The sequence below is a fragment of the Pogoniulus pusillus genome, chromosome 7 (assembly GCF_015220805.1).
Source record: "Pogoniulus pusillus isolate bPogPus1 chromosome 7, bPogPus1.pri, whole genome shotgun sequence".
Taxonomy (NCBI): domain Eukaryota; kingdom Metazoa; phylum Chordata; class Aves; order Piciformes; family Lybiidae; genus Pogoniulus; species Pogoniulus pusillus.
The window spans coordinates 21823932-21883631 of NC_087270.1; the positions used below are offsets into that span (position 1 = coordinate 21823932).

At 45.2% G+C, this 59700-nt stretch overlaps 1 protein-coding gene and 2 long non-coding RNA genes across 3 annotated transcripts in view; 1 reads left to right on the forward strand and 2 right to left on the reverse strand.

The window, feature by feature from the left end:
- Nucleotides 1-11610: 11610 nt before the first annotated feature.
- On the reverse strand, nucleotides 11611-35360 carry LOC135176803 (uncharacterized). The gene is made up of 4 exons (XR_010302826.1): nucleotides 35285-35360; nucleotides 26288-26396; nucleotides 14547-14604; nucleotides 11611-12566 (listed from the first exon to the last, which is right to left on the reverse strand). It is a non-coding gene; the product is annotated as an uncharacterized LOC135176803 (long non-coding RNA).
- PROKR1 (prokineticin receptor 1) lies at nucleotides 28875-39676 on the forward strand. The gene is made up of 3 exons (XM_064146175.1): nucleotides 28875-29023; nucleotides 30460-31136; nucleotides 37529-39676. The coding sequence occupies exons 2-3, from the start codon at nucleotides 30646-30648 to the stop codon at nucleotides 38223-38225; spliced, it is 1188 nt and encodes a 395-aa protein (XP_064002245.1). The 5' UTR covers nucleotides 28875-29023; nucleotides 30460-30645; the 3' UTR covers nucleotides 38226-39676.
- A 16099-nt stretch (nucleotides 39677-55775) lies between these two features.
- LOC135177127 (uncharacterized) overlaps nucleotides 55776-59700 on the reverse strand; it is a 5965-nt gene continuing 2040 nt past the window's right edge. Inside the window, exon 3 of the long non-coding RNA XR_010302929.1 lies at nucleotides 55776-57892. This is a non-coding gene — a long non-coding RNA (uncharacterized LOC135177127). The remainder of the gene's footprint in view (nucleotides 57893-59700) is intronic.

A 59700-nucleotide genomic window follows, 5' to 3' on the forward strand; every position in this document is an offset into this window, starting at 1 on the left:
ATGTTCTCTGTGTGTGTGTGTGAAATCAGGAAGCATAGAAACAAAGGCTCTGAAATCAAGAGGACTGTTTTGATTTTTGTTGGAGAGTGCTGCTGCTGGACAGATTTGCATAGCTCCCCAGGAGCAGCGCTGATGTGCTGCTTTTCCCATTGGAGTCAGCTCAATACATTCATAACTGAGAGAAATAGCGGTGGTGAATGGTGCCACATCCAGTTGGCAGCTGTCACTAGTGGTGTCCCCCCAGGAATCAGTGCTGGGACTGATCCTGTTCAATATCTTTATTGATGATTTGGATGAGGGTTTGAGTCCAGCATCAGTAAGTTTGCAGATGACACCAAGCTTGGAGCAAGTGTGGAGCTGTTGGAGGGTAGGAGAGTCCTACAGAGGGACCTTGACAGGCTGCATGAGTAGGCAGAGACCAATGGGATGAGATTTAACACAGCCAAGTGCAAGGTTCTAGACTTCGACCGCAACAACCTCAAGCAGCGCTATAGCTACAGGTCCTTTTCTACTCAGTAACTTTCCAGCCACTCTGCCCCAAGCCTGTCGCATTGCATGGGGCTGCTGTGACTCCAATGCAGGACTTGGTGCTTGGCTTCATTAAAACTCATACAGCTAAAGTGGCAGTATGTTTAGAATGAGCACAGAAGTGTTCAGAAAATAAAGAGTTTAAGCACATACAATTCCTGGGAAAAGAACAGTTATTGTCTGAAATTAATAGCCTGGTGTTACTTTGTTATCTGCATTTGCTATATCGAGTGTGGAATTTTTATGTCATTAAGTTCAAGATGAAAAATGTTGATTCAACTCCTTTCCATGCATGGCAGTCAAATGGACTTTGTTCTGCCAGAGCAGGTATATATGGGAATTTACCAAGTAAGCATTGTTGGAGTTTGAGGTTCTATGGTTCTTTGTGCCTGGGGAGGTGATCAGTGGTTAATATTCTGCATTGCTTTCTTGCAATTAAATTTATCTTAGTATAGGTTAAAAAAAAAATGCAATTTTTGAGTGTGGGAATGCAGGTTTAACCCAGCAGTAGGCAAGCAGCCACAGCACAAAGTAGGAGAGCAGGGGAAAGCAGCAAGCACTATAATAACAACTATATTACTTGTAACCTATTTCCGTTGAAAGCAGAGACTGATTCTAACCACGTACAGAAGCACATTCTACAGGTGTTGAAAGGTTCATCTGACTATTAACAGCCATCAACATCCCTCTGACTTGTTTTCATTCAGCTTCTAATCCTTAGGGGAAAAAATGCAGACAGGCTGGAAAGTGTGCAGAAAAGGATCACGAGAATGATCAGAGAACTGGAGGACATCCCATATGAAGCAAGGCTGAGAGAACTGGATTTGCTCAGTCTTGAGAAGAGAAAGCTTACAGGAGACTTCACCACCATCTACTAGCACATAAACAGTGGCTACCAGGAGGATGGAGACTCCATTTTTGCAAGAGGTCACATGGAAAAGAGGCAATGGGTACAACTGACTCCTGGGAAGATTCTGATCACAGAATGTCAGAATGTCACAGAGTATCAGGGGCTGGAAGGGACCTCAAAAGATCATCCAGTCCAACTGCACTGCAAGAGCAGCATTACCTATACCAGATCACACAGGATGACTCAAGAACACAGTTATTCCCCGCGAGAAAGGCCAAACATTGGAATCATCTCCCAAGGGAAGTAGTGGATTGCTCTTTGTCAGACAGTTTTAAGACTCAGCGTGACAAGGTGCTGGGCCATCTCATTTCAACTCTACCACTACCTAGAAATGTTGGACCAGATGATCATTGGGCTGCCTTCCAACATGGAATTCAATGATTCTGTAATCTCTCTGACTTGTTTTCATCCAGCTTCTAGTCCTTAGTCTTCTTGAGGGGGTTCACAACTCCATTCAAATCAAATTAAACCTTAGATGGTTTCTTTCTCATCCTGCATTTTGCAAGACAGACCAAAGGACCACTTCTACCACTCTTACTATCAGTAGCATCCTGAAAGCCAAACCTTGGTCCTAGCTACAATCCATGGATTTGGAAGAAATTCCACAACATGTGAGACAGCTCAAAACCATTTGAGCAGCGATTTTTAACAACACTGAGAATCTTTTCCCATCTTCTTTGCAGTTAGTGACCACCCAAATTTGAAGAACAAGATTATCATGACTTTACAGTGACTTTTTTGCCATGAAAATCATGGCAGTGCTGATTTTCCTTTACATGCATATCTTTTTGTGCTAATCCATCAATATGAGGTAGTAGCATTTAATGACCCCTTACACTACTGTAGTACAAGAGAGTCCCTGGGGCACAAGATTCAGATGTCATATACACACAAGCAGATAGGAGCAAAATCCCCTTGAGTGTCTACATCTATTTTTATCATCTATGTATACAAAGAGATAATAGCTGCAGGGCTAAACAAAGATAAAACTGTGATCAGCCTATAGCTGTCTATAGGCTTTTTGATCAGCTGCCTGAATGTTTTCAGAATTGTAGTCTAATCTTGATCTGTCAGTGAAAATTGAGTGTGGAATTGGAGAAAACTTGAGTTTTGGCAAAGCTGTTAGAAAGGGTAGGCGTTTGGCAATGAAAAATGCAGTATTTATCGACTGAAGGGTCATGGGTCTATCTTTAGACTCAAGTATGGCTTTACAAGATGTTTGGGGGAACTAAATGTCACCACTGACGGTTTCTACAGACTCTCTTTGAAGGAGAATGATGTCTGTATTGGTCTTCTCCAACCAATTCGATTCTATGACTCTTAAAGAACTAATCATAGTTGTAATTTGTCCTCTTACTCAAAGGATTACATGGAATGGTTCCATCCCAAGCTGTATCAAGCTTTCAGAAGTTTCCCCACACCCAGTGAGCATTTTAGCAAGCTTATAAGCCTGAAGAAAAGAAGTGCTGTCAACACTTGGCAAAAGACTGTTAGTAGAGAAACATCTAAGGACCATGCTTTATTGCAAAGAAAAAGCGCTGGGGCAGAAACCTCAGCCATTAGACCACCTGGAAAATCAATAAGCCTGCAGAGAGGAGCTGCTCCTCTGGCAGGAAGGGTGTTTATGAACACCCACACATTCGCTAGCAGAGTTTACTTACAAGTGATATAAGCACACAATTGCAATGGGAAGCCTTTCAAACCAATGATGCTTTCTTATGCTAAATTATGCTGGCTCAGATCTGTTACTTTGCTGTACAAAGCTTAACTGAGAGAGGCTCAAGGCATTTGAGTTTTATTCTGTGTTCTATGCTGTCCACTGCTTCAAAGGAACTTATTCAGCTTTATCTGCACAGCCTCTCATAGAGTTACAGAATGGTTTGGGTTGGAAGGGACTTTAAAAATCATCTAGCTACAGCACCTACTGTCCACCCCACGGGCAGAGACACCTTCCACTAGACCACGCTGCCCAAAGTCTTGTCCAACCTAGCCTTAAACACCCACAAGGACAGGGCATCCACAATCCCCCTGGCCAACCTGTTCCAGTGTCTCACTACCTTCACTTGAAAGAACTTCTTCCTAATATGCAGTCTAAATCTTCCCTCTTCCAGGTTAAACCCATTCCCTCTCATCCTGCCACTGCAAGTCCTTGCAAAAAGTCCCTTCCCATCTTTCTTACAGGCCCCCTCTAGAAATGGTAAGGTCACTGTTAGGTCTCCTTGGAGCCTACTCCTCTCCAGACTGTACAGCCCCAGCTCTCTCAGCCTGTCACCATAGGAGAAGTTCTCCAGCCTTTTGATCATCGTCTTGACCCACTTCTGCTTTAGCACTACACAGCTCACTAGAAGACAAGTGCTTTCCCAATTTCCTTACTTTATTCTCTCTGGTCCTATTCAGTACTTTTCTGTAATTTTTTTTTTTTAAATAAACCAGAACTGTAGACTCCCTTGGTGTGTAGGTGGTAGGGGTTTTGTTTTGTTTGGCTACTGGGTTTTGGGGGTTTGGCTGGGTTATTCTGGGTTGGTTGGGTTTCGGTTTGTTAGGGTTTTTTGCTGTCATTGTCGTCGGTTTGAACTCTGCTTGGGGTTTGGTTTGGGGTTTTGTTCCTTTGTTTTTTATAGGAATGCACAAACCAAGAGATTTTGCTTCTATGAAACCACACATTGTAATCAGAGTAATGAAAGGGAAGCCATGGCAAATAAAGAATGTAGTGGTTTCTTATTAACATCACAGGAAATTTCTTAATGTAGCATGATACTGCCTGCCAGGAACCCCCACAGATAATAGATTCAATGTTACTACAGAGCTGTTATCTTACTATTGAGCCTAGCTGATGTTAAGGAGGGTGACTAAAACAGAGGCAGGAAGCAAGCTTTCCCCCTTCAGAAGCAAATGGAGAAGCATTGCAGACCAAAATCTGCATTTTGACCTCTGAGTGGTAATTTTTTTCTCAGTTATCCTTTTTAAACTACTGCTGCAGCTCTTTTGTTCGTCAGCTTTGATCTGACTTGCATGGACATGTGAAAACTCTGTCTGTGGCCAGCGCCTCTCTCTGGCATCTTATCAAAAGTAAGGGCAATGAAGATTTGGTTATAGCTGTAGACATCTATGTAGTGTTGAGATATGTGAGTTGGGGCAGGTGTCAGAAATGAACTAAATGTTGTAATGTGCAGTTTGTGAGAGCCCGAATAAAAAGGTCAATATGAGCTCATCCTGACACCAACATATAAATTATATCATCTATCCTACAGTAACCTGTACTGACAGTCTGAAAAATGTATTTGCACTAAAGTCTTTTGCAACCTGCTCTAGATGAACCTGCTCTGGCAGGAGGGTTGGGCCAGATGATCTCCTTTCCAAGCCCTATTATTCTGTGGTTGCATGATAAGCCCCATGTATATGCCAACCAAAACCTGAAAGGGATGGGTGTAGAGCCAAGAATGAGACCCTCTGCTTATTTCCCCAGAGCATATATGTGGATAAAACTGGCAAAATGCTCTTTCACTGGCTACTGTTGAAGCACTTGCTCCAGCAGTGAGAATGTCTCACACAGGGTTGAACACATCATTATACTACTTCCCCTCAGAGAATGCTGTTTGGTTGAGGTAAAAGAGGTAAAAGATGTATTAGAAAGAGATACTATTCCTAAATTTGGATTGCATTGTTACTACACTTCAGCACAGTTCTTACATCAACAGAGCAAAACCTGCCTCAGGGTTCTCCATTTTCTGTTTGCCAAAGAGGGAGCTAAGATGCAGGAACGTGAATCAAGGCCCACAAGAGTACATTTCAACGAGTAGGATGCTTAATCTGACAAAAGCAAACATGCAATCTGAAAAACCCTTCTCACATTCTTACAAGCATCATTTCTTTGTGGGAAATCTGACAGAGACACAAGCATGTACTAAGTCACAGTGCTGAGCAACACTGAATTTTCTTGCTTCCTTTACACACTGTCCAAGTATATAAGAAATTATGCCATGGTACAACTGCAGGATGGAGTGAAGCTGTGGTTGGAAAAGCCTGAATAAATGACAGGGCTGCTTTAAATACAATGAGATTTCACACAAAGATAAGAATCATAGGATATGTTAGGTTGGCAGGGACATAAGATCAGTCCTTTACTCAAAGCATACTGGGTTAATCTGATTTGCCTGGGTTATCTTAGATACATTGGTGAAAAGCCACTGGAAGACTGTCAGAAGCTGTTTTCTACCCTTTTTTCACGCCATAGAAACACTTAAAGTGTCTTTAAAGCATCCATCATCATCCATTTTGATGCTTCCATGTGCTGCAGCACTTGTGGAAGGAAACATTTTGTTTGCACAGGTGTTCATTACCAAAACCCTGTGCAATTAATATCTCTACATACACACTCACAATTGCATCCTCAAACCTTTTACTAAAACTATCATTCTTTCACTCAGGAGTAGAAATTACTTCAGTGAAGCTATCTGGTAAATTCACAATACAAAATAGCAAGTCTCAGAAGGAGAAAAGATACAGCCTGTGTCAGAAGCACAAATTCAGAAGCTCTTGAAGAAAATCTATTCAGCCTGCAGGCAGCAGAGGAAAAGCATTTATTTACCCTTTTGATATATAAATAGAGCCTGGGAACACAGAGTCTCTCATATCCACTTTCATACATCTATATGCATTACTTGCAATAATTTAAGTTGGTTGAAATGAGGCTGGAGCAAAAATTTGGATGGTGCCTCTGACAAACATCTTACTGATTTCCTACCCTCAATATTCTCAGCCTTAAAAAGGCATGACTCATGTCAGACTGAGGTCTTCTACTACTTCAGCAACTGTAATTACAAAGTAAATCAGGGAAAAAACCCAACCAGCCAACCTGTCTCAACACTCCACAATACTGTCTATAAAGAACACACACAACTTCAGAAGCCTTCAGTAAATGAGGAAGTAATTACAAAACAGAAGATGAAATAGCCTCAGGTTGAACCAGAGGAGGTTCAAGTCAGATATCAGGAAAAAATTGACTTAGAGGGCTTCAACCACTGGAGCAGGCTCACCATGAAGGAGGAAACAGAGATGTGGTGCTGGGGAACATGATTTAGCACCAGATTTAGTAGAGTTATGTAATGATTGGAGTCTGTCTTAGAGGTCTTCTCTAATCAAAACAATTCTATGAGTCTATGTTGGATTGGGTTTTTTATTGTTGCTTTTGTTTTGTCACTTTTGTTTGAGTTTGGGGCTTTGTTGGTTTTGGCTTTTGTTCTAGATTAGGTTGCCCAGAACCCTTCTAAGCCTCACCTTGAATATCTCCAGGGATGGGTCCTTGACTACCTCTTGGTCAACCTGTTCCAGTGTTTTCCTACCCATATGGTAAAGAATTTGTTTCTAATGTTGAATCTAAATCTACTCTTCTCTAGTTTGAAGCCATTGCCTCTTGTCCTGTCACTGCAGGCCTTTGTAAACAGTGAAGGCATCATTGGACTCCATTGTTACTTGTCACTCAACATGCTTACATTCTTCACTGGTGTGGTGGTTTTGGGGCCCAGATGCCACCAAGAAGACCACAAAGACGAAGTCATCCATAAAGAGATAGACGCTTAAGGATGTAATAAATTATTACTTCACAATTAATGGAGAAAAAACCTCACCACTAATAGAATCAACCAGGTTGGAAGAGACCTCCAAGATCATCCAGTCCAACCTAGCACCCAGCCCTAGCCAGTCAACTAGACCATGGCACTAAGTGCCTCATCCAGGCTTTTCTTGAACACCTCCAGGGACGGTGCCTCCACCACCTCCCTGGGCAGCCCATTTCAGTGCCAATCACTCTCTCTGGGAAGAACTTCCTCCTAACATCCAGCCTATACTTTCCCTGGCACAGCTTGAGACTGTGTCCCCTTGTTCTGTTGCTGGTTGCCTGGGAGAAGAGACCAACCCCCACCTGGCTACAGCCTCCCTTCAGGTAGTTGTAAACAGCAATGAGGTCACCCCTGAGCCTCCTCTTCTCCAGGCTAAACAACCCCAGCTCCCTCAGCCTCTCCTCATAGGGTTTGTGTTCCAGGCCCTTCACCAGCTTTGTCTCCCTTCTCTGGACACCTTCCAGCATCTCAACATCTCTCTTGAATTGAGGAGCCCAGAACTGGACACAGCACTCAAGGTGTGGCCTGACCAGTGCTGAGTACAGGGGAAGAATAACCTCCCTTGTCCTACTGGCCACACTGTTCCTGATGCAGGGCAGGATGCCATTGGCTCTCTTGTCCACCTGGGCACACTGCTGCCTCATCTTCAGCCTACTTTCTCTCCAAAGAGCATGGCAATAGCTATACTTACCTGAAACTACTGTGCTTCCCACAACTGTTTGGACATGGCACTTGGTGCCATGGTCTAGCCTTGAGCTCTGTGGTAAAGGGTTGGACTTGATGATCTGTGAGGTCTCTTCCAACCCTGATGATACTGTGATACTGTTTCTTCAGTGACTGCTTGGCATCTGATATTTGCTGATCCCCCCAAGCCTGCAGAAATATGCTTGCACTGACCTCGAGGAAAGCAGCAAATCTGACTTTAGGGACAATGTGGATGTTAGGGCTGTACTGTCTGTGTGCTCAAGTACATGGGAATGCATGTGGCCATTATCCCATATGCAGCAGGGCTGCATTTCTTTCTGGAAAGCACGTCAGCTCAGCTAGCAGTTAACTTTCACTGAAGAGACAAAGAAATGTGTTCCCATGCTCAGCACTACTCTGTTTGCATGAATTTTTTCTATTTTTACATCTGATCATAGAATGGTTTGGATTGGAAGGCACTTTAGAGATCATCTACTTCCAACCCCATTGCCTTGGGCAGGGATACCTTCCATGAGACCAGGTTTCTCAGGGGGCTGTCCAACCTGGCCTTGAACACCTTTAGAGAGGGAATATCCACAACCTCCCCGGACAACCTGTTGCAGTGCCTCATCGCTTCAACACCCATCACTTGTTTAAATTAAAACAGGTAAGGGAGAAGAAAGACTGTCATATTCAAAAGGTTGGGGCTTTTTTCATTTCCCTAAAAATACTACCACAAACCCCCACAGGAAACTCAGTAATTCCTCCCTATTTCCCTAATTAAAGCTTGCTCTTTCTCCAAATACTTGCATTTAAAATATATACAAATCTCAAACCCCAGATCTCAATCCGTCTGGTACAGACATAACTTCAAAGCTCTCTGTTTCTGAATATCTGATTATGTGAAAATCTAAGGTGCTTTTCTACCCTCACATGCAAACAGATTATGTTATCCAAATGACAAAATGTTATTCACATCCATGCCCTTTGTGGCAATCACAAGCAATCAACAGCTATCAGATCATTACAAAAGAGCAGGCTGGCCAGATATAAAATGCTGAAATTCAGCCTCTCTGGGGGGAAAAAATGAAATTAAAAAAAAAACACATTATCATATACAGCAGAAATGTTAATTCTGGGTTGTCTACTAGCTGGTTATGTTTCTAAAGGCTGGGTTTTTTTCCTCAGTTTTATATCCTTCATGCATGCTCTTAGCCCCTCTCCCTGGATCCACTTCTCTATGCAACACCAGTCCAAGCGGCTCAGGAACAGCACTAACGTGAACACACTAGAAATCACTTCTTGCTCCTCATGACCTTTTCAGCAAGAAATAATGTCATAAACCCTTCCTTGATTAATTAATTATCTGGGCTATTTCTTATGAGTGTGTTTGGAGAGGGCTTGTCAGCCATGAGGAAGCATATGTGCAAATGTGACCTGTTCAGGTCTGACAGGCAGTAAAAGCCCTGTACGTCATCTCTTGGCCCATGTACACTCAAGAAAAATGCTTGGAATGTGATCTTACAGCTGTAGGAGTAGATAAACAAAAGCAGAGGCGTAGCTAAGTGATCACACACAAAATCACAGAATGTTGTGAGCTGGATCTGGAAAGATCATTCTGTCCAACCTCCCTACCAGAGCAGGATCACCTACAGTAGGTCACACAGGAATGCACCCAGGCGGGTTTTGAATGTCTGTAGGGAAGGAGACTGCACAACCTCTCTTGGCAGCCTGTTACACTGTTTGTCATCCTCATGGTAAAAAAATTTTCCATTATGTTTATGTGAAATCTCCTCTGCTCCAGCTTGCACCTGTTGTCCCTTGATCCTATCATTGGACTTCACTGAAAACAGCCTGGCTCTGTCCTCCCAACACTCACCCTTTACATATTCATAAACATTAATGAGGTCACCCTCTCAGTCTCCTCTTCTCCAAGCTAAAGAGATCCAGGTCCCTCAGCCCTTGCTCTTAAAGGAAATGTTCCACTCCATCATCTTTGTGGCTCTGTGCTAGACACTTTCAAACAGTTCCCTTTGGTCCTTCTTGGCCCAATACTGGACACAGTACTCCAGATACAGCCTCACCGGGACAGAATAGAGGGGAAGGAGAACATTTCTCAGCCTAATAACCACAGCCCTTCTAGTACACCCCAGAATGCCACTGGCCTTCTGAGCCACACACGTTGATGATGCATGGTCATCCTTCCACCCACTAGGACTTCCCAGTGCTTTTCTCCAGAGCTACTCTCCAACAGATTAGCCCCAGATCTATACTGGTCTATGGAATGGTTCTTTCTCAGATGCAAGGTTTTACTTGCCCCTTTTGTATTTCATTTGATTTCTCCCCACCCAACTCTCCAGCCTATCCAGGTCCCACTGAATGGCAGCACAGCCTTCAGATGAGTCTCAGCCACTCCTCCCAGTTTGGTGTCATCAACATCCCTGACTGGAGCTCCAGGAAGACTGTAGGCCTCCTTACAATGAGGGCCAACTCAGCATATCGGCCCCTTTCTCCTCTTTAGAAGTGAGTCACCAACTACTACAATTCTTCTCTTCTGAAGAGTGCCCGGCCCCACAGACTGCACCCATCACTGCTCCTGCCTGTGCCTAATCCCACCATGGCCAGACCACTCACCACACCCCATCCTACTCAACCTTGTAAGTGAGTGACCCCTGGGCTCCTCAGGCATTTAAAGAACTTTCTGAGGCTCTGTCTGCACCAGCTTGGGGTGGGAGGGTTGCTTTGCTCACCACTTCTCTGCCAGCTTCAGCCATGTCTGCAGCTCTGATGTGAAGACAGTTCTGCTCTGGAGATAGTCTCTGTGTTCTGACCCTATGGTCATTTTAGAGGACATTTAAGAAACGTGTTTCGGTCACTGCTTTATGGCAAATATGAATTAGTGGGACAATCCATTCCTTTTGGATGCTCCCTGCACAACAACGAATTTTCCACCGCTGATATATAACATCTACACAGATAAAATAGGAGCAAATGCTGGATACCAGCTTGTCTCACCTGCACAGTTCTTTGGAGACAAGCAAGGTGACAAACTCTCAGAATTATCTGCTAAGTAATGCATTTTCATATGATTAAGTATATTCTCTTCAGAAGCTTTCAGCTTTTGGACTACTTGGACAATTTGCAGAATAATTATCTGAGAAGTCCAAGAAGATAGAGTGAACAATTCTGATGTTGCAGCCTGCATGGATCTTTTTAAATTTCTTTCTTTCTTTTCAGTCTGGTCAGAGTAAAATTACATCTGCAATTTATGAGTGCTACTAAGCTGTCATGGGTTTCATTGTCACCCATATTTTCCTCGCTGATTAAAATCTCACATTTCTACAGCTACAGGGTCACTTAATTTACTAGGAAGCTAATACTAGCCATTCTTTTTTCCACTAGTTTTGCAAAGCATACACTTGGCAGAGGTTAGAAATTGCACTAGGTTAAAAATGCCATAACAGAGGCCAGCGTCTGGAAGCTTTAACAGGAAGCCAAAGAGCAGAGAAACCATCTACGTAATGTCTCTGAGGCAGGTGGTGTGCTGCTCCAGTGGCACTAACAAATCCCAGATGACAATGCTAATGTGGCTGCCTCCTCCTCACAGCACTGCTGCGCTCTCAGAAGATTTTCTCCCAGTAGCATCTCATAATCTCATCAGCAGTGAGCATGCAATCATGGATGCTCAAGTGTGGAAAGGGTGATTTTCAGAAAGCTGTTTACAGATGAGATTTCTATCCCTTACAGACACTGTTGTCACTGCACGCTCACAGCCCATAAACCTAGCTAAACTCACAGGGACTAGCAGAAAACAGGGAATACCAGTGAACCATGTGTCCTGCCACATTAACTACCTTTAAACACAAGAACTAGTTTTCATAAATTTGTTACTCCTTCAGTTTCAAAGCCAGGTGACAATTTGTAAGGCTTCCCATGCACAAGGCACAAGCAATCCAGTTCAGTCAGCTTCAGAGATCATCAAGGTGATACTGCAGCAGAACAAGTGAATAGTGAAAATACACTTGCAACTGGATGAATACTGAGGAAGTAAAAGAGCAAAGCAAGGTCTTCCTGCTTTCATTGGTTTTGTCACCAAACTAGCATTTTGGAGCGTGAGATGTTTGCATTCTCCACTCAGCCAAGTGGAAAAGGCTTAACAGAGGTTCACAGACTTCCATGTATGAGGAGATGCATCTGCACAGCCTTCTAAGCACCAATGTCCTTCCTCAGCCAGTATGCTGGACTCCTTGGGTCCCTGCCACAGGGCATGTCAGCCAGGCACAGTCACAGCCCACAGGAGATACCACAACTGCAGCTGTGCCCTGCCCTAGGACACAGGAGCTGTTCTGCACACTGCACAGGCACTAGACTGCTAACGCAGAGTGCTGTGCCTACATGCAGCTGTGAAAAGGTCCCATCTGCACATCCTCTCAAATTTTCCACATCAGGAGAAAAGCAGATTTTAATGTACTCTCAAAGATGTTCATAGAAACAGCTCTTCTACAGTCAGACTGCTGGCAGTTTTATTGCACCTGTGGCTTGTGGCTGAATCATAACTATCGCTGCAGAACTGCTTTTCTGCAGCTGTGGTGTATAATGGGATTATTGGCACAAGTGCTATGAAAAAGTGATGCACTAAATCCCATACCTTCTTAACTGCAGAATGAGGAAGTGATGCCCTTTGTCTCGGAAGATCTAGCAAAGTGCCAATATTTTCTTTTATATAGCAGATAAATCTGTTTTGCAAAGAAACCAAGAAGGTTTAAACCAGTCAGGACTGCCCTCTTGCTGGTGCATGGTTCAAATAGCCACTTGATGTCTCTGTGCTGGATAAAATAGAATAGAATCATATTTCCCATTTTTGTGGGAAAAGACCTCTAAGATCATCAGGAACAGTCAACCTGAGCCCACCATGGTGGCTCCACCACCTCCCTGGGCAGCCTGTTCCAATGCCTGGCCACTTTTTCAGTAAATATTTTTTTCCTTACATGCAATGGCCAAGTAGAGCCAATGGCATCCTGGGGTGCAACAAGAAAAGTGTGGCCAGCAGATCTAGGGAGGTTCTTCTCCTCCTCTACTCTGCCCTGGTGAGACCACACCTGGAATATTGTGTCCAGTTTTGGGCTCCCCCACTCAGAAGTGACAGGGACCTGCTGGAAATAGTTCAGCAGAGAGCTGGTTTGGGGGACTTGAGCATCTCCCCTAGGAAGAGAGACTGAGAGCCCTGGGGCTGTTTAGTCTTGAGAAGAGAAGACCAAGAGGAGATCTGACCAATGTGTACAAATATCTGAGGGGTGGGTATCAAGTGGCTGGGGCCAAGCTCTTTTTGGTGGTCAGCAGAAATAAGACAAGAAGCAACAGCTACAAACTGGAACACAAAAGGTTTCACCTCAACATGAGAAGAAGCTTCTCTACAGTGAGGGTGGTGGAGCCCTGTAACAGGCTGCCTAGAGAGGTTGTGGAGTTTTCTTCTCTGGAGACCTTCAAAACCCACCAGGATGTGTTCCTGTGTGAACTACTCTAGGGGATCCTGCTTTGGCAGGGGGGTTGGACTCGATCTCTGGATCTCTTCCAATCTCTAATATTCTGTGATTCTGAACACCTGCCACAAGCTTGCAAAGAGAACACTGGACAAGCTCCCTCGGCTTTGTGCACTGCATCTCTTGAGCATTCATCTCTCTTCAAGAGACTTCTGTACAGTATGATAGAGATTACATCAAGTTTCCAGACGGAGGAGAGAAAAAAAACAAGTGGAAGATCTATAAAAATAGCAAGAAAACCTTTTAACTAGTAACAAGTAAGATCAAGAAGAATCAGACACACCGATATTTTGGCAGGGAAAGAAAGGAAGAGTATTATATCAGTTCCTTAATAGCAGAGGTGAGCAAACACACAATAGAAAGCTGAAATGTTAAGGACTGAACTATTCAAATATGGATCCCAGGCAGCCATCCTTAAGAAGCTGCACTCAAGAATGGATAAGGAAAATTTGAGTACCAAGACATCTGTTTACTTCACAGTCAGCTAGCTAAAAAGTAGGTCATCTATGTTTTCAGTACACTCCTACAGTGCTTGAATGGACTTTGGTGCACCAGAAAGTCTCTGCCTTTATGTCAGATGTGTTTCGGCCGAGGGAACTTTAGAGTTAAAAGCACTACTGAGGTTTTTCTGTTGTTATCCAGGAAACTGAGAGATGCACTTGTCTTTAATGATCTTACATCAACAGATGTAGGAATACAAGTCTCTGACAAGAAGTTAGGAAATTTGGGACCATCTTATGACTTTTGCAGCTATTTCTTCTCTGCTCCTCCATACACCTCATAGGCACAGTTTTTCAGCCCTACTAAATCTGTCTGGTGGTGGAAAGCCAAGTTAAAAACCTAATCAGCAACTTCAGATTCTTCTTGCCAAGTAAGTACCCCTTCTGCTCTTCAGAAGGGAAGGAAATGGCAATGTGAGCCTGTCTGAAGTGCAGCCAACAACTCACATTGCTGCAAATGAAATTAAATATAGCCATTATGGACTTCATCTTTGATTTTATTTTCAGGTAACATGGAACTGTACTCAAATGTTAAACTCTAAATGTGTTACTTTGTCCTTTCAAATTGAATAAGGCTGTAAAATCTAAACCATAACTTCAGATTGTAAGAACAAAGCAATGAAGTTATCTGTCTCTGGTTGTATAACACAGATTGCATTCTTAATTGTTTTCCACCATTTTGAAGCAATTCACCATTTACCAAATGTCAACAAATGAGATCTTTGAAAAATACAGCTATTAGGAGAGATTAATAACATATTCTCACCTCTTATCACAGGAGCTCAAGATATTATCCAGTTATGGCTATTCCTCTCCACACAGAACTAAAGAAAAGGAGAAGAGAACACAAAAACCCTGAGCAGTTTTCAGTTGTGAAGAAATGGCAAGGTAGGCAAGGACACTTTGCTTCAAAGCACAGCCTATTTAGTGCAGTAAAACTATTCTGGCTTTTAAAATGGTAAATCTGTTTTAAACTAGACATCACATAGCATTCAAGCTACCATTTCAGAGCAATACAGTCAGGTGCCTTCTGATGCTTGCAAAACTCCATTATGGCACACTGTCGTAGTGCTAATGTCTAGCTTCAATGGTTTTCCATTCAGATTTATTACCAACTAATATAATCCCTCTAACTTTATGCTGTTTATACACTCTGGAATTCCTGGAAAAGGAGATTTCTTCAGACAGAGATCAAACCAGTGCTAAGAAAACTTTGTTGCTTTGGAAATGTCTAACTTCCTTCTGAATCCGTGCAGCTTTATTTAAGAAAGCTAACAACAAGCAGTTATCAAACATCTGCATCAAACATCCCACTAAGAAGAAAATACCAAGACTTAGAACCATCTAGCTGTTCTGGAAGTTTGCTGGGAGAAACTCTGACCCTTTTTCTAATAAGAGTCCAGCAGTTCATGCAAGGCCATACATAGATAAAGAAGAATATTCAAAGTCAGATCAGGCTGCCCAGAGTCCCATAAAGTCTGGATTTGAATGCCCACAGGGATGAGGCCTCAACCACATCTCTGGGCAATCTGTTCCAGTACTTCACTTCATTGTGAAGAACTTCCTCCTTATGTCCAACCTAAATCTACCCTGCTCCAATTTCAAATCATTGCTGCTCACCACATCACTTACAAGCCCTTCCAAACAGTCCCCCCTTCAGATACTGAGATGCAGTTATAAAATATCCCCAAAGCCTTCTCTTCTCCAGGCTGAACAGCCCCTTAGCTTTCAGCCTGTCTTCACAGGAGAGGTGCTTCAGGTCTCTGATCATCTTTGCAGCTCTTCATTTTGATAAGAGTAGGCAGACTACTGCATCCCTTAGCAAAAAGATCAAATCAATAGTGTTTTACAGCACCTGAAGAGTTGCTTCTCTTCCTCTATGATAACATATTTGTTTGCTGCAAACCTGAGAGCACTGCAAATCTGTACCAGCTCAAACCAAAGTCTGAGGAAATGCAGTGACAAAAGGAAGATGAACTCTAGCTGGAAAATTGTTTCCTCTACGACCAAAGAGAATTGTTTTAAGGCATATTAAATTCAGGCTGAGTGCATTTAGTGACCTGCTAGCATTTGTTGCTGAAAACAGCTGGGTTTGAAATGTTAAGCCTCAGCTTTGATTAACTATGAAGTAATCTACAAGGGCAGCTCTAAGACACAGAACAGATTTATCTTTAAAAGGAGAAAAAAAAAAAAAAAGCAGCTTACTGTTTCATCTCATTAACTCTTGATAAAAATTAATTGGAGGGGCAGGAAATACCCAGGTCAGGGGAGGCACCTGCATGATTCCTTTTTGCAGCAGCAAACAATGTAAATTTTAGAGTAATTGTCCTAATGTAGTGTTACCAGAGATATTTTTGGTGCAAAAGATGAGACTTACAGCAGTGGCATGTTTCCATTGCTGAATGGAAAGCCAAAGGTGGAGGTTGAGCAATTTGTCTTACATTTAATAAAAGCCACGAGATCCTCTAAGATCCATCCTGCATGAAATGACTGTGCTGATTACATGGATACTCCCAAGGAGCACTCATGTGGATGCAGAATGAACAAAGAATAGATTTGCAGCACTAGGCACTCAGAAACTGAAATGTGTCATTCACAAACAATCCAATCACTCAGGTTTAACAGGCTATAAAAAGAGATTTTAGTGAATTAGAATTTCTGAGAGTTCATCCATTGCCAAATGCTTTCCAAAGCCACATTTTCACAGACTAAACTACAAAAGATGTTATTTTTGCTAAGGAAGGTGACTGAGGATTTTTATGAAGACTCACACAGGCAGTACAAACTTTGAAGGGGGTGAAGGTTAAACTCCTTAAATTCTCATAGAATAACAGCATCACATTTAAACATCTCACCCAGTGTTTCACGTCACATAGCCACGGGAGATGAAGTTCCTTCATGAGAATATAGTGAATGCAGGGAACCCTAGGAGAGCTGAGGAAGGGCAAGTGTTGTACCCAGAACAGAGCACATGTCTTCAACACAGCACACAGTTCCATGAAGGCTTCTGCTCCCCAAGAGGTTCTGCCTCTGCTTCTCTCCCTTCTGGCAGCAGACATTAAATGGATGTGAATTGGAAATATAGTTTTAGCCAGACCCCAACACATTTCAGCCCACCTGAAAGAACCAAAAGATGTAACCTATGTACCTTGTTTCCTTTTTGTGGTAGATTTTCTGAACCCCATAAAGGAAATCTCCCTGCTGAGAACTACTGCTGCTTCCAAACTAGAGAAGATCAACATAAGCTTCCAAAGACACCCTCGGGCACTTTTTCCACATGCACAATTTCTCAGTGCAAAACTTCACTGGCATCCTTTCACCTCTCTGCCAGTTATGTGCTCATAGCATAGTCTTAACCTTTTCATCCCTCATCCTAAAAGGACAAGTGTGTTAAAAGCCATCCACTATTTAGTGCAGCCAGATTCAAGACCATCAGATCTATAGAGGTCATATCTGCTCTGCTCTTGTACAGATTTAATCTCAAGAAACTGGTGGTCCTTTCACCCGCATTCCTGCTGACTAATTAGCCTAAGTAGACTGCTGGACTAGGGGATTAAATGCAAAACCAAAAACAAGTTCACGGAGCTTTCCCTTCCAATGCTTTTTTCTCTTGTAAATTAAGCAATCATCTGCTCAAACTGGGGTCTCAGGCTACAAAAGGAACAGTGTCTAAATGCAAATACAGGTAAAGACAAATGTTTTCCTTCCCCCCCTGGATTGGTAATGCCAGCTGGTTCAGCCAGCTGGATCTATTCAGCGTAGTCAGTCAAGATGAGAAGACTTTCTGGCAAAGCATTAAGAATGGCCATATTCTCTGCCAGGATTTAACTTTAAACAGATCCAAGTGTAGCCTGAAGTAAACAGCAGCATAACTGTACAACACTGATAAAGCTGATGCAGGGTGGATAGCAGCAAACATTTCACCCAGGAGGAAAGGACACAGCTGCATAGACAGATGCTGGACAAGAATGCCACAGTCCTGATTGTGACATGGTCATTGTAGGTCTAAGTCTAAGTAGCATGGGAAAGACTTCATCAAAAGAAACACGTACTGAAAAGCATATCTGCTGTTTATGCCCACTTTTTCTAATCTGCATGAACCCCCCTATATTTTCATTTTTGCACACCCTATCTTCTTTTAGGAACTGAACATTTTAACCTTCCCTTTTGAAACAGGCAAAGGCAGATAAGGTCTTCAGCATACTGGATACTCCCCGTGTTCCTATAGCTCTACAACCAACTCTTTCAATCACTCTACAACACTCCTGACCACTACCACATATTCAAGATCACAAAATGTTCATCTCAGCATCTGGGCTACTGAAGGCAAAATAGATTGAGGTTCTACATAACATTAACTACCTGAAAGGAGGTTGTGGAGAGTTTGCTGCTGCGCTCTTCTCACAGGTAAACAATGATAGAACAAGAGGGAACGGCCTCAAGCTGCAACTGGGTAGGTTTTGACTGGATATTAGCAAAAACATTTCCTGGCAAGAGCGGTCAGGCATTGGAAAGGGATGCCCAGGGAGGTGGTGGAGCCACCAATCCCAGACATGTTTAAAAGCTGCTTGAATGTGGTGATTTGGAGTATGATTTTAGGTACACCTTATAGAGTAGGGATATGGGTTGGACTTGGTGATCCTGAGGGTCTTTTCCAACCTGAATGTTTCTGTGATTCTGTGATTGTCCAACAACACTATCTTTACAGCTTGCATACATAGACACCATAAAAATCCCTCTGTCCTTGGGAAGGACTACAACTTGCTTTAACATTATGGCATTGTGGATTTTAAGCTCTCCTCAAAGAGTTGGAATAACTCTGTAAAACTTCCTGACTTATCTTGCAAATTAATTTGGAGCTGCAAATGTGGCTCTAGAGGCTGATTCTCCCTATGTCTGCACTCTGTTTAATTATGCTCAAGGAAAAGCAGCAGCAGCCACTGAGGACAGAACACTGCTGCTCTGCCAGCACAGTGTTCACCATCAATGAGATGAGGAGTAAAAGCACTGCAGAAGCCAGGCCATTGGAGATCTGGCTTTTAAATATACCCTTAGAAACTCCCTGGAGAGAGCACTGCAAGTGAAAAGGGAGGTCCATATAGTCCATATCCTAAAGTTCTTGGTGTCTAGATGCTTCTAAGACTTGGAATAACTCAAGGAGAAAATGCAAATATTGCTAGGTATACCCCAAAGAGTTCAAATGACATCTCAGAGCTCAGGAAAAAGCTCCACATGACTAAAAGCTACAATCAGCGGCTTGGCATTGAGCCATCCAGTCATAAATCTGATTGTTATTGCTTTGGTTTCATCAGATGCTATCTCTGTAACAGAACTATGAGCACATTATGAGCAAAATGGGTTTTCTGATGCAATTTTCAAGGCTACCTTTGCAGCATACTAGAGGTATGCTGCACCTCACTTGGGTTCTGAGGCTGATACCTCAGTTGGGTTCTGAGTCTTCAGCCAGACACGTGCCTGTCCTCATTCCATGCTACACTGAAGTTTTGGTTGCCCACATATAAATCACAGAAATATTCAGGTTGGAAAAGACCCTCAGGATCACCAAGTCTGACCTATAACCCTACTCTACAAGGTTCACGGTGACTCAATCACCTCACTGGTCAGCTCATTCCAGTGCCTGAAATGCAGTTCTTCTGCTCATAAGTCACCTTTTGATATCAGCAATCCTCACAATGGTTTTCTCTCTACTTGCTCCCAGCAAAACCAGTTGCTCCCATATGTTCAGGTTTTTTTGGTTGCTTGGCTGCAATGAAGCTTGTCTTTCACAACCGCCTGTAATTTTGCCTCTTTTGCTGTCAGGAAGGCACAAACTGAAGGTAATTCCCATTCTGCTTTCTGTTTGTTTTAAATGACTGGATGACTGCCTGAAAGTGTTTTTGCTTAAGTTCTTCTCTTGGTAAAATAGGGCTGTGAGCATAAGACACAACATTAAGGTGCATGGCTTGGCATTTTTTCTCCCTTCTTCAAACATAAGTCGGAAAGGCATCCCAATGGACAATTAAGGTCTGAAATGTGAGAGCACAGCAAGACACTTTGGAAAGGCAGTTTCTGATGGTGAGCAAACTAATATTAGGCATAAAATTCAGAATAGAGTCTGTTCCCAGTCACTAGCTCCTATTTGATCACTCCAAATTCTTACTGCTCTCTTACAGGCAGTCAAGTAATTTAATTACTCTACTACTCAAAAAAAAAACAACAAACCAAATAAGTGAATATTCTTTCTCCCACCCCAATCTCTCTTTGAGAAGGTTGTCTTCTGTTATGTATGGATAACACAGATGAATAATGATCTGCTAGATGAGGACATTTTTCTGCCACATCCATCATCCCTGACTTTTAACTCAAATGCTTGTTGTCTTCTTCAATAGCTTTGTTCAAGAAAAATGTTGTCAAATCCTTGGTGTTCATATCAGAGCATTTCAGACACTTGCCATACTACCAGAGGTTAAGCAATGTTACATCTCCAAGGATCTTGTCATTGCTTCATAATGCATGTACACTGACTCCAGAGGCCACTCATCATATCCATAAAGAAATCACTTTAAAAGGCTGTTTCAATAGAAAAACATGATATTAAGCTTTCAAGGACCACAAATAATAATAAAAAAAACCCAAAACAGAACACAAAGTAAAACAAAAGCCCACTAAACCAACCAACCTATGAAAAATAACACCCTAACTTCTGCAAATTTCCTTTGACAGTCTCTCCAAAGAAAAAGTAATCACTTCTGCATATTATGTGAATTGACTTCCATGTCAAGGACAGAATAATATGTTTTATTAGCCCAGGAAAAATAGTTTCAGAAGAACAAGTGCTGTGACATTTCTGGCTGCTGTGGTACCAAGCTATTAGAAAATAAATGTTAAATCAATTTAAAGGGTAGCTCCTAGTACAATCTAGGACTTGCTGAGCTAGTGGTTCACAAACAGATTCGTGTGTTGGCCGGTGTTGACCTGATTCAGCATATCACCCAACAATCAATAGTTCCCTTTGTGATATTCCCATTCCAGCAATCCAAGGCCTGGTTTGAATGCTACCCACTTCCATGCATTGTCAAATCTAACCCTCTTTCACATAAATCATTGGGGTTTAGGTCATCTGTTCTTTCCTCTGGGCAATATAGGTCAGCTTCTTATCAGCTGCACCCAAGAGTTGCTCAGACCTCCCTTATGTTCCTCCTTCAACCACAAATTTATTATACAATTGCATGTGTTTGCACATTATTGTTGCTACTACTACCTCCCAATCATGGGGTTGTTGTCATCTAGATGGAGGACCTGGCACTTAGTCTTGTTGAATTTCATGCAACTGACCTTGGCCCATAAGTTTAACCTGTCCAGATTCTGCTGTAAATCTTCCCTACCCTCTAGTAGATCAACACAGCCACCAAGCTTGGTGTCATCTGCAAAGTTACTGAGGGTGCACTTAATGGCTCCATCCCGATCATTGATAGAGAGAGTAAAGAGAACAGGTATTGAACCCACCCTGAGGGTTCATTAAGGACTGGACACCAGCTTGATTTATCAAGGTACAATAGCAGCTTTTCATGACTCATTTTGACACCTAGATTGTTGTTTCACTCTCTCAGTAGCTTCAAATGAAACTACCACCAGGCATTTTCCCAATGGGTTAGAAGTCACTTCAACTGTGTGCAGAAAACCATCATATGTCAGCTGCAACAAGGCTTTCACAGTATATTTATTTCTTTCTCAATTTGATCTTAAAATCTGAGAGCCTTTTAAATCTCAAATAACTTGTGAGGAAAAAACAATATTAACACTTACTGAAACACCAACAAATTACTCAGGAAGTAGAATGGAGCATGAGCTTTAAAAACTTCATGTCTTGCCAAAGGGATAAGCTGGGAGCTTGAAGTAAACAAGAGCTTCTGCATGTGCCTAGGCAAGCCAAACCTATATGGCTCTCACTGCTTGATGTAAAAGTGTTTCATAATGGCATGCTCTGGGTGGTAAAAATAAGGAAAAAGAGGGTGTCTTTTAGGTAAAAAGTATCTTATGGGAACTGCAGAGGAAAATTCTTCTGCCTGCCACGGACATATAGGGTGAAATGACAAATGGCAATAGCAAAACCACCATAACACTCAGGAAGAGGGATGTGAAAGAGCAGGATTCTGTCTGTGGCAAAAGAACAGAAAGTAATGTTCATGGAATAAAAGGAGCAGGAAAAAATAAAGCTATTGAAGAGGTGATAATACAAATCAAAGCTCTTTGTCAACAGAGAACAGCAACAGCAAAAGAAAGTGCTGATCATTCAGCTCAAACTTGAGGCTGTAGCTCTAAGGATTGAGGGCTACATTTGAGAGATGAAGCATCCAACTCCTCTCACTTAGACCTCCAAAGAAGTCTGTATGTTTTCAGATGGATTTGTCTCCTGCTGAGGCAATTAAAACTTGCTCCACTTCCAAACAGTTCCGCAGCTCCCCGCACCCACTGAACAAGAGGATGCAGTACGTGTAATTGTGAGCAACATACAAGATAAACAAGACTGCCTCTGAAAATCCAAAGGAGGAACAGGCCTGACTGAGCTATAGGGTGCACTAAGCTCCTTTTCAATGATTTGAAGGCTTTAGACTATGCAGTATGAGTAAAACAGTTCTTGAGGCCAAATGCAGGCTTGGGATCTGAAGCAGAGATAACAAAATGAAGCAGGACCACTGAAGTTCTATCTGGTGCAGCTAAGAGACATTTAATCATCTCATACACAGGGCACTAGCACTACATCACAAAATTTCTTCACCCACAAGCCAGGAAACTTGTCATTAATTATTTGGGTATGTGTAATGCAGACCAGGAACAGCAGCCTAGATTAGATGATAACCCCAAGATCTCTTCCCAAAATATTTTCTTACATGAGCTACATATGAATTTCACCTTAATTATCTTAGAACAGCCTTCAGAAATAAAGCAAATCTGTGTGCCTTCTGCAACTGCAAATCTTGCCTAGTGCATATCCTTTTATACACTGGCCACATAAGCAGAGGAAAATTTCAAATCTCTAGCTAAAATCTCCAAGCTTCAAGTTTGAGAAGTCATTCCTAGAAATCAAAAATTATTGCAGTAACATTCTTCGGAGGTCAACATCAAAACAGAACATTGCAGCTAGCTTAAACTGATCATTATCTCCAACTGGCACAAAGTCTCCACACCCTTATCTTTGCTATTCCACATATTTGGCATAGGAAAGGCAGAATTTACAGTGATGTGCCTTTTTGGGATTCTCTGGAAATTAGGCTGACAGTTTTAGTTGAATATTAAGCAGTCTGTGAGAGATGACTGGGATTATTATGACAGAAAAGAGCCTTGGCCAAGAATAAAGCTGGTAAGTGAATGAGGCAAGGGAGGCTTTCTTGGAGATCGTCTGCCTTGCTGCCATAGTGAGGACACACACTGCTGCATGCTACCACTGCCCACCACTGGCACATTAGTACCCCCAGAGCTATGGCTGTGCCCAAGCAGGATTTGGGGAGAGAAGAACTTTGCCTTCTGTTCAAGAGAAAAGGCTGTGCTTACAGGCATTTGCTCTTAGAGAGGCTGAGTTAAATCCACAAAGCCCAACAAACATAATCAAAAGTAGAATCATAGAATTCTTCTGGTTGGAAGTCTCTGAGATCATCAAGTCTAACCATTAACCTAAGATCACCATGGCCATTAAAACACATCACAGAGTGCCATGTCCACATGCTTCTTGAACACCTCCAAGGATTGTGACTCTACCACTTCCCTGGGCAGCCTGTTCCAATGCCTGACCACTCTTGCAGGAAAGATTTTTTTCCTACCATCTAAATCTTTCCTGGCACAATTTCAGGCCATTGTCCTCTTGTTCTGTCACCTTAGGGAGATGAAACTGCCTTCACACACCCACTCCCCCCATTTCACTACAACCTCGTTTCAGGGAGCTGTAGAGAGCAATGAGGTCTCCCCTCAGCCTCCTCTTCTCCAGACTGAACGATTCCAGTTTCTCAGCCACTCCTCACAAGGCTTGTTTTCTAAACCCTTCACCAGTGTTGTTGCCCTTCTCTAGACCTTCTCCAGCAACTCAATGTCCTTTTTATAGCGAGGGACCCAAAACTGAAAACAGCATTTGAAGTGTGGCCTCACCAGGGCACTGGGACAATCACTTCACTACTCCTGACACAGGCCAGGATGCAGTTAGCCTTCTTGCCCGCCCAAGCACTCTGCTGCCTCACATTCAGCAAGCTGTCAACCAGCACCCCCAGATATTTCTTTATTGAGCAGCTTTCCAGCCACTCTGCCCCAAGTCTGAAGCATTCTTGTGGTTGTTGTGACCAAAGTACAGGACCCAGCATTTCTGATGTTCAGCCTCGTTGAACCTCATAAGTGGCTTTGGCATACACAGGCAACGGTGGTAAGAGGAAAGCAATACGATGACATTAACAAAGTCAAACACCTCTCTTCTCTCTCCTTCCCAGGACTTTTCCACAGCCTAAGTCACTATTGGAACAGCTGACCTTGGTGGGATTAGTCCTGCGTGGACATTTTTGTCAAACTCCATCCAAAAGTTCCTTTCCTCTACAGAAACATTTCCACCTAATAGAAAAATATACCTAAATCCTTACATCAGCAACTCCAACGTCCTCTTCAACATTAAGGTCTGTTACATGCTTTTAGATTTAGTAAAGCCCCTGAGGTGAATGTCTGGCTGGAGTCCTGGGCAGAAATACACATGGTTGTAACCCATAAGTGCTGACAGCTTTTGTTCATGTTTTTTCCAGAAAGTCAAAGGATGTCTGATGACCTTTGAAGGTCCCTTCCAACCCAAACCATTCCATGATTCTATGTTGGTTTTGTCACACTTCACCAACTGATATTGTAAAAATCCATTTCTATTCTATGCAAAGTTTAAAGAAGTCCCCTAGGACCTCACTCAGGGTCCAATTTATTCAGCAATTAGGAAAAATTAGACAGTAGATGTGGAGTTTACTGCTTTGAAATGAAAGGCCAGAGTCCTTACATCTGTTTTCAGGTTAAAAGTTTGATTCAGAAATTCGTTATGTGAAAGTCTCTTAAAAAGTGCTTTACACATCTTTTCTTTTTTTTTTTTTCTTTCATCATTTATCCTTCAAATAAATTCCATGTCCAAACTCTGAGAATACTAACGGAAACAAACAAACAAACAATGAGGCATTTAAATTATATGATCATTTTCAGAATCCACTTTTGTTTCTCTGGCTGAAAACAGAGAGATGCAGTGTTTAATGTTGTGACACTACTGGGGAACTGCCAAGAAATGCTAACAAGAAGAAATCTTATCCTATGTAGGAATCCAATACCACAATCATGCTCTTACTACAAAATAATGAGGATTTTGCACACAGTCTTAGAACCATGGAATCATAGAATTGTTTTGGTTGGAAGAGACCTTTAAGATCACTCATTCCAACCTTCAGCCTAAGACCACCATTAAATCACATACCAAAATGCCCCATCCATGTAGTTCTTTAGCACCTCCAGGTACAGTGGCTCTACCACCTCCCTGGGCAGTCTGTTCCAATGCCTGACCACTCTTGCAGGAAAGAAAGGTTTCCTAATATCCAACCTAAACCTCTCCTGGCACAATTTCAGGGTATTTCCTCTCATCCTATCAAGTTATAAAAGGGAGAAAACACAAAGCGCCACCTCACTCCAACCTCCTTTCAGGGACCTGTAGCAAACAATGAGGTCTCATTGCTTCCTCAGCTTCCTCTTCTCCAAACTAAACAACCTCAGTTCCCTCAGCACTCCTCACGAGCACTCCCTTTCAACCCTGACTGATTCTATGATTCTACAAACTCTCCAGCCACTCTGCCCCATGGCCTGTAGTGTTGCATGGGGCAATGTAATAGGCTGCAATACTGTGATAAATTGATGTCACCCATGGGCTATGGGGAAGGATGTCAGCTACCGCAAACCTCGGCCAATAGGCTGCAAATCCTTTGGGCTGGGCGATGCTGGGACAACAAAAGTCCTGGCTGCACACAGACACCTGCCCTGGCCATACCGTGGCCTGGCTGCACACCAACAGACACCTGCCCCGGCCATACTGTGGCCTGGCTGCCCCAGGAGCTGCTCTTTCAGCACATTTACACCAGAAGCTACAAGAGACTACAATTTTTGAAGGTGGGTTTGGGGATTTCTTACAGAGCATTTGCAGCTGGGAAATCTTTCTGCATGCATCCAACAGCTTTAGAGTCCTTCCACTGCTACTCCAGCCCTTGCTGTAGTGAAGCAGAACAGTTAGGTTCTAGACCCACCTTTTAACTTCTGTTCTGCCCATGGGGCTGTAAAGAGGAGCTGTTAGGATGACTAGTTTCATGAGCAGTTTCTATGGAACAACTACAAAGCACTGCCTCACACAGCACATGCAAATCCTGCCAGTTCACAATATTATGAGTGTTTTCTGAGGAACAACTTGACATAGATAGCACAATTACTTGGATGAACAACTGCTGTACAAAAGCTACGTACCAAGTATGAAGTGCAGACTTGGAGAGGCTGTTGTTATCAGGGTTCCAGTTTCAACTTGCCTTGAGTCGATGGGAAAAGACTCTTCTTCTGCAGCAGCTGAGGTTTTAGCCTAAGGAAACATACATATTTGGATGTCATGTTGCTTGATTAACTCAGTAGATAATGTGAGAGAGCTGAACCAAGTCTTAAAGAGATCATGCACATTCCTAATACAAAGCTTGCAAGAGCTCCCTGTAGCACAGGGACATTTTAAGGTTTGTGTGACCTATCATGAGGATCTTTCAGATTTTATTCCAATGTACACTGCAAGTTTGTTTTGCCTCTCCCTTATCCTTACTATAGATTCTTTGTGACAGAACTCCACAAGTGGGGTCTGATTTCCTCATTGTTCACAGGATGTTAGGGGTTGGAAGGGACCTCCAGAGGTCATCAAGTCCAACATCCCTGCCAGAGCAGGACCATAGAATTTAGCTCAGGTCACACAGGAATTCATCCAGACAGGGCTTGAAAGTCTCCAGAGAAGGAGACTCCACAGCCTCTCTGGGTAGCCTGTAATGGTGCTCTGTGAGCCTTACAGTAAAGAAGTTCTTCCTCATGTTGAGGTGGAACTTCCTGTGCTGTACTTCATGCCCATTGTCCTTTGTCCTATCACAAGGCACAACAGAGAAGAGTTTGCCCTCTCCCTCTTGAATCCCAGCCCTCAGATATTTAGAAACATTGACTAGATCCCCTCTCAGTCTTCACCAAACCAAACAGCCCCAGGTCCCTCAGCTTCTCCTCACAGGGCAGTGCTCCAGTCCCTCCATCATCTTCATAGCCCTCCCTTGGACTCTCTCCAGTAGATCCCTTTCCCTCCTGAACTGGGGAGCCCAAAACTGAATGCAATATTCCATGTGGGGTCTCACCCAGGCAGAGAAGAGGGGGAGAAGAACCTCCCTCGATCTGCTGGCCACACTCCCCAGAATCCCATTGGCCTTCTTGGCCACCAGGGCACATTGATGGATAGCTTGTTGGCCACCAGAACTCCCAGGTCCTTCTCCACAGTGCTGCTTTTCAGCAGATCACCTCCCAGCCTGTACTGATTCATTTGGTTGTGTTCTTTCAGGATATTGGAAAAATCTCTTCATGGTTTTTCAGGTATTACAGAGAATCAGAGAGTGGTTTGGGTTGGCCTTAAAAATGTCTAGCTGCAACCCTGCTGCCATAGACAGTGAGACCATCCACTAGACCAGATTACTCAAAGCCTCATTCACCCTGGAGGGTGAATTCACTTCCCAGGAGGGGGCACCTACAACGTCCCTGGGCAACCCATTCCAGTGTCTCACCACCCTCATTGTAGAGAATTTCTTCCTAATACTCAGTCTAAATCTACCGTCCTCAAGCTTAAAATCATCCTTTCTCATCCTCTCACTGCAAGCCCTTGGAACTAATCCCTCCCCATCTTTCTTGTACTGGAAGGCTTCTATAAGGTCTCCCTGGAGCCTTCTCTTCTCCAGACTGAACCGCCCCAAATCCCACAGCCTGTCCCCACAGAGGAGCTTTTCCAGCCCTCTGATCATATTTGTGACCCTCTTCTGGACCTGTTGTTTAAAATAAAGATGAGAAAATCTTCATTTTGAATTCTTAATGACGGATGCAGGCTGTAGATATTTGGGACACTAGTAGCTCTTTTACCCCCACACAAATTCACATGAACACATTTCTTTCCTTATCTCTGTCTTCCAGTGGTAAGTACCCACAAGCTCAGCAAGGCTGAGGCTTGGCAGTGTGCACTATAGGCCACATCTTAGGTTTTCTTCTAATCTTCTACACTCTTTATATCCCTTTACAGCCTCCTGTGGTCTCATCTGCTGGGGACTACATTATGCATCCCAAAAGCATCTACTAGCGTGAATAAAAGATGCAGAAAAGGACAAGGGAGCTGCTCTGTGTTTTCTTCCCTTCTGGAGAGCTAGGAAGCAAGAGAAATAACTCTCTAGGTTGTGACTTGCTTCAGAGCACCCAGGAGGTGTCTTTACCTAATGCTACCAGGTCCTTAAGGATTCACTGCTCTGGGTGCCTCGCCTATGAGTTTTCTTGCCTAAGAGGGCAAGGAAAACTGTCAGCCATAAATCACACAGCTATTCAAACTCTGACCTTCCTTCTGCTGGAGCTGCCACGGCAGCAGTCCTGGATACAATAGCCGAGGAGAAATTCACATGGAAGGTCCCTTGGAAAGTAGTTCATCCTCTTTTTTCCTCCCTCCTTCTCCTCTCCACCAGAAGATGTGTATTTTCCTTCTGTTTCACATCAGGTGCAGGCAGGTGCTGCTCAGCACAGACAAAGCTTAGAGAGCAAGTGCAGACTGGGGCTTTACACCTTCCGTGCTCAGACTCGGTAACAAAGCCGCTCAACGAATTTCATGCATTCAGAGTGTTTAAAGCAGGGGAAAAAACATCCACGAGGAAGGGCAGTGCTCTATTGTCTCTGTATTGCACTGCCTCTTTAAAATCAGAAATGCATGGACAGCTTCAAGGTGCCTCCCACTGAGAAAAGGCTTTAGATGCATGCACAGAGACAGCGGAGCCATCCTCCCCTGAGCAGCAGGGAGAGAAAGATCATTCATTCAGCAAAGTCCTCTGACTGCTTTCAGTGATCTTTTCTCTGCTCCACTGACAGCGGCACATTTGCAGGAGAAAAGCCTGGAGGCTATCCCCAGGGTGCTGGAGACCTCCAAGAAGATGAGAACGACTGCAGGTATGGTTGGCTGGTACTGTTGTGTTAGTTTGTGGATGGGTATGCTGTCTCTACTTATTTAAAACTCTCTCCTGGTAATCAGAAGGGAAATCTTCCTAAAACAGATACTGCACCTTGCTTTGACCGACATTCAGATTTTGCAAACAAGTATTTATTTAGTACTTCTCTTAAATGAATGTTCACATTTCCAGGCAGCTGTGGGCATGTCTTGTAAAGCAGGCAATTGTTCGAACTGTTATTTCCTTTTAGGCTTTGCTTTTTTTTTTTTTTTTCCTGTTCTTTTATCTTGCAACTCTCCATTTGAAAAGGAATGTGGAGGCAGAAGTTGTACAAGAGAGTTTCTCTCAGAAATTTTTAAGTGTTGGTACATTGTAGGCTGAGAGTGGTTCCAGGGAAAGAAGTGTGGAACAGCTCCACTATGGAGACTGTCCTCTGTAACCGTGATGGGCATTGTTCAACAGCATCTGACATCCTACTGCCTCGCTGCAGAAAAAGTAGTAATGCCCCCTGATTCTCTTCTGGGGTGTAGCAAGGGGAGGCTGTCCTGACAACTGCGAGTCTGGTGTGAGAATTTCCAGATGTGGCATGGCAAGATGCAAGATGACAATTCTCTCAGCATTGTGATACAGATTAGATTTGTTTCTTCATTGTGGAAAATAAACCCATTTTTAACCTTTAGTAAAACAGGCAGTACGAAGAGGGGAGCCTGCTCCTCCCCCTCTTCAACAGTTCTAGCTGCTTCATCTCACTTAAGGAAGATTTTTCCCTGTCACCCCCAAAGCCAGTCTGTGGAAGCACTCTGCCTAAGAACACCAGACTTGCCTTCACAGCAAAAGCTGGTTCAATCTTATTCACGTAAATTGGCAAAGCTCCACTGGTTTGAGACAAGCAATAATGGATTGTGCTGGCTGAAAATTCAGTCCCCCTACTCAATTAATGGCAGACAAGAGGAAGCATTGGGTCTTGGCAGGACTTACTTCATTAGGAAATTTATTTAGAAACCAGGACATCAGTTCTCTTTTCATTCTCACCCACTGTGACGTGCAGCATAAAGCAAAACCTTTGTCCAAAAGGCACATCAGGTACTTTTTGGCAAATTGAGGTGGCATCCCAGTTTTTTATACCTTGCACAGGGATAAGAGCACCATGGGCTGGAATGCTGGTGGAGGTTTAAAATGGACTTTGCACTTCTCCTGTATTGTCCTTTCACTGTATGCTGAAAGCAAAATTACATCATTGGTATAACAAACTTCTGGGTTTAACCACCAGCCTATTGTGCAGCTGGAGGGTTTTCATGATCCAAAAGGCATCCTTTCTCTGAGTATTTCTTCTCACTGAGCACAGCCAGCAATAAGGTGGCTATTGCTTTGCCTCAGGGACAGTAGTTTTGTTGTAATCTCCTCTCAGAAAACATTTTCCTCTTTTTGTTCCCACAGAAGGAGATAAATGAGACTGTTGCTCTGATGTCTCTTGGGGACAAAGAGAAGGTGACTCACAACTCAGAAGGAAGCTTTTGATGAGGTCTCTCACTTGCCGCGATTGTGTTCTGCCACTCTTGTTAATTCTAACACAAAACCAAGGGCCAGCCAAGCCACCTGAGTCAAAAGAAGACAGACGTGGCCATGGAGCAAGCAAAACACAGCTCAAATGCTACTGTCAACCTCAACTTTGCTGCAATCTACAACCTCCACAATGGTGATTTAATCTCCTTGCGAAACTTCTCCTTCCCTTTCAATTTTAATTACAGTGACTATGACCTGCCACTGGACAGTGAAGATGACATGACCAAAACCCGCACCTTCTTTGCAGCCAAGATTGTGATTGGGGTGGCTCTGGTTGGCATCATGTTGATCTGTGGCATTGGCAACTTCATCTTCATTGCTGCTCTTGCTCGCTACAAGAAGCTGCGAAACCTCACTAACCTGCTGATTGCCAACCTGGCCATCTCAGACTTCATTGTGGCCATTGTCTGCTGTCCCTTTGAGATGGACTACTATGTGGTGAGGCAGTTGTCCTGGGAGCACGGCCACATCCTCTGTGCCTCAGTCAACTACCTACGGACTGTCTCCATCTACGTTTCTACCAACGCCCTCTTGGCCATAGCTGTTGACAGGTAAGAGGGCTGCTGTTACTGCACAAGCAGATAAGGCCTCAGCTCCTGGGGTTGGCTGTCCAGAATTCAGACTTAACATGCTCACCTGTTGTGTAGAACCTGATCTTATGAAACTGCTTGAGAGAGTCCTGCACAGAGCCACAAAGATGATTCCCTTAGGAGAGTCTAAGAGAGTTGGGGCTCTTTAGCTTGCAGAGGAGACTGAGAGGTGACCTCATCAATGTTTATAAAGATGTGAGGGGTGAGAGCCAAGAGCATGGAGCCAGGCTCTGCTGGGCAATGCCCAACGACAGAGCAAAGGGCAATTGGTGGAAGTGGGGGCATAAGTTTCAAGGAAAGATGAGGAGGAATTTTCCCTGTGAGGGTGACAGAACACTGGAACAGGCTGCCCAGAGGGGTTGTGGAGTCTCCATCTCCGGAGATATTCAAAACCTGCCTGGATGCACTCCTGTGTGATCTGGTCTAGGTGATTCTGCTCTGGCAAGGGGGTTGGACTGCACGATCTTCCAAGGTCACTTCCAGCCTCTGACATTCTATGTTTGATTCAAATGTACAAAACAACTTATGAAATAAGGGAAAGAGAAAGACAAATCAGAAACACCCAGAGACAAGGGTATACAGCAGCAGTATATAATTCTGATCCAAACCATGCATCTTTAAGAAACCCTCACTACTGGCCTCCACAGTTTTCTGAGTCTAGCCTTTGCAATAAATAGTGAAGTAAACACTGTTCAGCAAGCTAAATAGATAATTGGTGACACAGAATTTGACAGGTGAGTTTCCAGCAGGGCTACTCCCTTACAGGATATTCCTTTCCTCCTCTAAAGTTATTTTCCCCAGTTTCTGTTTTGGTGTGAAAGAGTGAAATATAAGTCTTCTATCTACCCTGCAAAATAGAGTCCTATTTCCTGAGAAACCAAACAATCATTAAGTTAATCATTTGATAGTACCTCATGAGGGCTTAAGTGGATGAATGGATGCAGCACTCCCCCATTAAAATATTTTCCTCTCATATTCTCCTCTCTGTTTACATGCCTCTCTGAGGATGGCACAATGGCAAGCCAGGAAAGACACACAGGTCATTATGGCACCTATACCTATAGCACTATCCAGAAAATATAAAATGCTACACCACCCCATTCAGCAGAGCTTTGCCTACAGCCTTCATAACAGGAGCAAGCAGAACACAACGATACCTGCCTGCTACACTACCGACTTTGTGCTGCAGTCCTGAGATATTTCTATGCCTGCCTCTCATGCCGGGAGTTTTAATAACAGAGTTTGTGTTCTTTATGGCTCCTGTTCTCTTAGCCTAGTGCACTGCAGACTCCAGCAGCCCCAGGCACAGAGGACCAGCTTCATGCTGACCTAAGTCTGATACAACTGACTCACACGAAACCAGGGAACTGCAGAGTAAATCCTTTCCAGAAAGGCCATCACAACAAGTCATCTTTCGCGTACAAACACAATACAAATCCTCTGTAAACCCTCTGCAGTTACATACTGTATGATTTCCACTCCTCCCTCCTTTTTTTTCCCCTCATCAGTTTCTCCTGTGTGCTATTTTATATTCTAATGTTATGGAGTTTTTTGTTCTGACCCAAAGGCAGCTCAGAAGAAGCTAATCCTGACGACGATGGTTGTACAGCTCATAGTAGGCTGATTCAGCTGTTATTGACATCAACTCTGTGGAAAGAGTCTGGGGAAGTTCACAGATGTTTTACCTGGTATGGGGGAGAGGACAATTGGCTCCTACTAAAGAAATACTTTTAAAGTGTCTAAGAAAACAGCATTTGAGCAAACAGCTGACCACTTAGGGTTAAGCTCCTAAACACTAGCATGTATGCATCATTGGTTTCTAGTCACTTTTCCAACTCTTAAACAATTGTTTTGGGGTACCCCAAATTCCTTTCTTCTCCCCTGCCCCTCCCTCTGGGGGCTACAATGGGAGAAGAAGGTGCAAAAACTGTTTTCACCTCCATGCCTTCCCACATGTGTGCTGACCTGTGTGGAAGCCCATGCTGGAACCAGGCTGGTGGTTGGCTGGGTTTTCACGCCCAGTATAAAATGGTAAATGGACACCTTGTCTAGAAAAGCATAAATAGAGCAAGGGAGAACAGGAAAAAGTTCCAATCTTGAGAGAGCTCCTGACAGAGTGCCTGACAAGCACCTGCTGTGACTGGACCGTCCCTGCTTTTGGATGGCTCCTACCTTTTTGCATGGCTTTCGGTTTTATCCCATCCCTGCTTTTGGACGGTTCTCCCCACTTTTGCACCATTCTGTGCAAACTTGCAAGCTTGGCAACACCTGTAGTCCTTGAGAGAGCTGCTAATGACACCCAGACCTGCCATTCTTGGACCGTATCAGCAGCCAACTCCCTGGCTGCCTCCTGAACCGGGAAGATGCTAGCGGTTTGGCTCTCCCCTGCTGCTGCGAGTGCAGCATGGTTCCATGATGATCCCACTCATGGAAGAAGTGCTTGGGGCATTTCTGAGTTTGGTGGCACTGCCACTTGACTCAGGCTTCTGCTGCGTGAGTCTATATTATTGGATATTGTCTGCAGCATCAGAAGGCTGCTTCCGCAAAGGAGTCCAGCAAGGGATCACTGTCGAATACCTGTCTCACCTCTATGAGCAAGACCTGCTGTTCCCTTAATTCTCAGCTTCAGCCTGATTGATAGTGGGGTAAAGTTGTGATTATAGCTTAGCCTTTTCCATTTCCCAACTTCCAAAATATCTAAATTTATCTATAATATCTTTTTTGAATAAATTCCTGATCAAACCGAATCTGTAAATAAATCTAAACTAAGTTTTGTATACAGTTTGAGGACAGGATTCCAGGGAAATAAAATAATTCTATTTTTTATCATTCCTGACCCAGCCACATTAATTTCCTGCCTCCACGACAACAATTTTCTTGGAAAGCCATGCCAGTACATGCCAGGTGGATGACGTAATCAGGATCACTGAGCCCTTATGCCACACCTTTAAAAACAATCCTGGAGATGATTAATCACTGATGTTTGTTGCAAGAGCACACTGGTTTGGTTTCACTGCCCTTGCTTTTTTGGTGACAGTTTAGTTCAGAGAGATGAAGCTCATTCATTTAGCAACCATCCATTCCATGATGGTTCTGTCATGTGGATTGTCAGCTTCGGTGTCTAAAAATAATAACAGGCTCTTTAACAAAAGTCTTCTCATATCTAGATCATTAAAGAAGGCTCACCTGTGTAGAGAGGGTGTCCTCCAGGATTTCCCTAAGCTCTCTTTCATCTTCCTCCATGTCTCTTCACGTGAAACGTAGGATTTTTATATAGTTAAGGCCATATCTGCACTAGAAAACACTCTAGTGTGACAGCATGTGCCCATACTGTCAGTATTTGGGGAGGGTTAGCTTTAGTGGAGTCTCCTGGAAGTGCCTATGGGCATTTGATATGTTTTACATGCAGCTTACGAGCACATCTCCTAGGGCAGTTTCATCTGAACTCAGTTCCTGTGCTCCAGGACCACTCTGCAACAGCAGCCCAACCATGGTAAGCAGCAACAGCCTCAGGAAATCCACCACAGCAGCTCTTGGCTCTTTTGTAGAGATTTACCTCATCTAGCCATATGTGGTGCTGAGCAGATATGCTCACTTACAAAAGCCTACACATACGTTAATCTCACAGCCTTGTTTCCACAGGACTCAATCTAAAAATATTCAGATACCAGCTCCACAACAAGGCTGAGTAATGCTGCTGTCCCTTCACAGCTGGCCTGCACTACTCAAGAATGATGAACAATTCATCTTCTTCCAAGTTGTGGCTGATGAAAAGCACCACTGACTTTCCATTCTATTTTAAATTGAACATATCCTGTGGATGCTACCTCTGCATAGAATGCACAGTCAGAAAAGTGACTGAAAGCGAAATCTCACTATACAAAACAATCCTTTGTGTTAAACACAACTGTACTGGGAGCTCTGGAGCATCTCTGGTGAAAATCTCCTTTTAGCAGAAATATCCTAATCTTTCTAGGACAGTGTATTCTAATACAAGTCCTTCTCACACCTACAGCTTCTTTAAACAAACAAACAAAAAATCAACTTCTCCAGCCAAACAGAATCCCTCAGAGTCCATGACATTTGATCCTAGTCCCTTCTTAACTCACCTCAGGGAGCTTGCAAATCACATGGTTCCATTTCTCCATACTTCCTTGTAAAACACTGCAGTGCACCTTGGCAGCTTCACAAGCATAAGGAATGAAAATGCCTAACTCAGGGTCCATGGCTTGGCAGAGATAAGATTAACTAACAATAATCACCTGCAGCAGACTGTCCCTTGTTGGTCGCTTGAAAACATGCTCACCTGCAGCCACTCATCAGCTTCACTTCATGCACCACAGGGTGTAACCAAGGGAAGGATAGAAACTGTTAGGTATGTTTGACCTTTTGGTTGGGAAAAAAAAAGTACATAAATAGTTCTCTGGTTAGGAAAACACTTTCCTGGTTCTATATACCCAAAAGGGGGTTGTAGTCAGGTGGGGGTCAGGCTCTTCTCCCAGGCAGCTAATGACAGTACAAGAGGGCATGGTCTGAAGCTGCACCAGGGGAGATTTAGGTTTGACATGAGGAAGCACTTCCTCATGGAAAGGGTGATTAAGCACTGGAATGGACTGTACAGGAAGGTGGTGGAGTCACCATCGCTGGAGGTCTTTACGAAAAGATTGGATGTGGCATGGCTTAGCTGATGTCATGGTGTTAGGTTATGGGCTGGACTCGATGATCTCAGAGGTCTTTTCCATGATTCTGTGTTTTCTACCTTTCTGATGCTCATGGCTTGGATGAGCAGACCCTTCACTGAATTCAGAACTGGCTGCATGGCCAGGCCCAAAGAGTGGTGGTGAATGGAGTTAATTGAAGCTGGCAGCTGCTCACTGCCCTCTTTAATGTCAGTATCAATGATCTGGACAAGGGAATTGAGTACACCCTTAGGAATTTTGCAAATGACATTCAATTGGGTGAGAGTGTTGATCTGCTTGAGGGTAGGAAGGCTCTGTGAAGGGATCTGGACAGATTGGATCAATCTGAGTGCTAGGTCCTGCCCTTGCATCGTAACAACCCTGTACAATGCTACAAGCTTGGGGCAGAGTGTCTGGAAAATGGCCCAGCAGAAAAGGATTTGAGAGTGCTGGTCAACAGCACTCTCAACATAGGCCAGCAGGATGCTCAGGTGGCCAAGGCCAACAACATCCTGGCCCGGATCAGGAATAGTGTGGACAGCAGGAACAGCAAAGCGATTGTTTGGCTGTACTTGGCCCTGGTGAAGCCACACCTCTAATCCTGTGCTCAGTTTAGGGCTCTACCTACAAGAAAGTAATTGAGGTGCTGGAGTGTGTCCAGAGAAGGGCAACAAAGCTGGTGAAGGGTCTGGAGAACAAGTCTTGTGAAGAGCAGCTGAGGGAATTGGGATTGCTTAGTCTGGAGAGGAGGAAGCTGAGGGGAGACCTCACTGATCTCTACAACTACCTGAAAGGTTTTAGTGAAGAGCAGGGGGGAGGGGAGGCTAGTATCTTCTCCCTACAAGAGGAGACTGTGTCAGTGGAGATTTAGGTTGGATATCAGGAAAAAATTCTTTACTGCAAGAGCAGTCAGGCATTGAAACAGGCTGCCCAGGGAAGTGGTGGAGTCATCATCCCTGGAAGTGTGCAAGAAATGTGTGGACATGGCACTTCAAGACACAGTGGTGTGCAGTTGATAGTTGAACTCAATCTAAGAGGTCTTTTCCAGCCATAAGAATTCTATGATTCTATGTTTGACTTTCAACCTGCACCAAAACAGGTGTATATTATTGAATGTCTCAAACTATTGCTTGAACTTGTGGTGTTCACAAAGAACTTCCAGATGCTGTATCATGCCTCATCCTCAATATGACACCACTTGCATATTGTGCTAGGTCCTGTAAACTTATTTATCAGTAATATGAATATTCCCTCTCTTTCTCCTCCTCCCATCTTTCCACAGCTCCCACACATGATCTGTGCTAAAAAGGAAAAGTCTGTGACACAAAATCACAGCATTTCCCATTTGATCTTGCTAACAGATGAGAGTTTAGGTCGAGGTCTTAAAATCATCCTCAGACACCCAAATATATGCTCAGCCTCTCAGAAGTACTCACTGCCCTAACAAACCCTTTAGCCACTTGTTCCAAAGTCCTGCCTAGATTCAGGAGCTTGACTTCAGGTTGCTACTTCAGAAAATTTTCTGACATCTCCTCACAGACCAATTTGTCAGGCACTCTCATGAAAACAGCAGCAATCCCCTTCTGCCTAATTCTGTCCACTTGTAGTTTGCAGTGTGTTGTTACTGTGAGTGTTTTCAGGCTAATTCACTGTGAGTGTGTCTGTCCCTTCCAGGTATCTGGCTATTGTCCACCCACTGAAACCACGCATGAATTACCAAACAGCAACCTTCCTGATCGCCTTGGTCTGGATCGTCTCCATACTTGTAGCAATCCCATCTGCATACTTCGCTACTGAAACAGTGTTGTTTATAGTGAAAAAGCAGCAGAAAATTTTCTGTGGTCAGATTTGGCCAGTTGACCAGCAGATGTACTACAAATCGTACTTCCTCTTCATCTTTGGCATTGAATTTGTTGCACCTGTGATTACGATGACCCTGTGTTATGCCAGGATCTCTCGGGAGCTTTGGTTCAAAACTGTGCCAGGATTTCAGACAGATCAGATCAGGAAAAGGCTTCGATGCAGAAGGAAAACTGTGATGGTACTGATGTGCATCCTGATTGCCTACGTCCTCTGCTGGGCACCTTTCTATGGCTTCGCAATCATCCGTGACTTTTTCCCCACCATCTTTGTGAAGGAAAAGCATTACCTTACTGCTTTTTACATTGTTGAATGCATTGCCATGAGCAACAGCATGATTAACACCATGTGCTTTGTAACTGTAAAAAATAATACCATGAAGTATTTCAAGAAGATCATGTTGCTCAGGTGGAGCTCAAAATACACTGGAAGCAAATCGAGCACAGATCTAGACCTGAGAACAAATGCAGTGCCAGTCACGGAGGAGGTAGAGTGCATAAAACTGAAATAAGTTTTCTGCAGTTCTAATCTCACCTACTTTGGAGAGGGGGTAAAGATGAAATAATGCCGCCTCAGAAGCTTTTCCCTTGCCTGGGGGAGAGCCCACCACTGCTGACAGCCCTTGAAAAGCAGCCTGCTGTTCATTTCCACCATAACTCCTTTCACTGGACTGCTGCATAATCCCATAACTCAGACTGACACTGTGATTCAGTAAATCTGGGATGCAGACATTCATTTTAGAGTCATTTGTAATGTAAGAAGAACAAAAAAAGTCTGTGAATGCATTAAAGCATATTTCCATGACTGGGAAAGTCGACTGCTGACCCTAGCAATGACATCTCTTTGTTTCTTCTTCACCTCATTGATCCTACCATTTGTAACTTTAAGCTATTCTATGTCCTTTTCCTTCTGGTCACAAGAGGAGGCATGGCCAAAGAAAAAGCCCATTTGCTTTCATGTCACTGTTTCTCTTCTCATTTTGTCTCTCATAAAGAAGCTCCTTGACTTCTAAAGACCACCAGCTTTCTATTGTCCAATGCACAGCATGCTCTTAGGAATGGCACATTCTTCAGAAGGTTAAATACTGCACCACAGTCTAGTGAAAACCAAAAGTCCCTTCCTGTGACACCTGTTTAAGAGTATTTTATCAACATACCACCTAGCAATTTTAAGTAGACTGATACTCTATTATGTATTTGGAAATGTCACAGCTATTGAAGGGACTCTGTTTCCTTCTATCACCTCCAGGCACCCTGCAGCCAGCTTCTTCAAGTGCTGAGCTCTTCACAGAATCAATCACAAAGTCATCAAAGTGGGAAACAACATTTCCAGATTGTCTATTCCAGCCCTCTGCTCAAGGAGGGCCAGCTCAAGCAAGTTGCTCAGAATTGTGTCCTTTTGGGCTTTGACTCCAAAGATGGAGGCTCAATAACTCCCCTGGATCACCTGTGCCAGCATCCAACAGCCTTCACAATAGAACCAGATGGCATTTCATGTGTTTGAACATGCTAGCAGGAGAAAGTCCTGATGAAACAGGCCAAGGCATCTTTCCAAGCCTGTGTACACCTCAAAACATAGTGCAAGTAGGGGCAAAACAGCATAAAGACCTCAAGGTGATCTGTCTTGTTGTAAGCCAGTAGCTCATTTTCTAATCAAACACAAGGCAACGGCTCAAGAGGAATACTGCACTGCCTCCCCCACTGCAACTCCAGGAAGGGTAATTGTGACAAAGCAGGTGGCAGTAGAAGTAACACCTGCTCACTTAAACTACACATAAGATACCATGGACTTCTGTGTATTGAACTCAAGTCTTTTCTAACATGATGACAAACACTTCCTGTTTTAAAGTCCGTGGTACCTCTTACTTTTGGAATAAATGGCTTTTGTAAATAATTTGTCTATTTGTGACTTTAAACTCGGCAGCAAATCCTGCTAATAAAACAGTAAACATGGAGTCATTAACACCATTGTGAATTATTTTTTTCATCTCTGTCCCTTAGCCAGAAATTTCCTCTCCAAGGGACTGGTGTGAATTATCCCATTTCTGCTAAACAAAACCGACCAAGATGATCAATTAAATTTAATGGCAAAAGGATATTAAAACTCATTAAAGTGCTCAACTCCTCTCACCATCAACTGCTTTCTCAAAAAAAAACCCCAAAAAACATCGAAGACATGGTGGTGAGGAGAAAGTTCTTCACTGAGAGAGTCATTGGATACTGGAATGGGCTGCCCGGGGAGGTGGTGGAGTCACCGTCCCTGGAGCTGTTCAAGGCAAGATTGGACGTGGCACTTGGTGCCATGGTCTAGCCTTGAGCTCTGTGGTAAAGGGTTGGACTTGATGATCTCTGAGGCCTCTTCCAACCTTGGTGACACTGTGATACTGTGACATCTCACCACTTGCTCTGTTAGGCAAAACAACTTCTGAAGCCGTTCTTCAAAATGACACTTTGAATAGGGGAAATTACCAAACCCCTTCGCTCCCTAGCCTGTCAGAGAAACTTTAAAGACCAGAGAGTTGCATAATTTCATCACCAAGATGATGAAATCTTCATCTTGTTATTTCTCTTGAAATCTCTTGGCTTCTTCCAAAACAGTGCACCTAAGTTTAGCTCCTGGAAGTTGTTCCTGTTCCTGGGGATGAGCTATCAATGCTACCTGTTACTAAGCTGTCCTGGTACTCTTTTCACTTCCTTTCCCCAGACTTTTCTTGCTGCAACAAAGCCAAACAAACAACCATTTTCCACACCTGGACATCTGCCTCAGGCTGAGTTGTGAAAACAAGCAAAGAAAGAGCCAGCCAGCCAAAGGGCTTGACCTTCAGCAAGCAATATAGCACCAAGCAGAAGCCAAAGTTACACTTTTGCTTTAAAAGCTATGGAAATCATCCTGAGAATCATAGAATCGTAGAATCAACCAGATTGGAAGAGACCTCCAAAATCATCCAGTCCAACCTAGCACCCAGCCCTAGCCAGTCAGCTAGACCATGGCACTGAGTGCCTCATCCAGGCTTTTCTTGAACACCTCCAGGGACGGTGCCTCCACCACCTCCCTGGGCAGCCCATTCCAATGCCAATCACTCTCTCTGGGAAGAACTTCCTCCTAACATCCAGCCTGTACTTTCCCTGGCACAACTTGAGACTGTGTCCCCTTGTTCTGTTGCTGGTTGCCTGGGAGAAGAGGCCAACCCCCACCTGGCTACAGCCTCCCTTCAGGTAGTTGTAGACAGCAATGAGGTCACCCCTGAGCCTCCTCTTCTCCAGGCTAAACAACCCCAGCTCCCTCAGCCTCTTCTCATAGGGTTTGTGTTCCAGGCCCCTCACCAGCTTTGTTGCCCTTCTCTGGACACATTCCAGCACCTCAACATCTCTCTTGAATTGAGGGGCCCAGAACTGGACACAGCACTCAAGGTGTGGCCTGACCATTGTTGAGTGCAGGGGCAGAATAACCTCCCTTGTCCTACTGGCCACACTGTTCCTGATGCAGGCCAGGATGCCATTGGCTCTCTTGGCCACCTGGGCACACTGTTGCCTCATCTTCAGCTACTATCTACCAGTACCCCCAGGTCCCTTTCCTCCTGGCTGCTCTCAGCCACTCAGTCCCCATTACTGCATACCTGTTCCAGGGCAGGAAAGCAGCAGCTTCTTGGTCAGACCAAAGTGCCACAAGCCGGTCACAAGTTTCGCTTTCAAGGGACTCCTAAACTGAGCTGCAGCAGCTGTGAGCCCAGGCTGGAGAACCCAAGGGCCTTGTGCACATAATCATCTGTTCTGAATATGAATTTCTGTATGACTATTGGTTTTTGATTATCAATATTCAAAAGTTTGGGTAAATTCCCTGAGATCCTTTGGGTTTTCAGTTGACAGAAGTCGTTGCACAGAACTAAGCAGTGCAAAAGGACCTTGAAGCAGAGAAGCGCACAGCAGGGACGGGCCCAGAGCAGAGCTGGGCCTTCAGGCAGCGAGGAGAGGCAGGCCCCGGGGTCCCGCCAGAGCAGCTGAGGGAAGGCTGCAGGCCCCATCAGAGCTGCGAGGGGAAAAAAGGGACAGAAGAGCTCTTCTGAACGCACACAGCTCAGGATAGGGGGTGTAGGACACCAGCATGGTGTGCCCTAAGGGCCCTGCTGGAAGCCCTGCCGTGTGAGCAAAGGCCGAGAGAACAGGGGCTGCTCAGCCTTGAGAAGAGCAGGTCCAGGGGAGACCTTGCTACCATGTGCCGGTGCACACAGGATGCCTGCCAGAAGGGCGGAGGCTCCCTTTTTACCAGCAGTCACGTGAAAAAGACAATTTACAAGTCACTTCTGCAAGTTACTCCTGGGGAGATTCCAATTTGACCCCCGAGTTAGACACTGGAATTGTCTCCCCAGGGAAGCAGTGGGCTGCACTGTGCTGTATGTTAAGACTCAGCTTGTCAGGGGGCTGGACTATGTCACTTCAACTCTACTGTTACTGTGCTAGAAAGGTCGGGCCAGGAGATCCTGGCAGTCCCCTCCAATCTGCCATTCTGTGACTCTGTGTTTGGTGATGTGACTTTTGACCAGGTCTCCTTGTGAGGGCTGAGAGGGAATGGATTGAGGCTAGAGGAGATTAGATTTAGGCTGGATATTAGGCTCAGGTAAGACCTCATTGCTGTCTACAACTACCTGAAAGGAGGTTGTAGCCAGGTGAGGGTTGGTCTCTTCTCCCAGGCAACCAGTGACAGAACAAGGGGACACAGTCTCAAGCTGCACCAGGGCAGGTTTAGGCTGGATGTCAGGAAGAAATTCTCCACAGAAACAATGATTGGCATTGGAATGGGCTGCCTGGGGAGGTGGTGGAGTCACCATCCATGGAGGCATTTAAAAGGAGGCTGGATGAGACAGTGCTATGGTTTACTTTATTGGAAGGTATTAGGTGATAGGTTGGACTCAATGACCTCAAAAGTTTCTTTCAACCTGGAAGTTTCTGTGATTCTGTGAAATTCTTTATAGTATTGTTAAATGAGACCCTGGAATGGGTTGCTCAGGAGGTCATGGGTGCTCCCTTCCTGGAGGTGTTCAAGCCAAGGCTGGATGAGGCCTTGAGAAATGTGGTCTAGTGAAAGGTGTCTGTGCCCATGGCAGGGAGGTTGGAACTAGAGGATCTTTAAGGTCACTTCCAACCCAAACTATTCTGTGAATCTATGAATCTATAATTCTGTGCATGCTCTGGAGATGGATACCTCTTGTCAGGTGTGGGCTCTTCTGCTGTCCCCTGCTCAGCCCCTCCATGCAGAAACACTTCCTGACCTACAATGCATGGCACCATTTAGTGAAGGAATTAAATGCATACTGTATTTGTGGGGAGTTTTTCTTGCAAGAGTCATCCTTAGAGAGAAAAAAAACACAAGCTGGTAGGAAGGTAGCTTTCTCCAGCACAAGCTGGAAGGCAGTAAAATCTGTAGGCAGACCTCTGTGACTACCAGCTGCCCATCATTAGCTTCAATGGCACAGCAGCAATGGGATTTCACCACAGAGGAACTGTGTGACATGTCAAGAACGAGGAGTGGGTGAGGTTGAAGCACCTTCCAGAGAGCTGTTACCAGGGTTTAGCTAACCACACAGTGAGTAAAACAAATGCTACCACATCTCCACTGAGGCTTGCTCCAATCGTTATTGCCAAAGCAAAACCATGGGGCTATCACACCGCATTCCCCCTTGGCTCTCCTCTGGCACACCTCCCAAAACCAGAGATCACTTCCTCCTACAAGAAAGCTGGGGAGGGACTTCTTACAAGGGCTTCTTGTGGTAGGGCAAGGGTCTCTTCTCTCAGGTAAATAGTGATAGAACAAGAGGGAATGGCCTCAAGATGCCACTGGGTAGGTTTAGACTAGATATTAGGAAAACTTTTTTCCCAGCAAGAGTGCTCAGGCACTGGAATGTGCTGCCCAGGGAGGTGGTGGAGTTGCCAACCCTGGATGTGTTTAAAAGTCGTTTGGATGTGGTGCTTGGGGATACGGTTTAGGGTGCACCTTGTAGAGAGTAGGGATATGGGTTGGACTGGGTGATCCAAAGGGTCTTTTCCAATCTGAATGTTTCTGTGATTTCTGCATGATTTCTGTGCAGCTTGAGGAGGGTAGATCTAGACTGGGGATTGGAAAGAAATTACTTACAGTAAGGGTGGTGAGGCACCAGAGCAGGTTGCCCAGCGAGGTTGCAGGTGCCCCCTTCCTGGAGGTATCCATGGCCAGGTTGGACAAGGCCTGGAGCAACCTGGTCTAGTGGGAGGTGTCCCTGCCCATGGTGGGGGGAGGTGAAGGACAGGGGACGGGAGATGGGAGCACAGCTTTAAGGCCCCTTTGAGTCCAAACCATCCCATGATTCTGCAGCAGCTCTTCCAGAGAGAAATGAAGGCAAAAATCCAATCCCTGCTCCTTCACACTGTCTCTGAAAAAAAGGGAAACAGGTGTAACTGGAAACTGAAATGGTGACCCCCAGATTGCCAGGAGGCCATTAAGAGAAGCAAAGGCAAGAGGAACTAAGAAAATGCAGCATGGGTTTTAACAAGGCGAGAGCAGGGAAAGAGCCTAGGCCTGCATGGGTCACAAAGGTCTGGTTAGGGGTGGCCCTGGTTTACAGCAGGGAGAGCTGGACCAGATGACTTCTAGAGGTCACCTCCACCCCAGTGCATTCTACCATTCTGTGGGTCTAGGACATGACATTTCCCTGAGGAATGGCTGATTGACTCAGCAGTTCAGACTTAGCTGTGCTGCTGCTGCTGCTTGGATGCCGGCAGCCTTTCCTGTGCCAACAGCACCCTCCAGCCGCAGCACAGCACCGCATGCCTGCCGCGCCGCCTGGCACCAGGCAACTGGGCCACAGAGCCAGGCCCATATTCCCAGGACTCCCACACCTCCAGGGAACAGCAACAGGCCCTCAGTTTTCAGCACTCGGGAACACAGGCACTTATCCAACACCTCTGATGTTTGTGTTCTCCATTGCTCCCTGCGTCAGGGGGCTTGGGCTATCCCCTCTCAAATTCTTGACAGCAGCACTGCTGAAATAAAGGGAGGGATGGGATTTGAGGGGCTCTATGGGTGGCTTAGAGTTGTATTAGTGGCTTCTGGCAGGGTTGGGGGGGGTTCTGTGGAGGCTTAGGAATGTTTCGGGGAGTTTTAAGGGGGATTGAAGAGGTTAGGGAGGATGGAATGGCTTCAGTGGGGAAGGAGGTTCATGTTTTTATCTGAGTTTAGGGGAGCTGAGAGGTTTCAGCTATGGAGTTGCAAGGACACTATAAGGATGGAATAGAGAATCAGTGCAATCACTTTACATGTTAGAACCAGAGTAGGACATACTGAATTTTGAATGTAAACTCAAATAAAACACCAAGTGAAACATTTAAGGATATAAGATAAAGCAGCTACCCCCAAAGTCCTGTGAAGGAATTGCAAGGAGTCTGTAAGGATGGAATAGAGAATAAGTGCTGGCACTTGATATGGTGGAGCTGGATCATGACATATGCAGTTTGGAAACAGAGATCTTACTGGCTTGTGTAGAAGACCAAGTGAAACATTGCAGGTTATAAGCTAAAGAGTCTAGCCCTAAATTCCTTTGGGCTATGAGAGATTTGCAAGGCAGTTGTAAAAATGGAACAGAGAATTACAGGTGGCTTTGGAATGCCTCCAGAGATGGAGACTCCACAACCTCTCTGGGCACCCTGTCCCAGTGCTCTGCCACTCTCAAAGGAAAGAGGTTTCTCCTTCTGTTTACATGGAACCTCCTGTGTTCCAGTTTGTGTCCATTGCCCCTTGTCCTGGCATTGAACACCAGTAAGAAGAGTCTGTCTCCATTCCCCTGACACTCACCCCTTAGCTATTGATCAGTATTAACAAGATCCACACAGTTTTGTCTTTTCCAGGCTAAATGGTCCCAGCTCTCTCAGCCTTTCCTCATAAGGTGGATCTTCTAGACCTTTAACATTTAGCATCTCTCTGCTGGACTTTCTTTAGTTGTTCCTTGCCCTTCTTGAGCTGTGGAGCCCAGAACTGGATGCAATACTCCAGATGAGGCCTTACCACCCTCCACCTGCTGGCCACACTCTTTTTGATGCACCCTAGGATGGTTTCCATCGGTTCTGCCGTTGGGACTAGCTCCTCCATGCCAGAACTAGAAGACCAGCAGGACACAGCGGTCTGTCCCACAGGCTGCCTGGGAGGGCTGGGTGCTGATGGTTTCCTCTCTAAGTTCACTAGATGGTGCTCTACACCCTCCCTTGGAAGCCTTCGCACAGGAGCGCTTCTCCTCTGATGCATTTTCTGCTTAGATTTGTGTGGGAGAAGAAAGGGCTTTGAGGCTGCATGGGTGCAGTGGGGCCTGTAGAAGCAGCCAGAAGTCCCTCAGGTTGTGTTCAGATGCAATGAGAAATGCTTGAAGGAAGAGGAAGTAGAGCAGACAAAGCTAAGGGCAAGGCCGTTTGCCCCCTCCCTGGAAGGTTCTTGGTTTGCACAAATTTGCACTCCACAGAGGACTCACGTCCAAGCAGACGGCATCCAAGCTTGCCCTGACCAGGACTTAGCTGATGGAGAACACTTTACCCCTCTCCAACCACAATTGTGGGCATGTGGTTTGCAAGCAACCACTTCTGAAAGTGTTCCGGGAGCTTCAGAGCCTGCAGTCACAGCAGAGGACCACAGTGTTTGTTTCTCCTCCTTCCTCTTTTCCAAGCCCAAGTGACACCCACAGCCCAAACCATGAGCTCGGGCAAGTTATCACATCAAACAAACCACTGCCCACTGCTCATCGTGGAGCTGTGGAGAGCTGGAGCACTAAGGCACTGAGTAGGCTAAATGACAGCACCCCTCCAGCTTAGCAAACTAAGCTCTTAAGTGGAGCTTGTCAGCCAACAGATAAACACACCCTAAGTGTGTTTATCACCTCTTGACAGGGAATATGACATGTTTATGGGCATCACAGGAGCAAAGAGGTTTTCTGGCTGGGCAAAGAGAGCTACTCAGCAGCGGAGATGGGGCTGCTCCTGGCAGAAAATGTATTTTCAAGTGTTAGATGATGAGTTTTCTTGCCTGGCTGCCACCTCTTGTGAACTAGGTTCAATGCCCTTTGCCAAGGGAAATCTCATCTTGAAGCCTCCAACCCACAAGTTAAGTTTTTGTGTTTGTTGCCCTTTGTGAATTCTTTTCAATCCCCATGGGGAAGATGGAAAACACTGCCCAAGAGGAAGTCTCTCCTGAAATCCAGGTTTTGTAGGACAAAGCCCCCACACTGTATTCTAGTTAGGCCCCTAACTGTATTCTGTTCCACGTAAGACGTCACCTTTGGCAAGCTCTTAAGACCTTTCAAGAGGCTATTTATTCATCTATACTCCCTGGCTAAGGAACTTTGAGCAAGGAGATAGGCTTTGTGAGAGTCAAAAGCCAGGTCTTTACTCAGACACAGGCTTTCAGGCCACATTCCCAACATTTTTAGTGTAATTTCAGTGCAACAAAATCATTGGACTCAGCCTTAAAGTCATCCCAAGCATTGATGCCTCAGGAAGTTGTGTTTGTCTCTGCAAGGCTTCGAGGAGGTTTGTCTTCTGGGATGGCAGGTCCTCAGTGTTGACCAGGTCTCTCCATGCACACCTGTCAAGCCTTGACACTGTCCAGGCCTCCTAAAACAAAATTTCCTTGGCACACAGAGAAAAAGCAAACAGGAGTTGGAAACAACAGTAGAGTTACAGACTATGATATCACCTAGACTTGTCCAACTACTAGGTGTAACCCAGAGCAGACCTTGGGGTCCTCTGCAGAGCCAATCAAAGGAGTATTGATAATGTCCACGGGAGATACAGCAACCAGCATCAGAAAGTGCTGTTCCAGAAGCTGAAGATCCAGCATTGCTTTGATTTGTGATCAACAGTCATTGAAAGAAGCCACACCATCTGAGGAACAAAGCTGTCTTGGTACCAGAGGAAGGGAAAGGGGGAAATAAAAAGAGAAGAAATACTTGTTTGACCAGCCAAGCTGGAGTCATTTCCCTCTCTGTCTCCATCCCAGTGCTGTGGAAGGCAGCTGCTGGCAGCCATTCCTGTCTCACTCAACACCAAGGGTATTTGCTTTTTGAGAGACTTTTGAAGATCAAGAGAATTACAGAAGGGTGTGAGTAGATGAGTAATGAGGAAACAATCGTCAGGAGGCTGCTGGGGCCAGTGAGGAAATTACTCAAACACTTTATGCTAAGTCTTACATCTTCTGAAAGGCTCAACCACTTCTTCACCTGGAAAGCATCAGTGGAAGAGGACAAGCAGCAGAAGATTCTTTTCTTCCATACCTTCTCTGTGCTACAAATCAAAGGTGACATCAGAGGAAACCCCATGAGTGGTGTTTAGAGATGCTTAGGTCTTTCCTAGTGTGGACTCCAGGTTCACAGGTCCAAGGCTGGAACCTGTGCCCTCAGGTGTCAGCCCCATTGGCTCAGCTCAGCAGGTGAATGTGTTGCAGCACCACTGTCTACCTGTCCCACCAACACATCTGAGTTTTCCAAGGTTTCAGCTTAGCACTGGAGGTTTTACATGGGACTAGAATCCATCCCACCAGCACCTGATTTCATGTAGCATAAGAGCTGGTGCGAGCCAGCCACTGGGACATCTCATGCTGCTCACTTCCTCCCCTTTAGCAGACATGAAACATCATTAATATTTGTGATGGTTTGGGTGTCACCTGCCCCCTCACACTTTAGACATCACCCAGACTAGACTCAGCCGGCTTTGGAAAGTGAATGAAGCTTACATTTACAGCTTAGCACAATATACGAGCAGATATTTACAGTAGATACAGTTATACACAGAAATCCACAAGGTAAAAAGGTAATACAGAAACACAACTCCCCTCCCAGAAACCTGAGTCCCCAGGAGGGGCTCCCAACCACCCTTTCACCATCTCCCATCCCTCTCTAACTTACCCCAGATGTTGCCTTGTGCCCAAGGAAAAATGGAGGGTCGGCCAGGGGGGTTCGGAAGCAGGTGGATTAACCAGGTTAGGTTAGAGAGAGAGAAATAGAGCTCAAAGCCCAGGCAGTGACCAAATGTTCTATCTATGTTTGGATTCTTGCTCTTATACATCTCAGCAAGCCTGTGAGTGAAGTAGGCATCACCATTGTTTCTCTTTCACAGCCTGTAATCTAGTTCTCCTCACCAAAACATTCTAGCTAGCTTCAAACTAGCACAATATTGAAGATAAATCTCGTCTCTCTGCACCATTGTGCCACTTTGAAGCATCTCGACTGACTGCAGCAAGCTCTCTGCACCCATCAGTAGATGTCTGTGTGCAAGTTGCCCTTGAAATGCAGGCAGCACATTGAAACCTGGCAGGATTTCAGTGTGAGCTCCATGTGGCCGTGCCTGGGACTGGAACATCTCTCTTACGAGGAAAGGCTGAGAGACCTGAGGCTCTTTAGCCTGGAGGAGAGGAGACTGAAGTGGGATCTTACTGATGTTTATAATATCTGGAGGGTGCATTTTAAGAAAGGGACAGCCTCTTTTCAGAGCTACCCTCTGATAGGATGAAGGGCAGCAGGTACAAGCTGGAATATGGGAAGCTCCACCACAACATGAGGAAAAATTTTCCTGTGAGGATGCTAGAGCACTGGACCAGGCTGCCCAGAGAGGTTGTGGAGTCTCCTTCTCTGGAGACTTTCAAAACCTGCCTGAGTGTGTTCCTGTGTGACCTGCTCCAGATGATCTTTCTGTGGCAGAGGGGTTGGACTGGACGAATTCATTCATTCATCTCTGGATGAATTCCAGAGATCCCTTCCAACCCCTGTCATTTTGTGATTCTGTGTCTGTGAGGAGCTGAAGCAAAGCAAGACCCACCCCAAAAATGCCCATGAACAGTGATGAGTTATCCTTGTCATCCAGCTCAGATGCTCATATCCATGGCCCTGCATATCCACCACTCTGTCTTCTGCCTACAAACCTGTCCCTGGGACTCCTTTGAGGGCATCATCCAGGCAGAGATGGTGCTGCCTTAGAAACCTGCAGGTCTTCAGCAACCACGAATTACAGCCCAGGCCTTGGGGGTGCCTGCCCTAAGTGTAGGATTGTAGCATTATAGAGTGCTAGGGTTGGAAGGGACTTCTGGAGATCATCTAGTCCAACCCCCTCCAGCAAAGCAGGTTCACCTAGAGCAGGTTGCACAGCACAGTGTTCAGGTGGGCTTTGAATTACTCCAGAGATGGATATTGCCCCATCGCTCTGAGCAGCCTGTTCCAATGCTCTGCCACCCTCAAAATAAAGAAGTTTCTCCTTGTGTTTAGATGGAACTTCCTAAGTTCATATTTCTGCCCATCACCTCTTGTCCTCCCTATACAAGCTGATAATGTGTAGCTGATACCACACTCAGAACCTTGCTGCACAGAGCAGAGAAATGTGTAAGCAGCTATGGCTGTTTCTACAGGTTTTGGGTCTGCTGCCAGGTCATGTGCCACCAGTGGCACCCTGGAACTACTCTGGCACCAAGACACCTCAGTCTGATGGAAGCTGAGGCCACATTCCCCAAAAGATGGCAGGGATCCTCTCTGCCTGAAGCCCAGGAAACACTCAGCAGTATCTCAGTTGCTCTCAGCCACTCTCTTCCTCCTCCTCCACACAAAACCAGGGACAGGAGAATATGCAAGAGGCTCAGAAGTTGCAGAAGACCTCATTACTATGCTGCCTGCATACCTTTTATGGGAACACTGCAATAACTCCCAAATGCTTCCTTTTTATTTTCCCAGCCAGGTACCAACCTTACTGCAGTCACCCTGTCTCCTTGTCTCTGCAGGAGTGTCCTTAAGAACCACGTTTGCATTTGGCTGAACAAGATGTTCTTGTCTGAGGAACCACAACAGTGCTTTTCCTGGTTTGCCACCCATCCTCATAAACCACACTAGCAGCTTTTCTCCCTGCTGTTTTCGACTAGGATGCATTCTTCTCCCTAATGTTATATAGGAGGCCAAGATGCCTGTCATTTCCCATTAGGTAGGCCCTAGTGCTCCAGGTCAGAGACTTTGTGTGCCTGACACAGTGACAACACCCAGAGATACTGGATCCTTACACAGATTGGGTGGTGTCCTCCTGAGAAGACATCAGAAGCATCCAAGCAGTGGTTTCTTGCATAGAAATAGAAATGTCCACAACATCACTGGCATGAAGGACCTGTCCTGGGTATCAAGGAGCAACCAAACAATAAAGGCCCATGCAACACCCAACCTGCTCAGTGACAGAGGACATGTGTGTCCCCGAGCCAGTCTGATCACAGCAGGTTGGTGGTTCATCAGCCACAAATTGCACTGTTTGCTGTGCTCACCTGTGAACTGTCAGTGAGTCCCTGCATGACTGCCTGAGGAGTTCATACATGAACAGCCATTTAACCTGCGAATGAGCACTCAATTAATTTATGCAGGGGCCCAAAGCATTAATTTGTAAGTACCCAATTAATTAATTCATGCCTGAGAACCCAATTAGTCAGCACGTGAGCACCCAATTAATTGATGCATGAGCATCCAAAGGACTAAAGCATGAGCAAATAATGAATTCAAGTGTGGGTGCCTGAAGAGTCCATGCACTGGTGCACATGTCCACACCTGAGCATGCTCCGTGTTCATGCATGGGCACCCACTTCAGTCATGCGTGGGGACCTAGAGAGTCCACACAAGGGTGACTGATCAGCTCCTGCATCCAAGTGTTCACCTGAGTCCCTCATTGCTTGTTTTCCTGTTATCCTCACCAAACAAATGACAGGTCTGTGCTACTTGGCAATACACTGCATTGAACAAAAATCTCACCTCATACCCAGAAGGGCTTTTTGCCATCTAGCGTGGAAGTGTGGTGTGGGAAGGAGCTGTCCCAGGGAGTGGGGATGGTGGGCTGGGGAGGAAGGTGCAGTCAGTGCCTTGGTTGATGCCTCAGCAGCAGTTGCTGTCCTGAGAACCATCACTGCTCCCCTGCACTTGGGTCTCTGTTCTCCTGCCCTTCCTGCTTTACCCTTCCAATGAAGGCAATGTGGTACTCACACCCAAGATCTTATTCAAAAGGACTCACCACACTTTTAAGAGTGCATAACTATGCCTGTGCTACTGCTGAGCTCCTGCTGTTGAACCTATACAACTCTGCTACAGAGACAGCCATCCTCTTCTGCTGTAAAGATGCTGAAGAGCACCAGAACCTCCCAAACCCATCACTCCAACTCCCATAGACCCAGCTGATGGTGGTGACCATGATCATAGAATCGCTTCAGCTGGAAAAGACCTTTTAGGTCGTCAATTCAGCACAAGATTGAGAAAAAACCCAAATTACCAGTTGATGTCGCTGTCATTTCCAGCACTCTAACTCCAATCAGTGCAATTCTGAACTAGCAACACTCCTTTGTGAATAGCTAAACATTCACACCTCCCTTCTGCTTGCACAAAGGTCTTGAAGCCCTTTTTTTCCCTATGACAAAGTAGGATCTTTCTGTAGCTATCCAAGGGTTTTGAGAACAAGTCTCCAGCAGGGAATACCTGCCACACTATCAGGCATGCTCTGGTTGGCGTCGTTGCTCTGCTGGCAGCAGTGCTAGGCTCTTTGGGCTGCTCCAGCATTCTCTCCCACATGTTCAGCCCCTGCAGAAGTCCTGCCCAAGCCTCCTTTCTGAGTTGCCTCTGACTGAGGGAGTTGAGCTAATCTGCTGACACAGGGCTGCCTCGGCTCTATGCAGATCAAATAAATATTTAACTTGAAGATGTTCAACAGTTTTCAAAGAGCCTGGGATGGTCCGAGTGTGTTTAGACTCGGTGCACGGCAAACGCTGCTGACGCCTTTAATCACCACTGCCTGCACTTTTATCTCGAGATCTTCACAGTCCTCCATGGAGAGGCTTTCTGTTGATGTCTGCTTCACAGATAAGAAAATGCAGTTGTAGCCAGTGAGGACTGGCTTTAGTCCAGCTCCAGAGGACGAGTGTTTAGGGCATGATGTTTTGAGTCAGCTGCTTTGTCTTTCTTCTCCGGGGCGAGCAATCCTCTGATTAGATGCCTTGGAAAGTGACAAAGCACCAGCAAAAACCTGCTCTGTTTTCCTGGTGGTGGTGGTCAACATGACTTGTACCACTTGCACCTGTGTGTCATGTTACATTCCCTGTCCTAGGCTGCAGCCACGCAGCCACCGAGTTGCAGATGAAAGGCCACTCTGCTTTCTGCTTTGGTGCTTTGCATCACAGCATAGCATCTCTGCTCTCCAGGGATTCAGTTTATTTATTGATTTATTCATAGAAGCATAGAATGGTAGGGGCTAAAAGGGACCTCTGGAGTCCAACTCCCCTGCCAAAGCAGGATTGCATAGTGCAGATCACACAGAACACATCCAGATGGGTTTGGGATTCCTCCAGAGATGGAGACTCCATAACCTGTCTGGGCAGTCTTTTCCTGTGCCCCAGTCTCCTCACAAGAAAGGTTTTCCTCATGTTGAGGAAATTTCATGTGTCCCAGTTTGTACCCATTGCCCCTCGTCTTGTCACAGGAGACCATCAAAGCAACTGGTCCTTTCTTGAGAGAGGTCACAGAATGGTTGTAGAGATTATCTAGTCTGCTGAGGTGGGGTCACCCACAGTAAATCACACAGGAACACAGACACGTGGGTTTGGAAAGCCTCCAGAGATGGAGATCCTGTTCCAGGCATCTCAGGGTATATGAAGGACAGTGTGGCCAGCAGTAGAGGGAGCTTTCTCTCCCTCTCTGCTGTGCCCTGATGAGGCCTCATCTGTAATACTATGTCCAGTTCTGGGCTTCTCAGCTCAAGATGGACAGGGAACTGCTTTAGAAGGCACAGAAAAGGGCTACACAGACGATATGGGGACCAGAGCTAGACTTTTGAAACCCACCTGGACACTGTCCTGTGCAACCTACTCTAGGTGATGCTGCTGTGGCAGGGGGTGTTGGAGATGATGATCTCCAGAGGTGCCTTCCAACTCCTACCATTCTGATTTTGTGATGACTGGTGCAAACCCAGCAAACCCAGGTATCAGACCTTTATGACCCAGGGACCACATCACACCTGGCTTTGCCAGCCCTATCCATCTTCCAGCCCCACAGGGAGGCAAGCTGGCCCAGAAAGCTCCGGTTGTACCCCAGGCTGGGATGTCACTCACACACAAGCATTCACTACAGCCCTAAACTGCCTTTTCAGAAAGGAAATTGTGGAGCTTTTTTTTTTCAGGCTTTGGATTTTTAAAGCCATCAGCTTTCCAAGAAATTGTAAATCCAGCAAAATTCACCCAAATCCTATAATCATTCCTGGAAACAAAGGCCAGACTGATTATTGCTTGCTAAAAAATTGGCAAGCTTCCCGCTTTCCTGGAGGAGAAGTGGGCAAACCACATATCAGTGGAATTTGAAAACAAATGAAAAGAAGGCATTTCAGAGAAAAAAAACCCAAAATCAACAACCAACCAACAAAAAGCCTTTTAAAAAGCAGCCTTGAGGCTAACTTTAGCCCCAGGGCTGGCAGAAGGCAGCTCACACTTATTTTTCATCTCTTCCTCCCCCAGTTAAAAGAACAAGGGGCAGGCCAATATTTTTAGGCTGCTGTTGTTGCTGCAGATGCAAGCAAAGCCACTTTTGCCAAAGCTGGCTGGAAAGCTGTGTGCTGGGAACCTCTGCCTGCCCCAGTGTCATGGGTTAAGCTGAGTCTGCTGCTCATACCATACTCACATCATGCTGCCATCATGCTGTCTGCAAAATCAAAGTGCTGGCTGGGGACCTAGAAATTCAGATTGCAACATGAGAGGCTTCCTATTCCAGTTGCTGCTTTTTGGGTTCCAGGGTTTTGGGTGTTAGCCTCCTCCACTGGGACGGCAGCTGGATGGGCCTGTAGCTCCCTGGCTTCTGTTTCTAGCTCACTGGCTTTCTGCTTGCTGCTGCTTTCACTGTGCTCTTCCTGAAAACAAGCTAAAGTAATGGTGCTTTGTGTTGCCTCGGTTATATTAACCTCTTTTTATCTTATCTCAACCCAGAGGGCTTTTTCAGGTGTGTGTTGGGGGGAAACAGGCAGGTTAACCCATTATAGTGCATTAACCTATTACACCCAGCTCTAGGGAAAAAGTGCTTGGAGAGGAGTCTGGGGGATCAGCAACTTATTTGTGGGTGGTCAAATAGGGGTTGGGGCTAGCTTAGCCTAATCATTTTGTCAGCAAGTCCTGGAAAGTGATTCTTCCCCTCTACTCAGCACTGGTGAAGCTACGCCTGGAATGCTGGGTTCAGTTTTGGGCCCCTCACTACAAAAGGACATTCAGATACTGGAGCATGTCCAGAGAAGAACAACCAAGCTGGTGAAGGGCCTTGAATACAAGTTTTGTGAAGGAATTGGGGTTGCTTAGTCTTCAGAAGAGGCTGAGGGGAGCTGTCTACAATCACCTGAAAGGAAGAGGGAGTTAGTCTTTTCTCACATGCGACAAGTGACAGGACAAGAGGAAATGGCCTCAAGTTGTACCGGGTGTTGGGAATAGGCTGCCCAGGTAGGTGGTTGGAGTCACCATCCCTGGAGGTATTTAAAAGACGCACAGATGTGGTGCTGAGGGATGTGGTTTAGTGGTAGCAGTGATGATTTCTAGGCAGGCAGTTGGACTTGAGCTTGGAAAAGACTTTTAAGATCCTAAGTTCTATTATGCCCTAGTTGGCCGTGGGAGCTGTTTGCAAAGCTCTTGCCTGGGAGGACGCAAAACCTTCCAAGGCTCCCCACGTACTAACTGCTGCACAGCCTCCCATGCGCTACTCACCTTGCCTAGACCACTTACTCCACATGCCACTGGATTTAATACCAGCATCTTATGGACAGGCTGCTGGAAATTTACCACCTGAGATCTTGGGAGTTCACAAAACAGAAGTTTAATGAATAGGCACTTGGCAGAGGAGTTTAAATCACACGCAGAGTCCTGCATCACACATGTCTTGGCCTCTAAGGTTAAGGAAGGCACGATCAGTGGCAGAAGCTACACCCAGGAGCATCGAGCAGTTGGCTCCAGCAAGAGACCAGGGTCAGTGCACGACCCAGGAGGGGCGTTGTAGACGATTTACAGAGTTAGAGGAAGAGCACCAAGATTGATCAGCTGATTTATTTCAAAATAAACCACCAGCCCAGAAGGACAAAGAGAACTGCATTGCACAGGCTTTGCTCTTTGTTCAGTGTGAACAGTAGCACACAGGCTTAGAAGATTTTAGCTTTGGAATTGCCTTGGAAGATATCCAGCATCTGAAAGTGCCTGCCTGTGTAGAAACACTTTAGAAGCAGCAGTGAGGCACCACGGGCTCTCAAGCAGGCACAGGAAGAAGGCACAGTGGTCAATACCCTTTTGGCCTTCCTAATACAATCTCAAAAGTGGTAAAGCTACATGAAAAAGCACTGAACCAGGATGAACTCACTCTATGGTTCAAAATAATTATTTTTTTTACTTTCCTAGGCTCCCTTTGAAGCAGCAAGGCTTTACCCCAGGGAGGGTTTCATCTCACCTGTACACCTAACCGCCCGCCAGGGGGGCTACAAACCATCCTCCAGTGCCCAAGCTGTGTACTGCTCACCTGGAATAGCTCAGGGAAAGGCAACCCACCATTCCTGATGCCCTAGATATCATCTGGCTTACAGGCAGAGCAGGAACAGTATGAATCTGCTATTGTGGATCCACAGAGAGACAGAGCAACTACCTTAACTGAAAGAGTCAAGAAAAATCAGGGCAGAGATCCAGATGTCTTCATCTAGGCTGAGAAGTGAATGCATCTTCAGCTTCTAGAGCTACAACAAATTGAAACACGTTGAAGAGGGGTGACCTGGGGGTGTTGCTTGACAATCAGCTAAATATGACCCAGCAGTGTGCCCAGGTGCCCAAGAAGGCCACCAGCATCCTGGACTGGATCAAAAAGAGTGTTACCAGCAGGGTCAGGGAAGCAATTGTTTCCCTGTACTCAGCACTGGTAAAGCCGCATCTCTAGTCCTGGAGTCAATTTTGGGCCACTCACGACAAAAAAAAGGTGCTGGAGTGGGTCCAGAGCAAAGGCAGCAAAGGTGGAGAAGTGTTTGAAGAACAGGCCTGGTGAGGAGCAGCTGAGGGAACCGGGGTGGTATAGTCTGGGGAAAATGAGGCTGAGGGGAGACCTTCTCACTTTCTACAACTTCCTGAAAAGAGGGTGGAGCCAGGTGGGTGTTGGCCTCTTCTTCCTGGTATCCAGAGATAGGACGAGAAGAAACATCCTCAAGTTTCACCAGGGACAGTTTAGGCTGGACATCAGAAAAAATATCTTCACTAGAGGAGTTAAAGCATGGGAACCACAGAAGTGGTTGAGTCACCATCCCTGGAACGGCTTCAAAGACATGTGGGACATGGTTTCATGGCAGACTGAGTAGTGTTAGGTTAATAGTTGGATTTGATGATCTTAAAGATCTTTTCCAACCATAATGTTTCTATAATTCTATGAAGGCTTGCAATTGTGTCAGAAGTATTCAGGCACTCCTCCCTTGGGTATCAAACATCAGAGCTGACACAAAGGTAGATCTCTGGAGCTATAACATCTGCTCCCATCACTAAGAGGAGGAGGACAGGGAGCAGAAACTGCCTGCAGATCTGCACACACCACTGGGAGTCGCAGATAGCCAGCACTGAATAGCCAAAGGAACGACAGACCTCCTATTGCTCACCTTGACTTCCAGGGATAATTCTCTTAGAGCTGCAGGTGAAGAAAAACAATGAGCTGCCAAGGAAAGCATGTGAGCAGCTGCCTGTACAAGCTGCCAGCTGCCTGCTGACAGCTTTCAGAGTGCTGTCAGGAGCAGGGAGCCACAGATCAGTTGTTGTAAAGGTGCACGGCATCGTTCCTGCACTGATCCAGAGTCACACCAAATGGAGGATGCATATTCAAGCTGGGGCTGTGCCTGTGCCTAACTGATCTGAGGACAGGTTTGCAGACACAAGCCACTCACATTATGCACGTGGAAGAAGTAGTTGGAGAAGAGCATGAGGCAAGTGATACTGGAACGAAGAACCAGAGGATGCCCAGTTCTTTTTTCCTCCTCCTTAAGGTGCCTGACACAACACATCGAAGGTCTCAGGCCACTGTGCCTGATGAGCCAGGGGTTCCTGGTGCTTCCAGAGGCCTCTTACAGTGTCGCCATGTGACTAGTCCCAGCCTAACCACAAAGATCAAGCAAGTTATTGCCAGCAGCACAACTAGAAAAGAAACACAGAAGTATGTTAGCACATGAGACAAAGTGTCAGTGCCTCTTGTCACACCTCAGCTCCCAGTACAGGGGACACTCAGAGGAGGAGAGAAGCTCCCCTGCTTAGAAGCCATTGCCCCCATCAGAGCTGCATTTCAGAGTTTCCCTACTACCCAAATTCACTCACTGCTTCCAGGTCAAGACACATCTAAAGGAATGCTTCATGGACATAATAATAAAACTGCCTTGCAGTAACAAACTACTGAATGAATACCTTGGATTATAGAAAGAAACATGCACTAGTTTGGGAAAAGCAACTCTTGACCTACCAGCCAAACAAGCTGAACCACCCAGATGAAGTTTTTGCTGGTAGAAAGTTACCTACTGCAGGAACATAGCTGTCTGCCAGAGATCACACAGACTTTCACATTCCTGGTGGCCAGAGCCATCAGGAGCTGACTCTCCAGCACGCTCATGCCTTTGGCAGACAAGCTCTGCTAAGTTGTACTGGCTGGTTTTAGGCATTACCAGGTTCCATCTGCCTTTACAGCAAGAGTGAACATGTACTGGAGTGCTTGCAGTGGTGGTGCCAGTCCAGAAATTAGCTTTAGCCACTGATATGTGGCAGTGTGAAGGCTGAAGGGTGGGAACATGCTCCCTTCTGCTGACCCTGCTATGGGAATAAGCATCTCAAATGTCTATAGCAGGATTCAAACTTCACACAGCTCAGTCTCTTTCATGTCAACATAAAACCAGTCATAATGGCATAGCTCTTGGCAGACTGCAGTTGCACAGTGTTTGGGCAGCTTAAGCCCTTTTATCACGGGTGACTACACTCACTCAGCCTCAGTGGTCTTCAGCAATCAAATAGTCCCAGGAGAATCTGCTCAAGATAGTCTGAGCTTTGCATAGGAGACAAGCATGTGTGGGGTTTTGCTTTGTCAAATTTAGAGACAACCCATTCTGGGGCAAACTTACAAGAGTGCTGCTCTATTCCAAATGACAGTGGGCAAATGGAAGTCCACAGTCTGGGTCAAACTTACAACAATGCTGCTGCACCCCAAATGACAGGGGGCAAATGGAATTTCACAGCCTTATTTCCAGCCTTGCTCTTCTTTTGGCCCACCCTGCGTCTGCGGGAGCTACCAGCAGAGGATGCAAGTGGCTAATGGAGAATTGTAGGGCAAACAGATTGCACTGTGTGCTAGTTTGAAGCAAGCTAGAATGTTTTGGTAAAAGAACTAGATAACAGGCAGTGAAATGAAAACAACTGATGTCAACTTCTCTCACAGTCTCGCTGAGAGCTCTGGGAAGAAGTAAACATTCTCCATTTTGTCTTCTTCTTCTGCCTTTGCCTTCAGACCTGGTCACATCTCATTAACCTTGCTCCTACTAACCTTGCTCCCTAACCTCTTGGCCGCACCTCTCTTCTTCCTGAGAACTGGGGTAAGGTTGAGAGGGCCGGGGGAGGTGTTGGGGTGGTTTGAGAGCCCCTCCTGGGGACTCAGGTTTCTGGGAGGGGAGTTGTGCTTTTGTATTGTTTATCCTTTGTATATTTCTGTATATAATTGTATATAACTGTATATATTGTAAATAGCTGCTTGTAAATTCTGCTAGCTGTAAATAAATTGCTTCATCTATATTCCCAGGGTCCGTCTGAGTTAGCTGGGGCAAATACAAAGTGTGGGGGGGCAGGTAAGAGCCCAAACCATCACACACTGGAAGTGAACTTGGGGCAAGACAAAATTTGAATCCAGCCCCAAAGCTCGTGGACCATGATTTCTGCTCTTCTCTTTGCAAAATAAAAAACCTTCTAAG

Coding starts and splice junctions, on each gene's coding strand:
- PROKR1 (XM_064146175.1), top strand. CDS start 30,646: ATGGAGCAAGCAAAACACAGCTCAAATGCTACTGTCAACCTCAACTTT. Junction 31,137..37,528: donor TTGGCCATAGCTGTTGACAG/GTAAGAGGGCTG, acceptor TGTCCCTTCCAG/GTATCTGGCTATTGTCCACC.